Consider the following 57,675-nt stretch of genomic DNA (forward strand, 5'->3'; position numbering starts at 1 on the left):
CTCGCTGACTCCAGAGGTAAGCGTTTTAATTTAATGTAGCCGTGCATATGTCTGCTGGCCCAAACAAAGACATTAAAGCACTTGTAGATTCACGGCTCGTACAGCCTGTTCGAGTCGTAATTCAAAAACTTACGGTTATGGCCGACTCCATGCAAATCCCCAATAAGACTGCTGTTAGATGTAACGTAAGCACATAATGAAGCAATCAGAAACTTTTGTCAGGGTAAAGTATAAGGTATAACGCATAGTGAAACACCGCAATGCATAGCATGCCAATAAATGCGAGAACAAATTGACAGTGATTTCCAGTGCCCCCTTACCTAAGTTAGGCATCAGCCAACCATGCTGCCTGAGGAGTGTGATACTACTTCTCTAGTTAGTAATTCAACCACTGCCACGATCCTAATGAACAAAGCTGGGGCCGACGACCCACCAAACAGCTGCATAAGTTAGCCCGGCACCCTCCCGGAAAGAAAATAAAATTTTTAAGCTGTAAATATATAATGGTGATTTTGAATTTTCCATGAAAAACAATTGAAACATGCTATAGATGCAACACTAAATATAATTATCCTGAAACATGTTGAATTCAGTTAAGTTCTGTTACATAGTTGAACAGTGACGAGATTCTGCAAGATAGGAATAGCCTCTGTCCTTAAGTATGGGCGGTGGGCCTTCACTAATCAAAATTCCCGCGCGTCTTGTTAAAAGAAAAACAAAGTCCCGAAGTTGGCCGAAGGTGAAGTCTTTGGGCATGTTCGGGTTGGTCCTCAACCCTTTGTGAAATGTAGGCTTATCATGAAGTGTGGACAGCCTAAGTTTCACCCCCATAGATCGACATGCCCTTCGGGCTGGTTCGTACATGTTCGGTTTTATTTATTTATTTATTTTTTTTTATCTGTACGTTAAAAACAAACATTGCAATATTGATCAAAAAATTGTTGACTAATGTTATTTTATATTTTTTTAAGAGTAAAACACATGTACACAAATATGTTACTAATTATGAGATTTTCAGGTAAGTTATTGAGCTATTTCTGTTTGATTTGTTAGGAGATTAGTTTTGTCCGTTTACAAGTTAACATTGCTTGTGTTATTCTTGCCAAGTAATCATTTCTTATATAAATTTTTGTACACTATAGGCTTATCTTTTTAAATTTTAGGTAGCGTGTGGAGATTTCATCTTATGTTCATGAGCGCACAACGTATAAAATCATAAGAAATGTTTTCTGGTGGTGTGTAGCAGTTAACCGCATTTAAGTAAAAATATTTTAAAATAATTGTTACCAGAGCTGAATTACATTGAGGTGAGTGCACTTAATATAATTTGGGGTATTGCAGGAAAAATTATAAATTCCTAAAGTGTTTTTTACTTCCTGACATGTTTAAAATTATTATTCTCTATGAGGGTTGTTTGATACTGCAAGTAGTTTAACATGTGGATAGGTTAGGATTATTTATTACAAATCTGTAATATTGAGATACTGCCCTTGGGTTAGCTGGATTAAAAATACAGTGAAATTTGTTAGGTTAGTAACATTATACGTACAGTGATTCTAAGTACAGTGGAATTTACATTTGGTTAGCTTGGGATAGCACCAATTAAAAATTCTGTAAAATCAATTGAACGGTTGGATGTTACTAACCTAATCTAACCAACCAATATACATTTTACAGTGATTTTTTAGGTTATTATCTCACGTTGCTGCTTTTTGTATGCAAAATAAACTTTGGACACTTTTTTTTTTAACTTTAAATATGTACCTGTATTTACTCTGAAAAAAGTTTTTTCTAAATTCAGACTGGTTTTTGAGAAATCACTGTTTATAGGTTACATTACATTACCTGTGCAGTAAAGGGCCTGTCACCATGTTGTTCTTTAATTGAGTTGCAGATCTTGTTGTTTTTCATACACAAATTGTCTATTTTTTATTTGGATATTGCAATGCAGTAACGTAAATTAACACATCAAAAAAGTTATGTGACTCCTTATTGTGCATTCCAAACCCAAAGCATCAGTCCTTGAGAGCGATATTTTTTAGCAGTTTATAGGTGCAAAAATCTGATTTTTTACGTGAGACAACACATAACCTGACATATAAAATAAATTTTCATTTTGTAACAAATGATTCCTTTTATACGTCAGGTTACGTGCTATTGCAGGTAACTAATCTGCGCTTTGCGCCTCCATACTGCTATAAAAAATCCCTGTCAAGGGTTGGCGTTTTGGTTTGGATACACATTAGAGACTCGTAACTTTTTTTAAAACTATTATTTACGTTTCATTAGGTTATAATATTCAAATAAAAAATATATACATTCTTATATATATGGAAAACCACAGGATCTGCTATGCAATTAGAGGGGAAAATGGTAACAGCTGCTTCACTGCATAAGGTATCTAGCGTGACCTGCAAAATGTGATTTCTTGAAAACCAGTAGGAATTAAGAAAAGCTGTTTACAGTTTTAATAGAGGAAGGTTTTTAGTGTCTGAAACGGTATTTTCAAAATTTTATAATTTAATTTATGGATAAGCAGCAACAAAAGAAAATTACTTTTTTTAAATTTAGCTAACCAACCATTCACATGATTTTACAAATTTTGTATTGTTTATACTTACCTACTTTAACATTAAACTACTGTTAAACAATTTATTTCAATTTTTTAAAAATATATTTGGGAATTAGCGCAGTATAATCGAAGACGTTTACTGTATTGATGATTGATTTACTTTATTGATGCACAACGAAGTTGTATAATTGTTGGATTGGTTAAGCAAATTCAAGCATCAAGGGTACTGATCAATGGTTTTTAACTTTATATTTTCTTAATGAATCCATTGGTAAAACGTTAAAACACTGGAATGGCTAAATTTCCATCGACTGCTTATGTTTTTTTCCGCATGCTCACTTGAAAACAATTACAGGGTTATACTGTAGTTCACAGTTGCAATACTTGGTTAGGTTAGTTACATAAGTGCTGTTAAATCATGAAAATGGTTAGGGGAAGGTAACTTCTTCATAACTACTGTAAAATGGTGTAAGCAATTATTCTTTAGGTAAGTTTACCTAGACTTTAAAAATAATTTATTTGGCGAAGTACATAGTACTAAGAATTACTATTTATCAAATTTGGTTTGTGTGGAAAAGTTGTTACTCTAGGAAATTTCTGAATCCATCTTTGTAGGAATATAAACTAATATTATTAGAAACAAAAAAAGAACAATGTGTGGTATATTTTAATTTTCTAACACCCTCTGAACTCTGCAGTTATGCGATTACCGATAATAATTGTAAATCATTGCAATATACATCCGACACATTTTGTAGTGATTTCACAACTGTATTATGAAGTAATGCCATCGACTGCTGCAAAATAACATGCTGACATCTATTCTTGTGTAGGCATTTTGTTGATACGACTAAAATATGAACATATAGGATATATATAGAATCTTACAAATTTTGGTAACCTACCTACTAATACTCTCCCCGAAGACTTTGGTTAGATACTTAAAAAAAAAAAAAAAAAATTAACTGCTTATGTGACATGCATTACGTGAAATTAATTCAACTTGTAAACATTTTGCTTGAGTTAAAGCCTAGATTTGCTTAAGCTAATAACAAGCAATTACATCACTTGAGGCCCTGAGAAACAAACTTCTAAAATTGTGTAGTTACTTGGATTGTTAAATACCTAGTTTTTCTGCAATAATGGGCACAAGAGCAATAGAATTATGTTTTTCATATAATTTTTTTTCACATAAATGAGTTTTTGTCAAAAAGTATTTGGAAAAAATATCTATTTGAAAGGACAAAGAAAAATGTTAATTGTAGTACATAAATGAGAATTTACCAAAATATTTAATGTATCAAATTTCTAACTAAAATGGTTTTGAAATTAATTTATCATTCTGGTATGCATAACTTTTTTCTTTGATACATTTATTTATCAGTTTCATTTCTCTTTAGTACAATATATATCATTTAACTTTGATTTCTTTTTTGTTTCAGGCTTGTGGAGAACAGCTTTTTTTTATCTACTCTTTGGCTGGCCAATGTAAATAAGCAATGATTTCGTGAATGCAGCGAGAGAGTTTATTTGATGTATTTTTAAATCACTGATAATATTTATTGATGTATTTTAAAATCACTGATAATATTTATTGATGTATTTTAAAATCACTGATAATATTTGTTTTGTGGCTGGAAGATGGTAACCATGGTGACTTGTGAATTTTTATGAAGATTAATAAAAAGCAGTAAAAATTATTAATGGTTGTCAGAAGGAATTTTTTTTTCAATAATCAATCAAACATCTACACTCTACAGTAACAATTTTCCTTACAGACCAATTTTGAGCTAGTCTTATATTAGTATATTAGTTATTATGAACATATACTATCAGAACTACCATTTGCATATAGTGCACATACATACATAACACTAGCCAACAACCATTAAAAAAAAACACTACTATATACACTTACATAAAAAACAAACAAATCATAGACAAGTACAGATTACGTATTCACTATTATATTCTAGAGCCAATTCCAATAAGTGTATTATCAATAAAAGAAAATAATTTTTTTTAAATAACAATATTTCAATATGAAGGAAAATCTGTATTCTGAAGTTCTTGTATATGTTTGGTATCAATCAATGTAAATTAATCAATCTTTGATAAAAAAAAAAATCCGAAAATGATTAATAAATTAAAAAAATTATTGCCTACCAGCTCTGGGTTTTGCATGAAGGTTCAACTTCTCTGACTTCTGAGATTACAGACAAGATTTTAATTAATAATACTATTGTCTTCATTACTAGATTATCTTTCAACCTATAATTTTTTATTTGAATCAGTTCATTGAACTGAAATATTTGCAGCAATTTCTTTAAATGTTTATGAACTTGGATTATTTAAAATACAAATGTAGGTAGGCTTACTAGACCTTTAATGCCATAAGATTGTAATCACATAGGCCTAATTTCACATTTACAACTTAAGTCTTGGAGCTGATTTACATTAATATTTGTGCTAGACTTTGTAATTCTTAAAATTTTATTTTCTGCAATGTTCCAAAGAGCATTGCTCTATTTTGGAACAAAACAATTTAATCTGACAGTTTGTTACAACACTATTCTTCATAAAACAATGCACATTAGCCTGTATAATATGAATTAGATCTAACATAAGAACTACAAACTGCACATTTGCACTTAAAATATTCATCAAACAGTTAGGGAAAGAGATTAAACATAACATTTAACTCTTAAATCGTCATACTTCATTTTAATTATCACACTTATGCCTGTATGTGAACGGGATCAGAAATTAGCACTGCAAATGCACTTTTAACACTAATAATTATTTATATCAAACACAAATGATATCAGTAACATCATACTTCATTTTTGGTGTTACAGTAAGCTTCCATAAATGTTTCTTTTTCTCAGAACATACATCAGAAAACTTTTCTTGAATTTAAAAATTACAATAAATTTTTAAATACCTAATGATTTGTTAGATAGCAAACCTTCAAAATATGATTTACTTCCAATTTTTGGATTAACGGCATTGAAGTTTTGTATTGTTTGCCATGGAAAACAATGGAAATAAATAAACAAATAAATAATTAAAAATATAAAGACACAACTGAATCAGCTGTAGTTGAACATACAGAACCAGCGAGGAGAATAAAAATATAATAAAATATAATATGTTATTATGTTCAATAAAGGTATGCAATGGATGGAGGATGCCCTACATTAATAATAATTAGTAACAGAGAACAAAGCAAATTTGTAGAGAAGAGACTTTTAACAGTAGTAGAATAATAAAATTCCGAAAAGGGCTGTTTCAAAAATTGCAAACATTCCTACACATAAGAAGCCCTTAATCTCAAAGGCTTCATTCAGTACACTGGTCATTATCTGCTGCTCACGATCTGTAAAGGTAAGGTAATTAAATTAATGGTGGAAAAGGTAATAAGCATTAGGTTTGTGGTCTTATAAATGTGGTCATTAGAGGCAAACATTAGGTCTCTGGGTTTGATTCTCAGCAGGGTCATTAATGGATCTTTGGATAGTGCGGAACATAGCAAACATTGCAGTGGTTAGTTGGTTTTCTCAGAGTTCTTACATTACTTCACCCACCCATTCTGTCATATCATTAGCATTTTATAGCCCTTCATTTTTTTGTAATGATCTAGAGGTCACCAAGCTGAAAGCTAAATTAATTTCCTTCATTGACAGATATAAGGGTTGAGGATTTGAAGCAAGCAAGATAAACATTTTAATGTTGCTTGCTTCGTCTTCTACAGAAAATTGAATCTAATATTTTGAATTGCTCCTGTGCTGCACTACTTCTGACTGAGAACGAGTAACCTGCACTTTTTAAGGCATCAAAGAAATTGTTATAACCGATTTCACTGTCTACATATCCCATAATAGTGTTATATTTATCACTTTTGGTACAATTTTGCAATTTATCTCTTGCTAGATCAAAAAACGATATCATTGTTCACGTTCAAAAGCTGTAGCTATAGCGATTTTTTTTTTTATTTTTTCCTAACCTAACTAAAACTAAGTGTATTTTGGAGGGGTCCGGGTTAGGGAGGGACCTAGGTGCGTCTCAGGCCGAAGCCTATACGCCTAGTCATGCTGGGATTAGCCATGCAAGGAGAGGGTCGCATGCATCATGTGCTAGGAGGGGATTGGCCAGCCATGGCAGCGATTGGCGCCATGACTAACTCCCCTCACTCTTAAATCTAGACTATAACTAGAGATAGGTTGGGCCCAGGTAAAACCTGCATAGACACAGGGAAAACCCTGGGCACATTCATGCGGGATGCAAATTGGCATGCATTACGTGTAGGAGTTTACAGGAGACAGAGGATGGTCTGGATGAAGTGTTGGACAGAGTAGAAAAGAGTCTACCATGCGGGGGTTGGGAACTTGGACTCGTAGTCCGCTTTGCTTTTTATCCAGGACTGGATTTAGTGACCAGGGACGCAAGCGCCCCTGGTGGTGAGTGGTTGCACTGACCACTCACTCCGCCGCCAGTCAGCACCTAAAAAACTAAGAAACTAAAACAGAAAAAAGATAAATGACTTACAAACTAGGCATTTCGTTACGAAATATGCAAACACCTGAAGTGTTTTTTTTAATTTTCCCTTTTCTTCTGTTATTTTTCAGACAGCTCCAAGGATGAGCGACCAAAATTTCAAAAGGGTGTGCCACCGTTGGGTGATCAAAAATTCTATAAGTATTTTCAGAATTACTCTATGGAGTATATTTACTAAAATGCCAATATCTATAATGTAAAATGTGGTCTAGTTGGGCGCCGTGAAAACTCTATAAAGTACTAGTGCTGTGATTGTGTATGTAGCACAACTACTAACCTCTACAGAATATTAACTAAAATATGTCTTGTTATGTTGATAGTGAAAATAAATTATTCTCAAGTTGTATGTACTGGTGTAGTTTGACTCAGTGTGAATACCAAACAATAAAATGTCGTATAATTCCTTAGCAGTATGTCTCCTTCTCTTTGGTGTAAGTATTCTGACCTTAAAATCAACAAATATAAGTAGTGTGTTTAAAAGCATTAACTTCTCTATGACTGCTGATCTCAGTGTAATAAAAAACTAATTATTCTTTCAAGACAATCCAAGCTAAATATTTCTGTCTATCTGGTTTAACATACACATGATATGTAAGTATGGTTATCAATCGGAAAAATAAAATATAATGAAAATTTAACTTTTTACTAGGGTCAAAATCATGGTTGTATGGGTGACAATACTCTTTTGCAACATATCCAACTGTAACATGAAAAGTGACAGAGTCAATGATTAGCAAGCAACATACAAATACCTTTGAGACAATTATTCATGTTTAAATAGGTTTTTCATTAAACAAAATTTCAATATCCGTTATACTTAAATGTCTTTCAGAACTAATTACGTTTTAAGTAATTGTATCACTGAATAATAGTTTGGTTATCAGTCAATATTTTAAATATTATTGAAACACATTTTAACTGGCAAATTAGTCTTTTCTTTGTTTTTACTAGCTCAGTCTCTTTCGGTAGATCAAACTGTCTCAAGACTTCTGGACCTGGGACTATTCTTTAAACATTCAAGACAATTAATGACTTTAACAGATTTTAACTTTGATATCGTACATATTACTGATCAATGTCAGTTAACCAGGTCCAGTATGTACAAGCTACAAGTCTTTACGTATTTAAGTAGTATTAAGTTGTTTTAGCGAGTTTCAAATTAGGTCTTGATCGTAAACATCATAGTTTAAGATATCTTGCCATTAAAATAGGACAGGTAACTTCTCGCTGTTCTTGTTAATTCGGGGATGGGGCAAACAAACCTCGTCGCGTCGTTACAATACCAAGAGGCTGTGGAAAACCTCTCCGAACCCCTGTCTCTCCTCCGATGTTGCTGGTTAGATCTCACTCTCCTCCGATGTCGCTGGTTGGGTCTCCGTCTCGATGCACCTCCTCTCGTGCTGCTGGTACTCCAGCAGGACTGGCGTCGGTCACCTGGAGACCGGAGTCAAATTTATGCATTTGGACAGCAACAGCAACAGACACACACATACATTGTGGCCATGACAGTTTTCGCGTTTCAAAAACATTTACCCAAACATAAAATAGACAAAATGTAAGCCAAAATACAACTACGAAGTCATAAAGGCAAAACGTAAGGCTAGTTAATAATATTTTAATAAAAATGCATTTTTAAACGTAATGTTAAAATTATTTAAAAGTCAAACATGATATATATTTCAAAAACTGGCATTATATTATAACAACTCCAGGACTAATACCAAGTATTGGCCGAACATCAGCCATGTACCAAATGAAAGCTGTAACATTTCTTAACAAAATATAGTTTTCAGAATTTTTGTCTGCGTCAACCGAGGCTAAACTTTAAAACCTGTAGAGAGAAAATATGAACTATATGATGATACATATCTCTTAATTTACACCCAAATCTGAAAGTTAAAGTTCAGTATCTCATATCCAAGTTTTTCACTTGATCCCGAGGTACATGATGCTTGCTGTTTTAATTTAGTGCGTTGAAAGATCCTGAACATAACGAATACTTGTAATATAACAGTGAATAATAATCTTAAGATTATTACTAAATATGCACTTTCTTTCTATGAATTAAACACTTAACCTCACAATTATTATTAATAAGTGTTTTTGATATCCACCAACATGGTCGTGCTGTTATGAAAATAAAAACAAAGTCACGAAGTTGGCCAAAGGTGAAGTCTTCGGGCATGTTCGGGTTGGTCCTCAACCATAGAGTAAATAAAGTACTAGTACAGAGTGGACACTCAATGCTATTGCAGTTCTACGTTTTTTTTATTCAGAAATGCTCTAGGGACAGCCTAAGTTTCACCCCCATAGATCGACATGCACGAACAGTTCCGAAGTATGTCGCTCGATCGGGTAACTTCGGTAGTAGAAAAGCGCGGGCTATAGCTACAGAGAGTTCGCTTCGAGCCTTGGCCGAGGACGGACGCATCAAGCGGAGCTGCGAGATTCCAGGAACAGCCTGTTTACTCGCGTACAGGCCAGGTGGTATTCCCAGGTTTTCTAGGAAGTGTAAGCGTGCAAAACAACCCGGGTTGTAGCTAACCCTACAGCCTAGCCACAACCCGGCTTAATACCGGGTGCGTGGTCAGTGGGTGTTAGTACGTTGTAGGGTGTACACTAGCGACATGACGGAGCAGTTAAGTGACGAGCAGGTGATGCAGGAGTGCATCGATGTGCCCTTGCCGAGCGACGACGAAACCGAAATGTCTAGCGACGACGGTTTCACTACAGTCGTCTCAAAAAAACAGAAAACGGGAGGAAAGAACGAAAGACTGCGCCCCCCACTGACGAACCCCGCGATCGCCAGGCAGCAGGCCGAGCGACTTCGCAAGCAGCCCGTCAGAAGGGCAAACAACTCGGCCAATCAAACGGCCGCCAACACGTCCGCAGGTTCGAGCCCTGCCCCGCCAAACCCTGCCCCTCAGGCAAAGAAAATGCAGGTGAAACCCCTGTATGTATTCGTGGATTCTGGCCACAGCTACCCGGCCATTAAAACAGTGCTGGATGCAGCACTGCAGGAGCGCTGGTCGTGCGTCAGTCGCGGCCATGACCAGCTCATGATTCACACTGCCACCGTGGAGGAGTACCACAGGGCAGTGCGTGCACTGGAGCAGGCCGGAGTGCAACACTCTGTGCTGCTGCAACGGGACGAGATCCCGAACAAGTTTGTGTTTTGTCGAGTGCATAGCAGCACCGACAAACAATTCATTCAGGCTGAGTTCGCCGCGATGGGGCTTCCAGTGCAGAACTTCTGGTTTCTGTACAACAGGCAGACAAGGCAACCTATAAATAAGTTAGTTGTAGAGCTCCCGAAGGCCGTAAATCCAGAAAGGATTTACGACCTGAAGTCATTCGGAGGCCTCAGCATTCGTGTTGAGGACTATCGACACCCCAAAGGCCCCCTCCAATGTGGCAACTGTCAGAGGTTTGGCCACCCCGCAAAAGGCTGCAGAGCCTCCCCTGTGTGCCGATGGTGCAGCCAAGGGCACAAAACCGAGGTTTGCCCCCAGGGAGGTGACAGGACGAAGGCAAAGTGCGCGCGATGTGAAGGCCCGCATTGCGCCAATTACAGAGGCTGCATGGCCTACAAGAGGGAGAACTGGCGTCACCTCCCGCAACAGGAGCGCAAAGACAGAGAGCTGCAATCCAAACGCGCATTGCGCGAAAACAAGCGAGCAACAGCCGCGGCTCAAGTCCGCCCGCCCCCACAACAAGCCGGCCCCTCAGGCTACTGCCCCCAGCCCCCAAGGCAGCCGTGGCGAGCCCCGAGCTACCCCGCCCCCCCCGCAATGGCAGAGCCCTAATCAATATTCATTGCTGAGCGATAGGCATGAACTGGAGTATCCTGTCTTGGCAAACCCACCCAGGTCTAGAGGCCAGCCCCTGCCCCAGAGGCCCCCGAAGAAACACCATTCGGGGCACAAAAACGGTAAAGGCCGGGCGCAAGGTCAGGTGACGGATCAGCCAGGTACTAAGGCGCCACCCAACTCCACCCCTCCCCCCAGTGATTCCAAGAAAGTCGCGCAACAACAAGCCAGCCCGTTGCAGACTGACTCACCAACAGTAATGCCAACTGCTTCACCGCAGCTAAATCCCGCGGAGAAGCCAGCGATGAACGCGAGCGACTTTCTGAAGCTCGTAGGCCAATCGGATGCCATTACACAGGACCCTAACCTGGCACACGTCCTGGAACCAATGTGCATTTTAATGGCTATTTGGTGTAATCCGTCCAAGTCAATAGAGGACAAAATAAAAGCCACCACGGGCTTCGTGACAGCATTAGCGGCCAGCTTTAATGCCGCACACCCTTAATTTAGGTTCTGCCATTAATACTACCCCCGTAGACAGTAGATTAAGTACCATCCTTTACTGGAATGCACGAGGAATTAGAAATAAAATAATCGAATTTACCGATCATTTAATTAAACATAATATTAGAATCGCGGCGATAAACGAAACACACTTAATTCCAACAGATCGTCTAACTATCTTAAATTACACTATTTATAGGCGCGACCGCGATACCAGAAGTGGAGGGGTTGCCCTACTAATCCACAGAAGTATACAACATAGTGAATTTCATTTACCTGAATTTAATAAATTAGAAGCTGTGGCAATTACTTTTAAAGTCAATAAACAACAAATTGTGCTTATTTCGATGTATGCACCACCGGGCAGGTCACTAACTGAAAACGAGCTGGACATCTTATATGGCTCAGCTCCCACATTCCTAGCAGTCGGCGATATTAATGCCAAACATAAAGACTGGAACTGTCGGAGCAATACAGCCAATGGCCTACTGCTGCAAAGACACGAGTCTAACAAAAATTATCAAGTACATGCTCCCTCAGAGCCCACTCACGATAGCGGAGTACTAAGGCACAACCCCGATATTTTAGATATTGCATTAAATAAGAGAGTTCAAACGGGATTCGAACTCAGAGTCTTTCACGAAATGTCGTCTGACCACTTTCCAGTACATCTACTATTCGATGACGTGGACACTGACATCAGTCCTCCGAGAAAAATTAAAGACTACAAGAAAGCCGACTGGAGAGGCTTTCAGACGTATTTAGTCGATAATTTGCCTGCAGCCGATGCTGCCAACTTCGAAACAAAAGATAACATCGAATCAGCAGTCACTGAACTTACAGTTAAAATTCAAACTGCAATTAACTCGTGCATCCCAGAAAAGGTGGTTAGATTTAAGCAAGATGAACTGCCGGTGTATATTAGGGATTTAATTTCTCAGAAAAATAGATTAAGGCGCGAATATACTCGACGTAGGCAGCGCGACATTAAAGCGAGAATTAATGAATTACAGAAAATAATTTCCGATGAAATAACTCTATGGAGGAGCAGCCAATGGGAGACGAAAGTCTCTCAGCTACAGGTGCAAGATGGTAGCACCTGGAGTATGACAAAGCGATTCCTTCATAAGATAGATAAAATACCTCCGCTACAAACACGCACTGGGTTCGCTTTTACACCGACAGACAAGGCACAAGCCTTCGCGAATACCCTTGAATTAGCCTTTCAACCTAATATCGAACCCTGTGACCCGCAATTTAATGCCAGAATATACAGAGACCTTACAATTAAACTTAATCAGCCTTTAACCTCAAAACCTTACTTAACTCAATCTCAGGAAGTTAAACAGGCTATCAGGCGTATGAAACCACGTAAGGCACCGGGAAACGATGGCATTCAGGCAGTAGTACTTAAGAAACTGCCCGATGAAATTTTGGAATACCTAGCTCAATTAATAAATGGAATACTTAAACTACAGTATTTTCCATCGCAGTGGAAAGAAGCGAATGTGATAGTTTTTCATAAATCCGGAAAAGATAAGACACTGCCCCAAAATTATAGGCCCATTAGTCTGCTGAGTACATTGTCAAAAGTAGCTGAATGCATAATTCTACAGCGACTAAATGCTCACATTAAAGAAAATGACGTACTGCCGGACGAACAATTTGGTTTTCGCAGCGCGCATTCAACAACGCATCAACTGGTCCGTATGACAGAACAAATAATAACTGCGTTCAATCAGAATAGCTATAATCTCGCAGCGTTTTTGGACATAGAAAAAGCCTTTGATAGAGTACTTCATGAAGGCTTAATTTATAAATTATATAAAACTGGCTTCCCCGATTGTTATATTAAATTACTGGCCTCGTATTTAGAAAATAGATCGTTTAGAGTCACGACAGAAGGAGCACAGTCCGATTTAAAAATAATTAAAGCAGGAGTCCCACAAGGCAGCATCTTGGGGCCGGTTTTATTCAATATTTATATCCACGATATGCCTAAGCCCGCACACCGATCAGTTCAGTTTGGCTGCTACGCGGACGATACGGTATTGTTTAGCAGATCTAGTATTCTAGAACTCGCAGCAGACAGATTACAAACCGCGTTAAATTCAATAGAACAGTGGTGCACAAAATGGCGAATTAAGGTAAACCCTACTAAATCAGAAGCTATAGTTTTTACGCGTAAACATCTCCCGCCACTTGAAGATAGACCACGACTAACACTTTTCAATGAGCAAATTCCTCACAAAAATGTGGTTAAATATTTAGGCGTACACATGGATAGGAAACTACTATGGCGCGATCACATAGAGGCGAAAAGAAAAACAGCTTTCACTAGGCTCATGACCCTCTACCCCGTCATGAGCAGACGTTTAGGTAGCTCTGTTAAAAACGGAATAATAATTTATAACGCACTAATAAAACCAATAATCACGTATGCAGCGCCGGTGTGGGCAACAGCAGCGGAATCTCACTTAATCAAGCTACAGAGAATTCAGAATAAGAGTATTCGTATTGCGACAGATGCGCCTGTGTATTGCCCCGTAAGGGCTATGCACAGAGAGCTCAAACTCGAACTTTTAAAACATTATTATTTCCGAACTGCGCAAAAATTCTATGATAAATGTGTCATAAGCAGAAACCCATATATTTCATCACTGGGCGAACAAGATCCAGAGTTGCATGGAAAATATAAAATGCCAAATTCAATCTTGGCTCACAGACCTCCGTAGTGTGCTGTGGCTGGTTGAGCGATCGGCCAATCAGTCTCCCGCGAGTTGAAACTTAAATTATAGACATTAACGAATAATTTGCTTATTCAAAATGGTCCGAAGCACGCAGGTGTAGGTTCGGCTCCCGGGAGTTCACTGCCTGTTGTGTTAGGGCTGACTCCCTATGTCCGATGGGCATGGCCCGCCTGGCAGGCTTCACCTCCAGTGCCGGTTGTGTTTCTGAAAGACATGGGATTTTGAATTACAAGCTTGCAACAAATGCCAGAATGCGAATAGGTCTTGACTTAATTCACCTGTAACTTTATAGGTACACCGACAGTTCCTCTATATTTAACTAGTATTATAGTAGTAGATATTAGAGATTTGTAAATTAGTAATAAGTCCTAGATACTAAGTAATAGCCATCAAAAATATATATATTTCTAAAATAATAATAAAAAATCTATAAAAAAAAATAAAAAAAAATTTAAAAAAAATATATATATTTTTAGTTCTTATTTTAGTTTTATCTTAAGCACTGCACGTCCATCCCTGATTTGGGTGTTTGCATATTTCTTAACGAAATGCCTAGTTTGTAAGTCATTTATCTTTTTTCTGTTTTAGTTTCTTAGTTTTTTTAGGTGCTGACTGGCGGCGGAGTGAGTGGTCAGTGCAACCACTCACCACCAGGGGCGCTTGCGTCCCTGGTCACTAAATCCAGTCCTGGATAAAAAGCAAAGCGGACTACTAGTCCAAGTGCCCAACCCCCGCATGGTAGACTCTTTTCTACTCTGTCCAACACTTCATCCAGACCATCCTCTGTCTCCTGTAAACTCCTACACGTAATGCATGCCAATTTGCATCCCGCATGAATGTGCCCAGGGTTTTCCCTGTGTCTATGCAGGTTTTACCTGGGCCCAACCTATCTCTAGTTATAGTCTAGATTTAAGAGTGAGGGGAGTTAGTCATGGCGCCAATCGCTGCCATGGCTGGCCAATCCCCTCCTAGCACATGATGCATGCGACCCTCTCCTTGCATGGCTAATCCCAGCATGACTAGGCGTATAGGCTTCGGCCTGAGACGCACCTAGGTCCCTCCCTAACCCGGACCCCTCCAAAATACACTTAGTTTTAGTTAGGAAAAAAAAAAAAAAAAAATCGCTATAGCTACAGCTTTTGAACGTGAACAATGATATCGTTTTTTGATCTAGCAAGAGATAAATTGCAAAATTGTACTAAAAGTGATAAAGATAACACTATTCCGGGATATGTAGACAGTGAAATCGGTTATAACAATTTCTTTGATGCCTTAAAAAGTGCAGGTTACTTGTTCTGTTAGAAGTAGTGCAGCACAGGAGCAATTCAAAATATTAGATTTAAATTTTCTATAGAAGACGAAGCAAGCAACATTAAAATGTTTATCTTGCTTGCTTCAAATCCTCAACCCTTATATCTGTCAATGAAGGAAATTAATTGAGCTTTCAGCTTGGTGACCTCTAGATCATTACAAAAAAATGAATGGCTATAAAATGCTAATGATATGACAGAATGGATGGGTGAAGTAACGTAAGAACTCTGAGAAAACCAACTAACCACTGCAATGTTTGCTATGTTCCCCACTATCAAAAGATCCATTAATGACCCTGTTGAGAATCAAACCCAGATCACTTTGGTGACAGAAAAGTGAGCACTTAAAAACAGAGACCTAATGTTTGCCTCTAATGACCACATTTATAAGACCACAAACCTAATGCTTATTACCTTTTCCACCATTAATTTAATTACCTTACCTTTACAGATCTTAAGCAGCAGGTAATGACCAGTATACTGAATGAAGTCTTTGAGATTAAGGGCTTATGTGTAGGAATGTTTGCAATTTTTGAAACAGCCCTTTTCGGAATTTTATTATTCTACTACTGTTAAAAGTCTCTTCTCTACAAATTTGCTTTGTTCTCTGTTACTAATTATTATTAATGTAGGGCATCCTCCATCCATTGCATACCTTTAGTGAACATATTAACATATTATATTTTTATTCTCCTCGCTGGTTCTGTACGTTCAACTACAGCTGATTCAGTTGTCTCTTTATATTTTTAATTATTTATTTGTTTATTTATTTCCATAGTTTTCCATGGCAAACAATGCAAAACTTCAATGCCGTTTATCCAAAAATTGGAAGTATATCATATTTTGAAGGTTTGCTATGTAACAAATCATTAGGTACGGTATTTAAAAATTTATTGTAATGTTTAAATTCAAGAAAAGTTTTCTGATGTATGTTCTGAGAAAAAGAAACATTTATGGAAGCTTACTGTAACACCAAAAATGAAGTATGATGTTACTGATATCATTTGTGTTTGATTTAATTAATTATTAGTGTTAAAAGTGCATTTGCAGTGCTAATTTCTAATCCCGTTCACATACAAGCATAAGTGTGATAACTAAAATGAAGTATGGCAATTTAAGAGTTAAATGTTATGTTTAATCTCTTTCCCTAACGGTTTGATGAATATTTTAAGTGCAAATGTGCAGTTTGTAGTTCTTATGTTAGATCTAATTCATATTATACAGGCTAATGTGCATTGTTTTATGAAGAATAGTGTTGTAACAAACTGTCAGATTAAATTGTTTTGTTCCAAAATAGAGCAATGCTCTTTGGAACATTGCAGAAAATAAAATTTTAAGAATTACAAAGTCTAGCACAAATATTAATGTAAATCAGCTCCAAGACTTAAGTTGTAAATGTGAAATTAGGCCTATGTGATTACAATCTTATGGCATTAAAGGTCTAGTAAGCCTACCTACATTTGTATTTTAAATAATCCAAGTTCATAAACATTTAAAGAAATTGCTGCAAATATTTCAGTTCAATGAACTAGATTTTCCTTCATATCGAAATATTGTTATTTAAAAAAAATTATTTTCTTTTATTGATAATACACTTATTGGAATTGGCTCTAGAATATAATAGTGAATAATCTGTACTTGTCTATGATTTGTTTTTTTTATGTAAGTGTATAGTGTTTTTTTTTAATGGTTGTTGGCTAGTGTTATGTATGTATGTGCACTATATGCAAATGGTAGTTCTGATAGTATATGTTCATAATAACTAATATACTGATATCAGACTAGCTCAAAATTGGTCTTATTGTACATATATGAATACTTTATAAGATATGTATTGAAATATTATTTGAGTTAAGGAAAATTGTTACTGTAGAGTGTAGATGATTGATTGATTATTGAAAAAAAATTCCTTCTCAACCATTAATAATTTTTACTGCTTTTTATTAATCTTCATAAAAATTCACAAGTCACTATGGTTACCATCTTCCAGCCACAAAACAAATATTATCAGTAATTTTAAAATACATCAATAAATATTATCAGTGATTTTAAAATACATCAAATAAACTCGCTGCATTCATGAAATCATTGTTTATTTACATTGGCCAGCCAAACAGTAGATAAAAAAAAGCTGTTCTCCACAAGCCTGAAACAAAAAAGAAATCAAAGTTAAATGATAGATATTGTACTAAAGAGAAATGAAACTGATAAATAAATGTATCAAAGAAAAAAGTTATGCATACGAGAATGATAAATTAATTTCAAAACCATTTTAGTTAGAAATTTGATACTTTCAATATTTTGGTAAATTCTCATTTATGTACTACAATTAACATTTTTCTTTGTCCTTTCAAACAGATATTTTTTTCCAAATACTTTTTGACAAAAACTCATTTATGTGAAAAAAATTATATGAAAAACATAATTCTATTGCTCTTGTGCCCATTATTGCAGAAAAACTAGGTATTTAACAATCCAAGTAACTACACAATTTCAGAAGTATGTTTCTCAGGGCCTCAAGTGATGTAATTGCTTGTTATTAGCTTAAGCAAATCTAGGCTTTGACTCAAGCAAAATGTTTACAAGTTGAATTAATTTCACGTAATGCATGTCACATAAGCAGTTTTTTTTTTTTTTTTTTTTTTTTTAAGTATCTAACCAAAGTCTTCGGGGAGAGTATTAGTAGGTAGGTTACCAAAATTTGTAAGATTCTATATATATATCCTATATGGTCATATTTTAGTCGTATCAACAAAATGCCTACACGAGAATAGATGTCAGCATGTTATTTTGCAGCAGTCGATGGCATTACTTCATAGTACAGTTGTGAAATCACTACAAAATGTGTCGGATGTATATTGCAATGATTTACAATTATTATCGGTAATCGCATAACTGCAGAGTTCAGAGGGTGTTAGAAAATTAAAATATACCACACATTGTTTTTTTTTGTTTCTAATAATATTAGTTTATATTCCTACAAAGATGGATTCAGAAATTTCCTAGAGTAACAACTTTTCCACACAAACCAAATTTGATAAATAGTAATTCTTAGTACTATGTACTTCACCAAATAAATTATTTTTAAAGTCTAGGTAAACTTACCTAAAGAATAATAGCTTACACCATTTTACAGTAGTTATGAAGAAGTTACCTTTCCCTAACCATTTTCATGATTTAACAGCACTTATGTAACTAACCTAACCAAGTATTGCAACTGTGAACTACAGTATAACCCTGTAATTGTTTTCAAGTGAGCATGCGGAAAAAAACATAAGCAGTCGATGGAAATTTAGCCATTCCAGTGTTTTAACGTTTTACCAATGGACTCATTAAGAAAATATAATGTTAAAAACCATTGATCAGTACCCTTGATGCTTGAATTTGCTTAACCAATCCAACAATTATACAACTTCGTTGTGCATCAATAAAGTAAATCAATCATCAATACAGTAAACGTCTTCGATTATACTGCGCTAATTCCGAAAGATATTTTTAAAAAATTGAAATAAATTGTTTAACAGTAGTTTAATGTTAAAGCAGGTAAGTATAAACAATACAAAATTTGTAAAATCATGTGAATGGTTGGTTAGCTAAATTTAAAAAAAGGTAATTTTCTTTTGTTGCTGCTTATCCATAAATTAAATTATAAAATTTTGAAAATACCTTTTCAGACACTAAAAACCTTCCTCTATTAAAACTGTAAACAGTTTTTCTTAATTCCTACTGGTTTTCAAGAAATCACATTTTGCAGGTCACACTAGATAGCTTATGCAGTGAAGCAGCTGTCGCCATTTTTCCCTCTAATTGCATTGCAGATCCTGTGGTTTTCCATATATATAAGAATGTATTTATTTTTTATTTGAATATTATAACCTAATGAAACATAAATAATAGTTTTAAAAAAGTTACGAGTCTCTAATGTGTATCCAAACCAAAACGCCAACCCTTGACAGGGATTTTTTATAGCAGTATGGAGGCGCAAAGCGCAGATTAGTTACCTGCAATAGCACGTAACCTGACATATAAAAGGAATCATTTGTTACAAAATGAAAATTTATTTTATATGTCAGGTTATGTGTTGTCTCACGTAAAAAATCAGAATTTTGCACCTATAAACTGCTAAAAAATATCGCTCTCAAGGACTGATGCTTTGGGTTTGGAATGCACAATAAGGAGTCACATAACTTTTTTAATGTGTTAATTTACGTTTCTGCATTGCAATATCCAAATAAAAAATATACAATTTGTGTATAAAAAAAAACAGGATCTGCAACTCAATTAAAGAACAACATGGTGACAGGCCCTTTACTGCACAGGTAATGTAATGTAACCTATAAACAGTGATTTCTCAAAACCCAGTCTGAATTTAGAAAAACTTTTTCAGAGTAAATACAGGTACATATTTAAAGTTTAAAAAAAAGTGTCCAAAGTTTATTTTGCATACAAAAAGCAGCAACGTGAGATGATAAATTAAAAAATCACTGTAAAATGTATATTGGTTGGTTAGATTAGGTTAGTAACATCCAACCGTTCAATTGATTTTACAGAATTTTTAATTGGCGCTATCCGAAGCTAACCAAATGTAAATTCCACTGTACTTAGAATCACTGTACGTATAATGTTACTAACCTAACAAATTTCACTGTATTTTTAATCCTGCTAACCCAAGGGCAGTATCTCAATATTACAGATTTGTAATAAATAATCCTAACCTATCCACATGTTAAACATGATAAACTACTTGCAGTATCAAACAACCCTCATAGAGAATAATAATTTTAAACATGTCAGGAAGAAAAAACACTTTAGGAATTTATAATTTTTCCTGCAATACCCCAAATTATATTAAGTGCACTCACCTGAATGTAATTCAGCTCTGGTAAAAATTATTTTAAAATATTTTTACTTAAATGCGGTTAACTGCTACACACCAACAGAAAACATTTCTTATGATTTTATACGTTGTGCGCTCATGAACATAAGATGAAATCTCCACACGCTACCTAAAATTTAAAAAGATAAGCCTATAGTGTACAAAAATTTATATAAGAAATGATTACTTGCCAAGAATAACACAAGCAATGTTAACTTGTAAACGGACAAAACTAATTTCCTAACAAATCAAACAGAAATAGCTCAATAACTTACCTGAAAATCTCATAATTAGTAACAAGGAAATATTTGTGTACATTTGTTTTACTCTTAAAAAAATATAAAATAACATTGGTCAACAATTTTTTGATCAATAATGCAATGTTTGTTTTGAACGTACAGATAAAAAAAATAAAAAACAAACCCGAACATGTACGAACCAGCCCGAAGGGCATGTCGATCTATGGGGGTGAAACTTAGGCTGTCCATGCTCTAGTTACTATACAAAAACGCAAACTTGACAAACATTAAAACGAAGTTGAAGTGGCTTAAAACCGAGATAAAATACCTTCTGGACTAAGACTTACGTTTAAAATTATAAATAAATTTTAATTTAAATACAACATTGATCGTAGAAAGTACAATTTGCAGTTAATACGCTTAAAACACTAATTTGAATGGTAGGGAAATTTTCAGCTTCAACTGAATGTTGGCGAGCTTGTGACTTTTTTCGTGCACGCATTAATATTTATTAAAATATTGATTTTATTTTTTTTTCCCTTATATGCAAATCATTTAACTAAATATCGGTAAACGTAACATATAATGATTTAGGAGAACAATATTTTTAAAACAATAAGTAAATTTCTTACCTTCGGGACAGTGTTTGCCTTAACCTCATTTTGGTTAAAAATGTTTTGTTTACGTATCATAACATTTGCTAAAATGCATAACATGTAACATATTTTCGGATTATATTAAATTGCTGCCTTTTTTTTTTTATGTCCAAGAAACAATTTCTGTTCTAGTAGAATCACGTTGATTGAAGTTAAGGTTAGGATTTTCGTAGGTACCTACCGAATTGCATTACAAATTGCAAACAAAACTAATGCATAAAAAAACGTGCAGAAATATTTAATCATTAACACAGGCAATGTGTATTTCTGGTAAAATTTAACTGCCTAAGATGTACAATTTTCCCACAAAAACTGAAATAAAGCTGTTACCAATGGCATCTAATTCTTTATGGATTAGGTGAAAGTACAAATCTTTCTCGTATCTTCACTTCTTGAAGACAGGTGTATATCAATTGTTAAGGAAAAAAAACACTTTAATTTCAACATAAAAATTAAAAAGACACTTCATTTTATTGCAACCCTCACCTGGGTAATTGTTCCGTATCACGTATCCAAGTTTATTCCTTGATCCTGTTGGCATGATCATGTATGATTTATCCGGTGGCACATGATGCTTGCTGTTTTAATTAATGTTAAAACAGCAAGCATCATTACCACAGGATCATGCCGATTAGTATCAAGGGATAGACTTGGATACACAATACAAAATTTTTACCCACACCTCCCTCTCGACCTAAAAATAAAATTCATACAAAACATTTAGACTAATTAAAGTACATAAGCAGCAAGTTTGAGCAGAATTTGAGACTCATTGACATTTAGAACAGTACCTAAATATTAAGGTATTGTGTGCTTGTCCTCAATGTGCGACTACACACTACCTAAAAAGAGGAAATTCTGTAGGGCATGAAAACAAAACGCTCATCACTATTTTAATTACACAAAACTTTTATTTTGTTTCGTTTTAATAATTTACACATACCTAGTTTCGTCAAGCGGAAACTTAAAGTAAAGTTAATTATTATTATATCTTCTCTTGTACCAGTAGATAACACAACACGTAGCCGAATCAGGCATGTTTAATAACAGTGATTTATAAATTAGTTCATGAAAACATTGATATTATTTAACGAGATTACTATTTCAACATGATTGAAACAAAATTTCCTTAGAAATTTTTTATTAAACCTAATATTGCTTAATTCAACGCCGACGCCATTAATTAAGGTGTTCTTGGATAAACAAGTGATTCAACATGCCAACGAAAACTTGTTTATTTTATTTTAAGTAAATATATTATTTTCATTTCAACAATACCAATTTATGCCATAAATTTGATAAAATGTTAAAATAAATGTAATAATTATTTATTCATCGTGGTATTTTGATTATAATTTTTGTGCTCAGATGTTGGATAAAGTTGTATAGCAACTAGAAAAATGCGATTGCTATGCCCTATGAAGTGTCGGGAAGCCTACATTTCACAAAGGGTTGAGGACCACCCCGAACATGCCCGAAGACTTCACCTTCGGCCAACTTCGGGACTTTGTTTTTATTTTCATAACAGCACGACCATGTTGGTGGATATCAAAAACACTTATTAATAATAATTGTGAGGTTAAGTGTTTAATTCATAGAAAGAAAGTGCATATTTAGTAATAATCTTAAGATTATTATTCACTGTTATATTACAAGTATTCGTAATGTTCAGGATCTTTCAGCAAGCATCATGTACCTCGGGATCAAGTGAAAAACTTGGATAACTGAACTTTAACTAACTTTCAGATTTGCGTGTAAATTAAGAGATATGTATCATCATTTAGTTCATATTTTCTCTCTACAGGTTTTAAAGTTTAGCCTAGGTTGACGTAATTTTTTTCGTATCACGTGTCCAAATTGATCCCTTGGTTTTGTGGTACAAGATGCTTGCTGTTTTAATTTGTTACGTCGAAAGAGTATGGACATAACAAATACTAGAACATCACAAGACAAACAAATTATCTCAGGTGTTGTGAAATAATTTCTTGTGTAACTGTTTTACATTCATATATAAATTGTAATAACACAAGTTAGTATGCCCATGTTCTTTCAATGTACCAAATCAAAACATCAAGCAAAATGTACCACAGGAACAATGTATACAAGATCATGCCTTCTGGATCAAGGGATGAATTTGAATATGTTATACGGAACTTTTACCAATTTCACTTTCGGGACAAGTATGTATCACAATATCATTATCACATTAATGATGACATTAACATGGCACATTTATGTCATTACCATTTCTGCATTATTATGTGACTAGCATGATTATATGGGGGTTTTAGTTTGGGAGTATTCTAATGCTTGTTTTGCACAAAATATGTTTGTGTATTAAACTAGCTTTCTGGTAACGTATTTTATGCTATGGCCATGCTTATTCTAGATTTAGAACATACCTAGTACAGTATATATTTTACCTGTGGTATCATATTCTAAACTTAAGAACAAGCCCTACCTGTACTAGTATAATAGAACACCATACTGAAGATATATTACATTTCATTATTATTTCTCAAGATATATATCTGATGTAACAGAAGCATATGGATGTCCTCCGTCCAAAAGTTTTTTTCCCAGTGTTTGTACTTTAAGAACGTACAGGTATGTGTGAATGCACAGGTATTATAATGTAAGCTTTAAACTCTGATTACTTGCTAACCTGTAGAAATTTAAAGTCTGTTTTCAGGATAAATTCAGGGCTATGACTAGTGTCAAAAAAAGTTTTTGTCTAATTTTTTTTTAGTTTGTGGAAAAGCCACAACGTAAGATTATTACCCACCTCTCTCCTAACAGCAAATAAAATGCACAGAGTAATTGTATTGTTTTGCGGCTTTTAAATGAATAAAGAAAAAATTCTGAAAAACTTTTTCTCACATCCTGACATGTATCAAAATATTTCCCAAGAGAATGTTGAGGTACTTTAAGTTGTTTATCGTTTTTAAAACTGCACAAGATTTTATTAAGTTTGTTTTAATCAACAAAAGTAAGAAGAGTAAAAATTATAACTTTTTTTTTTTACTTCCTGATATGTTTTTCAGTCATTACCCAAGAGAGCAATACTTGCAGCAAGAAACACATAACTCCATATGTGACAAAATCTGATTATGAGGCCCTTGTTTTTATTGAAGCAAGCTTTTTGCAAGCACAGCAGGGACTCGCACATGGCGGCACTTGCGATATCGCAATCATGAATGTTAAAACTATAAAACTATTGGTAGACTTCTTGATGTAACACAGTGCTGTCTTACAAAATGATTCCAAAGCATTTCAGGAAGCAAAAGGTATTTTGTAATTTTTATTTTCTTGTTTGCAAAAAATCTGATAAACTGTAAAATTACAATGAACACAAAACACTACTACTTAATTACTTTAAAATTTTATAAAATCATAACAATAAACCACCTACTTTTCTGGCTGCTTGTCTTAAGTTTACACAAAAAATATTTACTGTTCTGCCATTAATCTCGCTTAGTGTTGCAGCATACAGTATCGCAAAATGCAGTCACTACTACAATCACCACACGTTTATATTCTATACATCTACCTGAGAAACATTAAGAGCTAAGTGCTGTTAACTTTTGTTACCATTTGTATTTATAAGCAGTAGTAGTTTTTTTTTTAATTAATGTGTGTAGGTGCTAATTTTGCCATTGCATTAAATCACCCAAACACTCTTTGTGATGTAGGTATACGATATTTCCAATTTTTTATGTAACTGAATGTTTGACAAATATTAAAAACAAAAAAAAAATATTGAAAGCTGTGAATACATGAAGAACAGTATACATTTAAATAAGATAGGCCTACCAAAACTATTGAGCTTATCAAATTATACATATACTTACCAAATGAAATGTGTTGACCATCTGGTGTGTATCATGTTGCCATGAATATTATTTTTCTGCTATATAGTTTCTGTTAAATACTATGTATTACTTTATTGCTCTACAGTTTCTGTTATGGACTTTGTCTCCAGATTGCCATTTATATGACTTATTCTCTACATTCTCAGTACTTGTAATTGTTTCTGTTTGTTGCAGGTATGTAAGGAAATTAGAAAATGAGCTGAAACATTAAACTCTTTGGACACTCCGTAGAAAGGAAGAATTATTTTCTGTTTAATGCTGGCATGTGAAGACATTAGAACATTTTTTCTTGTAGATTAAATTCTTTGGACATTCAATGAAAATGAATTATTTTGTGAATTTTTGTTATAATAGTGCTTTTTTTATTTCACTTAGAATTTTATTTCATTGCCGGTTAATTGTTAGTAACTAAGAAAGTGAAATAAATTTTTTTTTTGGAGAAATAAAGAGTATTTTTTACAACCTTATATTTCATGATTGTCTATCTTCAAAACTTACCAAACTTGGGTGATTCATATGGAAAAAATAATGCTGTCATTTAAAGGAAAGAAAAGTGTAAACATTTTTGCTGAACGTTCATAATAAATAATTTTACCTTTTGACATGTCAGTTATCTTTAAAACACATTGTAGTTATTAGTATGTACAAGAAAGAAAGTGCAAAATTTTATGCCTTTAAAATATTAGTGTTTAAATATTCAATGTGTCTTCGTTTTATTCATTCCACAGCACATAAATGAATTTTTTTTATAAAGTGAACATATAAATTTAAATGTAACATGTAACCTTTTATGTGGTATCGCTTTCAAGATACATTCACCCACTGTGTTGGTACATATCAAGTAAACCAACGAACAATTAGGAAAGCTACAATGATAGGGTTTTTTATACAGGAATGTTACGGATAAAATAATACAATGGAAAGAGATTACTGTGGACACAAAAAAAATTTAATATTTATGTTTGTTTTTTTCATAAAAAAAAAAATTCTTTAGTGACAAACTAGGCTGCAAATGTCTCATACATTACTGAATTTCTATACTGAGCATTACCAACACAGAGCTTACACAGTAATATTTCCTCTTTACATTATACCATCAGGTGACACTACAAAGTCTCATAACATGCTATTGTTTTAAACAACCTCAGTATGTACCTTTATGGACAATTACTTTTATGGTGAGAAACATAATGTAGTAATTTGTGCATAAAATAATTGTTTATATAATTTACTTAATAGTCATGCAGTATAGCTGCACAGTATGAACCTCACAAATATAATGAAACCAGTTTTTAGTGAATGACCACAATATTAACTCTCAGCATTTTCACACACATGTCTTGAAATATTGTGGTAAATGTTTTATAAACTTTCTCACCTCTAAATCTTTTTTCTCTCGTTACCCACACATCCCTGGGTCATCTTTGCGGAGCCGGGCTTATCCCAACCGCCTTAGATTTAACCCTGCCACGTGACCACGCCGCAGGGTCGACAATTATGGAACTCGCTGACTCCAGAGGTAAGCGTTTTAATTTAATGTAGCCGTGCATATGTCTGCTGGCCCAAACAAAGACATTAAAGCACTTGTAGATTCACGGCTCGTACAGCCTGTTCGAGTCGTAATTCAAAAACTTACGGTTATGGCCGACTCCATGCAAATCCCCAATAAGACTGCTGTTAGATGTAACGTAAGCACATAATGAAGCAATCAGTAACTTTTGTCAGGGTAAAGTATAAGGTATAACGCATAGTGAAACACCGCAATGCATAGCATGCCAATAAATGCGAGAACAAATTGACAGTGATTTCCAGTGCCCCCTTACCTAAGTTAGGCATCAGCCAACCATGCTGCCTGAGGAGTGTGATACTACTTCTCTAGTTAGTAATTCAACCACTGCCACGATCCTAATGAACAAAGCTGGGGCCGACGACCCACCAAACAGCTGCATAAGTTAGCCTGGCACCCTCCCGGAAAGAAAATAAAATTTTTAAGCTGTAAATATATAATGGTGATTTTGAATTTTCCATGAAAAACAATTGAAACATGCTATAGATGCAACACTAAATATAATTATCCTGAAACATGTTGAATTCAGTTAAGTTCTGTTACATAGTTGAACAGTGACGAGATTCTGCAAGATAGGAATAGCCTCTGTCCTTAAGTATGGGCGGTGGGCCTTCACTAATCAAAATTCCCGCGCGTCTTGTTAAAAGAAAAACAAAGTCCCGAAGTTGGCCGAAGGTGAAGTCTTTGGGCATGTTCGGGTTGGTCCTCAACCCTTTGTGAAATGTAGGCTTATCATGAAGTGTGGACAGCCTAAGTTTCACCCCCATAGATCGACATGCCCTTCGGGCTGGTTCGTACATGTTCGGTTTTATTTATTTATTTATTTTTTTTTATCTGTACGTTAAAAACAAACATTGCAATATTGATCAAAAAATTGTTGACTAATGTTATTTTATATTTTTTTAAGAGTAAAACACATGTACACAAATATGTTACTAATTATGAGATTTTCAGGTAAGTTATTGAGCTATTTCTGTTTGATTTGTTAGGAGATTAGTTTTGTCCGTTTACAAGTTAACATTGCTTGTGTTATTCTTGCCAAGTAATCATTTCTTATATAAATTTTTGTACACTATAGGCTTATCTTTTTAAATTTTAGGTAGCGTGTGGAGATTTCATCTTATGTTCATGAGCGCACAACGTATAAAATCATAAGAAATGTTTTCTGGTGGTGTGTAGCAGTTAACCGCATTTAAGTAAAAATATTTTAAAATAATTGTTACCAGAGCTGAATTACATTGAGGTGAGTGCACTTAATATAATTTGGGGTATTGCAGGAAAAATTATAAATTCCTAAAGTGTTTTTTACTTCCTGACATGTTTAAAATTATTATTCTCTATGAGGGTTGTTTGATACTGCAAGTAGTTTAACATGTGGATAGGTTAGGATTATTTATTACAAATCTGTAATATTGAGATACTGCCCTTGGGTTAGCTGGATTAAAAATACAGTGAAATTTGTTAGGTTAGTAACATTATACGTACAGTGATTCTAAGTACAGTGGAATTTACATTTGGTTAGCTTGGGATAGCACCAATTAAAAATTCTGTAAAATCAATTGAACGGTTGGATGTTACTAACCTAATCTAACCAACCAATATACATTTTACAGTGATTTTTTAGGTTATTATCTCACGTTGCTGCTTTTTGTATGCAAAATAAACTTTGGACACTTTTTTTTTTAACTTTAAATATGTACCTGTATTTACTCTGAAAAAAGTTTTTTCTAAATTCAGACTGGTTTTTGAGAAATCACTGTTTATAGGTTACATTACATTACCTGTGCAGTAAAGGGCCTGTCACCATGTTGTTCTTTAATTGAGTTGCAGATCTTGTTGTTTTTCATACACAAATTGTCTATTTTTTATTTGGATATTGCAATGCAGTAACGTAAATTAACACATCAAAAAAGTTATGTGACTCCTTATTGTGCATTCCAAACCCAAAGCATCAGTCCTTGAGAGCGATATTTTTTAGCAGTTTATAGGTGCAAAAATCTGATTTTTTACGTGAGACAACACATAACCTGACATATAAAATAAATTTTCATTTTGTAACAAATGATTCCTTTTATACGTCAGGTTACGTGCTATTGCAGGTAACTAATCTGCGCTTTGCGCCTCCATACTGCTATAAAAAATCCCTGTCAAGGGTTGGCGTTTTGGTTTGGATACACATTAGAGACTCGTAACTTTTTTTAAAACTATTATTTACGTTTCATTAGGTTATAATATTCAAATAAAAAATATATACATTCTTATATATATGGAAAACCACAGGATCTGCTATGCAATTAGAGGGGAAAATGGTAACAGCTGCTTCACTGCATAAGGTATCTAGCGTGACCTGCAAAATGTGATTTCTTGAAAACCAGTAGGAATTAAGAAAAGCTGTTTACAGTTTTAATAGAGGAAGGTTTTTAGTGTCTGAAACGGTATTTTCAAAATTTTATAATTTAATTTATGGATAAGCAGCAACAAAAGAAAATTACTTTTTTTAAATTTAGCTAACCAACCATTCACATGATTTTACAAATTTTGTATTGTTTATACTTACCTACTTTAACATTAAACTACTGTTAAACAATTTATTTCAATTTTTTAAAAATATATTTGGGAATTAGCGCAGTATAATCGAAGACGTTTACTGTATTGATGATTGATTTACTTTATTGATGCACAACGAAGTTGTATAATTGTTGGATTGGTTAAGCAAATTCAAGCATCAAGGGTACTGATCAATGGTTTTTAACTTTATATTTTCTTAATGAATCCATTGGTAAAACGTTAAAACACTGGAATGGCTAAATTTCCATCGACTGCTTATGTTTTTTTCCGCATGCTCACTTGAAAACAATTACAGGGTTATACTGTAGTTCACAGTTGCAATACTTGGTTAGGTTAGTTACATAAGTGCTGTTAAATCATGAAAATGGTTAGGGAAAGGTAACTTCTTCATAACTACTGTAAAATGGTGTAAGCAATTATTCTTTAGGTAAGTTTACCTAGACTTTAAAAATAATTTATTTGGCGAAGTACATAGTACTAAGAATTACTATTTATCAAATTTGGTTTGTGTGGAAAAGTTGTTACTCTAGGAAATTTCTGAATCCATCTTTGTAGGAATATAAACTAATATTATTAGAAACAAAAAAAGAACAATGTGTGGTATATTTTAATTTTCTAACACCCTCTGAACTCTGCAGTTATGCGATTACCGATAATAATTGTAAATCATTGCAATATACATCCGACACATTTTGTAGTGATTTCACAACTGTATTATGAAGTAATGCCATCGACTGCTGCAAAATAACATGCTGACATCTATTCTTGTGTAGGCATTTTGTTGATACGACTAAAATATGAACATATAGGATATATATAGAATCTTACAAATTTTGGTAACCTACCTACTAATACTCTCCCCGAAGACTTTGGTTAGATACTTAAAAAAAAAAAAAAAATTAACTGCTTATGTGACATGCATTACGTGAAATTAATTCAACTTGTAAACATTTTGCTTGAGTTAAAGCCTAGATTTGCTTAAGCTAATAACAAGCAATTACATCACTTGAGGCCCTGAGAAACAAACTTCTAAAATTGTGTAGTTACTTGGATTGTTAAATACCTAGTTTTTCTGCAATAATGGGCACAAGAGCAATAGAATTATGTTTTTCATATAATTTTTTTTCACATAAATGAGTTTTTGTCAAAAAGTATTTGGAAAAAATATCTATTTGAAAGGACAAAGAAAAATGTTAATTGTAGTACATAAATGAGAATTTACCAAAATATTTAATGTATCAAATTTCTAACTAAAATGGTTTTGAAATTAATTTATCATTCTGGTATGCATAACTTTTTTCTTTGATACATTTATTTATCAGTTTCATTTCTCTTTAGTACAATATATATCATTTAACTTTGATTTCTTTTTTGTTTCAGGCTTGTGGAGAACAGCTTTTTTTTATCTACTCTTTGGCTGGCCAATGTAAATAAGCAATGATTTCGTGAATGCAGCGAGAGTGTTTATTTGATGTATTTTTAAATCACTGATAATATTTATTGATGTATTTTAAAATCACTGATAATATTTATTGATGTATTTTAAAATCACTGATAATATTTGTTTTGTGGCTGGAAGATGGTAACCATGGTGACTTGTGAATTTTTATGAAGATTAATAAAAAGCAGTAAAAATTATTAATGGTTGTCAGAAGGAATTTTTTTTTCAATAATCAATCAAACATCTACACTCTACAGTAACAATTTTCCTTAACTCAAATAATATTTCAATACATATCTTATAAAGTATTCATATATGTACAATACAGACCAATTTTGAGCTAGTCTGATATCAGTATATTAGTTATTATGAACATATACTATCAGAACTACCATTTGCATATAGTGCACATACATACATAACACTAGCCAACAACCATTAAAAAAAAACACTACTATATACACTTACATAAAAAACAAACAAATCATAGACAAGTACAGATTACGTATTCACTATTATATTCTAGAGCCAATTCCAATAAGTGTATTATCAATAAAAGAAAATAATTTTTTTTAAATAACAATATTTCAATATGAAGGAAAATCTGTATTCTGAAGTTCTTGTATATGTTTGGTATCAATCAATGTAAATTAATCAATCTTTGATTAAAAAAAAATCCGAAAATGATTAATAAATTAAAAAAATTATTGCCTACCAGCTCTGGGTTTTGCATGAAGGTTCAACTTCTCTGACTTCTGAGATTACAGACAAGATTTTAATTAATAATACTATTGTCTTCATTACTAGATTATCTTTCAACCTATAATTTTTTATTTGAATCAGTTCATTGAACTGAAATATTTGCAGCAATTTCTTTAAATGTTTATGAACTTGGATTATTTAAAATACAAATGTAGGTAGGCTTACTAGACCTTTAATGCCATAAGATTGTAATCACATAGGCCTAATTTCACATTTACAACTTAAGTCTTGGAGCTGATTTACATTAATATTTGTGCTAGACTTTGTAATTCTTAAAATTTTATTTTCTGCAATGTTCCAAAGAGCATTGCTCTATTTTGGAACAAAACAATTTAATCTGACAGTTTGTTACAACACTATTCTTCATAAAACAATGCACGTTAGCCTGTATAATATGAATTAGATCTAACATAAGAACTACAAACTGCACATTTGCACTTAAAATATTCATCAAACAGTTAGGGAAAGAGATTAAACATAACATTTAACTCTTAAATCGTCATACTTCATTTTAATTATCACACTTATGCCTGTATGTGAACGGGATCAGAAATTAGCACTGCAAATGCACTTTTAACACTAATAATTAATTATATCAAACACAAATGATATCAGTAACATCATACTTCATTTTTGGTGTTACAGTAAGCTTCCATAAATGTTTCTTTTTCTCAGAACATTGAGGGCTGATCGCGCATTGCCGGTGATTTCGAGATGTTAACTATGGGCGCCACCACGTGGAAGGGCACGTGGACCCGGCGGAGTCTCTCACTCAGGGCGTGACGTAGCCCAAGTGGGGACGAGTTACCAGCCCTTTCTATCCTAGCTACCCAGACCTGGCCCGCTCTAGGCGTCGGGCACGCCACGCTCCTAGACTCACTCACCACGTGATTAAATAAGTACTCACTTTATATTTATTCTCCAGATTTAATTTCACTAACACGTCTCTCTACACGCCCGTTACACGTTACACATTACACGGTTAAAAAGCCTGAGGCACGAATCGGTTTAGGTGAGGGCATGGTCCACACACGTGGCCATGCTGCAAAGTATACTTATTACACGGTGATGAAAAAAACTCGACTGAGACAATTAATCAATTAAACAGCCCGCTGACCGAGAGCTGCCCCGAGGATGACGAACGAAAGCGATTTAAAAAGAATTAACGATACAGAAATTACTTGGTCAGTGATGAACAAAGGTTGAGGTCCCCGGGGTGCTGGCGCGTCTGCTCTCGGTCAGTGATGAAGATGGACTGGGGTGAGCTCATCGCTCGCAGGTGGCAACATGGCGCCCTTCGCGCCAACACAATTACCGTTACTGTATTCTACGACTCCGTGCCCCGGCGAAAGTTGAGTAAATTACAGATAAACATTAAAAATATATAAAAATTACTGACAATGGAAAGTTTGTTACTATTTACTTATTTAATGATAATTCATATAAAAGCATTCCTATCCTCGTCCAAGTCCGTGCCTGTTCGGGTCCGCCCGGGCAACGTCTATAGTTATTTAAGGTAACTTATTTAAATTAAAGAAACACAAGTAAACTACACAGCACTGGGGCGAAGATGGATGAAAACAACAAAAAGGCTTACAATTAATATTAACATAGCAATTTTAGGGATCGCCGCACTGCTTCTAAGCGCCCTCTTGTGGTAGTTCGTGGCGCGCAATTCAAACACACGACTACGTACATGGCGGTACAAATGCCGGGGAAGGGGAGAGGAATGTTGAGGAAACGGAGACTGACTAGGCTCATGGGGCGTAGCCCCGGCTGACGTCAATTGCCCCCCCCTCGAATAGCCGGTCATGTCGACGTTTCCGCTGGGTCGCCTGTGGGCGTGGTCGCCCCCTTATCAACAACAGCTGTGCTTCCTCGCGATCCCTCGGGGTCGTAGCGTGTATCGCGGAGCCGGAACTGGGTCTTGTGACGCCCGGTCTCCCCTCTCTTCCCGCGGTGTTTCGTCTTCCTGCGGTTCGGTTACTGTCACCCTGAACGTGGAGTCTGCCAACGAGTAATGCAGCGGCCATAATGGCTCGTCCGGCGAACCCGGCCTACTCTCTACTTCCTCCGGCCACCTTATCAGTGGTTGGGATGTCGACTGGCCCTCCGTCACTCCGGGCGTGTCCCTGAGAAATCCCCTGAAAGGCGAGACGTCACTCCCCGAGTCTTCGAACAGCCGCCTCGGCCGGACATCTGTGACTGCGAGGGGCGTCGCCTGTCCCGCCCCCAGGTCCGGGAAGCCTCTGAACCCGCCCCCGTCTGTTGGGGTGGACGTGACCAGCTGTGCGGCCGCCCTCCCGTCTGTCTCGTCCGCCGCCTCCGTCTCTCTCTGCCGCGTCCCTGCTCCGTCACGTCTCGTTCCCGTCTCTTCCGCCCCGCCCGCCGCCTCCGTCTCTTCCTGCCCCGTCTCCGCCTCGTCCGCCGCCTCCGTCTCTTCCTGCCGCGTTCCTGCTCCGTCACGTCTCGTTTCCGTCTCTTCCGCCCCGTCCGCCGCCTCCGTCTCTTCCTGTGCCAAGCGCACATCGTCCCGGTGATATTTCGCGGCCCGGCCTGAGGGTAACTTTATCACGACCGCCGTGGGCCCCGCCTTGACCACCGCCACCGGGCCAAACCACTTTGGCGCCAGGCCGGCGCAGAAGTTGCGTCGGCCGGAGGAGAGGGGGTGGAGCCTCGCGTAAACCAGCTGGCCTGGTTTCAGTTCAGGGGGCGGGCGGGTCGTCTCGGGTGTGCGTTGTGCTTGGTAAGCTGCCTGGTTACGTCGCGCCCTATCGTGCGTCTCGGCCAATCGCCTCAGGCGTCCTTCGGGGCTCTCTACGTCCGGGTCCGTTTGTTGTTGCCGCACGTGATATTCCCCGGGGAGGGTGAGGTTCCGCCCCTGGACCATGGTGGCTGGTGTTTCGCCGGTTGCCGCGTTCACCCGTCGCCGGATGCAGTACAGAACGTCCGGGATGTGCGTGTCCCATTGGGCGTGGTCATCCGCGAGCCTCAACCGCAGTTGAACCTTCACCTCTTGGTTGCGTCGTTCCGTGGGGTTCGCGCGGGGGTGGTACACGGGGGTGGTGTGTAGGATTACCCGCCATTTTCTCCCCAGCTGCGCCCACCGGCGCCCGACAAATTGGGTGGCATTGTCCGACAACAGGACCCGGGGGTACCCCCACCTAGGAAAAAACTCCGTTTCCAGGCTGCGTGCAATGGTGCCGGCGCGGATGTTCGCCAGGGGGTAGGCCTCCACCCAACGCGTGTAGCAGTCTGTCACCACCAACAAAAATCTTTTCCCTCGGGGCGTGCGGGGATATGGTCCCATTAGGTCTATGGCGACTGTATGGAATGGCTCGGTGGGCTGCCTGGGTACCTGCTGGGCTGTCCCGTCGGTGCGGCGCGCCTTGTACCTCTGGCAATGTTTACATCTCCTCACGCAGTCCCGTACAAACTTGTTTACCCCTGGCCAGTAGAACTGTTCCCGCAGATCGCGTCGCGTCTGGTCTGCGCCGGGGTGTCCGGCTAGCCTGTTCACGTGATACATGTCAAACACCTCCCGGCGGGTGGCGGCTGGCGCGAACGTCCGCCATTGGCCAGCTGTCCCCTTAGGTCGCGCCTGCAGTGTCCCGTCCAATACACGGTAGCCTTCACATTCTCCGCTCCCGCAACGGCGCACGATCTCCTGTGTGTCTGTGTCCGTGAGTTGGGCCGCTCGCACGTAGGCGTCTAAGTCATCAAGCTCCGCGCCTGGCGGTAATGTCGGTGTGACGTTAAGGTTTAGGGCACACAATGCGGCTTGGGTTGTCGGGGTGCGCGGGGTCCTGGGTATGCGCCCGCTGGGTGGTGGCAAAAGCTCCTCCCACTCCGCATCGTCACAGGCTGTGACGGTGACGTCCGGATCTCGCGACAGCTCGTCCGCTAGTTCGTTCTGTTTTCCCGGTACATGCTCGACTTCGAAATCTAAGGCCTGTAGAAGCATGGCCCAACGCGTCAGCTTCGAACGTCGCCCCTGCATCGTGGCCAGCCATTTGAGACATTGGCTGTCAGTTCTCAGTACGAATTTCTGCCCCTCCAGGTGTGGGCGGTAGCGTCTGAGGGCCCAAACTACGCCTAGACACTCACGCTCGTTCACGCTATACCGCTGCTCGACGTCGCCGAACTTGGCGCTTGCATATTCAATCACCCGAGGCTCGCCGTCGTCGCCGAGTTGTAACAGGATGGCCCCGATGCCCTTCTCGCTCGCGTCTGTTTGTACGATCAGGGGTCTGCCTGGGTCCAGCCGCGCGAGTAAGTGGCACTGTTGAAATCTGCGTTTTAGCTCGTCAAAAGCGTTCTGGGCTTCCACGGTCCACCTGAACGGACGTTTGGGTGACAGCTGTTCTGTCATCGGCGCCGCTACTACCGAGAACTCTGGGACGAAGGCTCGCAGCCAGTTAGCTAGCCCCAAGAACTTTTGCAGTTGCTTGCGCGTGCGTGGGGGCTCCTTGTTGATAATTACACTCAGCTGTTTTTCCGTGGGTCGGTTTCCGTCCGCGTTAACCACTAAGCCCAGGAAATCTAGTTCTGTGGTCCCCAGGTGGCATTTTTCGCGATTGCATGTCAGACCATGGCTCGCCAGGCGTTCCAAGACTAATGCTAAATGATGCGCATGTTCTTCCCACGTCTGAGACCAAACAATTATGTCGTCCAGATACGCGGCCGCAAACTTGCCCGAGTAGTTGTCTAAGACCCGTGTCATCATCCCTTGGAAGGTAGCGGGGGCGTCCTGTAGGCCGAATGGCATCGCGCAAAACTGAAATCTCCGCCCGTCTGGGGCTGTGAACGCCGTCTTGGGTCGGTCCGCCGGACGTATCGGCACCTGCCAATACCCAGATTTTAGGTCGAGGGAAGAAAATATCTTGGCGTTACCCAGGCCTGAAAGTGTGTCGGCTATGTTCAGCAGGGGGGGTGGGGCATTAATTGTCACTCTATTGATAGGTTTGAAATTGACACAGAAGCGTAGTTTCCCGTCTTTTTTTTCTGCCAACACGACCTGGAAATTATACGGACTTTCGCTAGGCTCAATTATCCCGTCATGCAACATGTCCTGAACCTGGTCTAGGATGGTCTGTTTACCAACGTGGCCGTAGCTACCGGGTGGGATAAACATTGGCTCGTGAGGATGGGTCGGGATGGCATGCTCAGCTATGGTGGTACGTTTCAGCGGGTCCGCGGACGCAAACACATTACACTGATGATCGAGGACCTGCTGGATGGTAGCACGAAACTCGGGGGGAACTCCGTGCTGGAACTCGTCGAGACTGACCTGGTTTACTGCTGGTGGAGTAGGCTTACCCAGCCCGTGGATGGTCCGCCGCCCCTGGGTGCCGACGTGGACGCAGCCGGCCCGGATGTCGATGGCTGCGTGCTGCTCGTAGAGCCAGGGTAGCCCCAGAATGACGTCATCACGTAACTGCTCCACCACCAGCGCCGTCGTGACGGACCGTTGGTCCCGCACGTCCACCTCCAGCGTCGCGACGCCCTGGGTGTAGCAGGCGTCCCCCGTGGTAGCCAGCTGGAGTTGGCCCGGGTGGTACTCGAAGTTGTCACGGCCAATCACGCGTGCCGCCACACAGTTGTGGCTGGCGGCGGTGTCAACAAGCGCGTGGACTGCGCGCCCGTTGACAACCACCGGAATGCGCAACAGGTCGGCCTCCGCCGCTCCCACGTGACCCAGGAGAGGCCCCGCCGCCGTAGGTCTGTTGTTGTTAGGTGAGGCGGGGGAGGTGGGCTGTCTTAGCGCGCCGCCCCCTGCCGTCCGTTTCCCGACGGCTGCTGCGCCGCGAAGTCAGGCCGGAACTTGTTCCTCACCGGGCAGTTCTCGTGCCAATGGAACGTGCCTGGTGGACACGTGTGGCACTGAGGTGGTGGGCTGCCGCCGGTAGTCCGTCTCCGCCATGTCAGCTGCGCGTGGCCGCTCGGTCCGGGTTCGTCGCGCCTAGCTTGGTCTCGGGTGGGCGCCGTGTAGGGCACCAGCGCCTTGGTGTCGGCGGGCGTCGTGTCTTCCTGCTTGGTGCTCAGGGTGGCGTGGATCCTGGTCGGTCTGACAGCTCGTAGGTCCTGCTCTAAGACGCGCGCCTGTTGGACGAACTCCTCTGCCGGACGCCGCGTCATCGGGCGTAAATACGGGCGAAATTCCGGGCGCATCAGCTCAACTACCCGCTCCAGCACTCCGGTAGCATTCGAAAGAAATCACACAATAATATAAGAAACGATATTACAAGTAATTGAACAGTAAATGGCAAACGTAAATACAAGTTAATAAATTAGTTAAAAATTAAATGTCAAGTTAAGTATTAATACAATCTTCTGTTAAGTTACAAATTATATACAACATGGATGCTCATGATTAATTAAATGTACATAAAAAGTATAAATATTTACAAACGCAATGATGTCTACTGACGTTCTAGGGCGCACGCGGGTGCGTTCCTGATCGTAAACACTTCACTTATGCAAGAGAGGATGCTGACGAGTCATAACGGCCTGATGGAGCCGGGTAGACACTTGGGTCGACGTCAAATGTCCCCCCTCCGACGAGGCCGTTATGTCCGTCAACGCCTCTCATTTACCCGCATGGACGTGATACACTGGGCCGTTGCACTGGAGCACTAACCTGGTGAGTCTGGCGCCCTCGTGGTGTCAGTGCGGGCCGTACCTGTCGCCATGGGGGCGGCCGAGGTGGGCAACGGCGGCAGCGTCGCAGTGCCTTCAACGTCAGGCGGCGGCGCGCCTAAAGTGGCCCGCGTGGCGGGTGTAAGTGGCGTGGCACCTTCAGCGGCGTGCATGGCAGGCAGCGGCGATGCTCCCAAGGTGGCACTCATGGCAGGCGGAAGCGGCGTGGAACTTTCAGCGGCGCGCGTGGCAGGCGAAAGTGCGCACCCACAGTGACGTGTGGGGCGGCGGTAGTGGTCTGCCCTTTGTGATGTGCGGTTGTGGCATGCCCTGGGTGATGTGCGTGACGAGCGGTTGTGGCACGCCCTCGTTGACATGCGTGGCGTGCGGTTGTGGCACGCCTTTGTTGTCATGCATGACGGGCAGTTGTGGCACGCCCTCGGTGACGTGTGTGATGGGCGGTTGTTGCACGCCCTCGTTGACATGCATGGCGAGTGGTTGTGGCACGCCCTGGGTGACGTACGTGACAGGTGGTTGTGGCATGCCCCGTTGATGTGCATGGCAAGCGGTTGTGGCACGCCCTTGTTGATATGCGTGGCGAGCAGTTGCGGCACGCCCTCGTTGACATGCGTGGCGAGCGGTTGTGGCAGGCCCTCGGTGATGTGCGTGATGGGCGGATGCAGCACACCCTCGTTGACATGCGTGGCGAGCAGTTATGGCATGCCCTGGGTGACGTGCATGACGGGTGGTTGTGGCACGCCCCCGTTGAAATGTGTGGCGAGCAGTTGTGGCACGCCCTCGTTGACGTGCGTGGCGAGTGGTTGTGGCTTGCCCTTGTTGATGGACATGACGAGCGGTTGTGGCATGCCCTCTTTGACGTGCAAGGCGGGCGGTTGTGGCACGCCCTTGGTGACGTGCATAATGAGCAGTTGTGGCATGTCCTCGTTGACATGCATGATGTGCATGACGGGTGGTTGTGGCACACCCCCATTGATGTTCGTGGCGAGTGGTTGTGGCATGCCCTCGTTGATGTGTGTGGTGAGCAGTTGTGGCACACCCTCGTTGACGTGCGTGGCGAGCGGTTGTGGCATGCCCTCGGTGACGTGCTTGAAGGGCGGTTGTGGCACACCCTCGTTGACGTGCGTGGCGAGCAGTTGTGGCACGCCCTGGGTGAAGTGCGTGACGGGTTGTTGTGGCACGCCCCCGTTGATGTGCGTGGCGAGCGGTTGTGGCATGCCTTCGTTGACGTGCTTGATGAGTGGTTGTGGCACGTCCTCGATGTGTGTGACGGGCAGTTGAGGCACGCCCTCGTAGACGTGAGTGACATGCATGACAGATGGTTGAGGCACGCCCTTGGTGACGTGCGTGACGAGCGGTTGTGGCACGTCCTCGTTGACGTATGTTATGGGTGGTTGTGGCACGCCCTTGGTGATGTGCGTGACAAGCGGTTGTGGCACGTCTTCGTTGACGTGCATGACGGGTGATTGTGGCACACCTCCGTTGATGTGCGTGGCGAGCTGTTGTGGCACGCCCTCGGTGACGTGCGTGAAGGGCAGTTGCGGCACACTCTCGTTGATGTGCGTGGCGAGCAGTTGTGGCAAGCCCTGGGTAACATGCGTGACGGATGGTTGTGGCATGCCCCCGTTGATGTGCATGACGGATGGTTGAGGCACGCCCTTGGTGATGTGCGTGACGAGCGGTTGTGGCACACCCTCGTTGACATGTGTGACAGGCAGTTGTGGCACACCCTCGTTGACGTGCATGGCGAGTGTTAGTGGCATCACAGTCGGTTCTCTCCGCGTCAGCCCCTTGTGAGCCCCTACGGCAGTTGGGGGTGGCGACATCGGGGGCGGCGTTTCTGAGTCGGCCTGCTGTATCCACCTGGATGCCGCATGCCAGTTGTACCACAGGGGCTGGACGGGTGCGGCTTCCTCCGTCTGCAGCGATGTATTTCTGCTCGGCGTCTCCACCCCATATGGTGGGGACGGTGTCGGAGGCGGTGTTGGAGGTGGCGTTGGCTTCGGTTGCAGTAGCATCGGGAGTATCGTCATCACACGCCGTGACATTGTGAGCAATGTGTAGGCGTCCGCCCAGTGTGACCACTCGACTCTCGTGGTCGTTTGGCCCCCAAGGGTTGCGGATGTGTGAACCTCCAGGGGCGGCGTAGTGACACTTGCGGCAACACCCACACACAGCTTCGCTCGGCACTGGTCACACGTAAAGCCGGAATTCCATGCCTCTTCTCGCGCGACCAGATGTGAACACTCCTTGTGCCATAGATTCCCGCCTGTCTCGCAGATCCACCCATCAGATAGATTCCTGCCGGGGCATGAATCAGCACCGCACATCGTCATATCATACGCCCGGTATTCGAAGCAATATCCACACTCATAATTTGAGAAGTGCTCGAAACTCTCGCCTGGCTCTGGAAAATCCGCTTCCGCCCAGGTCTCCTACGCTTCCTGGAAGTCGTCCATGCTGATCGGGAGTGAACTTAGCTGATCGGTAATACAGTCTGCATTTTCCCGCGGCGTTATCTTGCACCGAAGATCCTTGCTGCGTCGCGGTCTCAGGTTCGCGGTGCTCCCACGTCGCGTTATCTCGCGCCAACGATCCTTGCCAGGCCGTCCGCCGTTCCGGTTCACACCGCTCCAACGTCGCATTAACTCGCGCCGAACGTCTCCGGTTCGCGACGTTCCCGCGCTGTGATATCTCTCGCCGACGTCTTGAATTCCCGTCGCTCCCACGTCGCGTTATCTCTCGCCGACATCTCGGGTTCGCGCTGTTCCCGCGCCGCGATTATCTCTCGCCGACGTCTCGGGTTCGCACCTTCCCGCGCCGCGTAATCTCGCGCCGACGACTCGAGTTCGCGTCGCTCTCACGCCGCGCTGTCGCACCTGCTTCCGTCCTGTCTACGTGCGTTTACGTGCGTGTCGCCTGCGTTTATGTGCGTCTGTGTGCGTTTACGGCCACACTAGTTGGGCGCCATATGATGTCCCTCGGCCTGTGGTCCCTGCTGCAAATTGTCCTGAGACTCGCCCTGATTTGCCCGCATAGCTCCAGTCGGAGAGAGAGTGGAGTTCAGGCCAACGTGGCCGGGACCGTGGAACATGGGACCAGGAGGGAACTTTACGTAGGTAGAAGGAATGGTAGATGGCAGCAAGGAGAAGATGTTGATGTCCATTTTCACGAGCTCCTTTATTCCATTAACAGCCCTATCGCAGCCTGGCCGGTAAGTTGCAGGACGAACGTTCTCCCTCGAAGTGACCTGACTCCTGGAAATACACTCTTGATAACGAAACGAGACTCGATGCGGTCGCGGATGCAGTCCTGTGACGTAACGTACTGGTCACGAAATTTCAGATGTGCAAAGTAGTGCACACACGGCCTGATACGTCTGCGGAGATAGTTCTGTGACGAAACTTACTGGCTAAGAAAGTTAAGCAGTGCGAAGTAGTACATACGCGGCCTCTTACGTCTGCGGAGATAGTTCTGTGACGAAAAGTACTGGCTAAGAAAGTTCAGCAGTGCGAAGTAGTACATACACGGCCTGTTACGTCTGCGGAGATAGTTCTGTGATGAAACGTACTGGCTAAGAAAGTTCAGCAGTGCGAAGTAGTACATACACGGCCTGTTACGTCTGCGGAGATAGTTCTGTGACGAAACATACTGGCTAAGAAAGTTCAACAGTGCGAAGAATTCTGACACGGCTCGACACGACTGCGGTGGCAGTCCTGTAACGAATTATACTGATAGTGAACAATGTTGCCGTGCTACACACGTCCCGAGCGGAGCGGAGCGAGCCCACGTCTGATCGGCTCCGAGTCTGGCTAACCACTGCCCTCCTCCGCCCGTCCGCGCGCCGGAGCTCGCGGGCCGCGGAGGAGGGGAAGGGGAAATAGGCCGGCGTGGTAGAGACTCGTCTCGCGGCGGGCCAGGCTGCGGTTAAATTACTAAACATAGCATTCGAAAGAAATCACATAATTATTTAAGAAACGACATTACAAGTAATTGAAAGGTAAATGGCAAACGTAAATACAAGTTATACAAGTATATACAACGTGGATGCTCGTGATTAATTAAATGTACATAAAAGTATAAATATTTACAAATGCAATGATGTCTACTGACGTGCTAGGGCGCACGCGGGTGCGTTATTGATCGTAAACACTTCACTTATGCAAGAGAGGACGCTGACGAGGCATAACGGCCTGAAGGAGCCGGGGAGACACTTGGGTCGACGTCAGTATTTTAGTGCCCATATAAATGTACCGTTTAAGCTGCATTTGTTATTGTTTAAAAACATGGCGTCCGCGATCTGAGAATAATGGAGTCAGAGAAAAATCGTTCGGAAAAGAAAGTAATTTTTGTAAGTTTCGTTGGTACACAGCCGGCTGGATGGCAACTGATCTTGCTAATCTTTTGTGCGGAAGAGTCATGAAAGTAATTTTTGTGAGTTTTGTTGGTACACAGCAGGTTGGCTGGAGACGAGTGATTACGACTTAACCGTTTATGTACGAGTGCGGTAAATATTTTATAAGTTAGCGCTTTTATGAAACGTAAGCTAATATGATTTCATAATGGCTACGAGTAGTAAAAAGTGGCCCATATACACTAGCTATTGATGGAAGCAATGACACAAGTAATAAGTTATATCCTCTCGTGGTAACTTATTACAACCCTGACTGCAGGTTAGAAACTCGTGTTTTGGCCATACATTCATTGGAAGGTGCTTCTACTGGTAAAAATATTGGGCCGTTATTGCTATCAGAACTTGAAAGTATGAATATGCCAATTCATAATTGTACAGGTTTTGGCTGTGATAATGCAGCAGTTTTGGTTGGAGTTAAAAATTGTGTTATTTCTGTATTAAAAGAAAAGCAGCCAAATTTAGTAGTCATAGGTTGTCTGTGCCACTTAATTAATTTGGCTGCAGAAAAGACTTCTGCAAGTTTGCCAGTGAGGCTGGAAGAAATACTTGTAGACATTTATTACTTTTTGGAAAAAAGCTCCAAAAGAAAGGAAAGGCTGCGTGACTTTCAAGGTCTTCATGATAATGAAGCTCATAAGATCCTGAAGCATGTGTGTACGAGATGGCTGTCTTTGGGAAGGAGCCTAGCTAGGATTATTGAACAGTGGGAACCTCCTGTAAGTTTTTTCAAAGATGAGGTTACAGGGAGTTCTCAGAAACAGCCAGGCACATTATCATCATACAAGATCCCAAAAAAAAAACAGCAAGGGCCATCCAGCAGAACTACTGAAAGTAGTTCTAGTACCGGTAAAAGAAAGATAGAGGACAAACCTTCTGACGTGAAAAAACAAAAAAAAAAAAGAATATTGTAGTTCTGTTTTAAAGAGTGACAGTACAGTGTTGAAGAGTGGCAGTCCTGCCCTGAGTCGTGAAGAGAAACTTTTCATGTTTTCATCTTCCTCACTAAACAAGGCATTCTGTTTATTTTTGATGAATTTTGTACTGGTCTTTGATAAACTAAATGTAACACTTCAGTCTTCAAGTCCACACATCCATATATTGTTAGATCTCCTGCAAGATTTTCTGAGAAATCTCTTATTGCATTTGGTTTGTGGTAGTGCTGTGAAAGGTGTGGCATTGTTGGAAGTTGATTACCATTGTGCAGCCAATCAAAAGTGTGACAGTCAGTTAATGATTGGATGTCAGGCTGAGAGATATGTTAGTTTGTTGTCAGATGAGGGGAAAATTTTTTTTTTCAGCTGTCAGAAAATATATTACCTCACCATGTGATTATGTTGTACATAAGTTTCCCATGAAGAGTGAAGTTCTTGTCAATGCTCAAGTAGCAAAAATAAGTGACATCAATGATGCGAAATTTGCAAATCTGAAATATTTAATTGATTTATTTTCTTTCATACTGCCAGTCAGAGATGGTGAAGGCATGGATGGGACAATGGATGAACTGCATAGGCAGTTGCAGCATTGCAAGTTGAAGATCTCTCTGTTGTAATAAATAAGAAAGAGAGAATTGATACTATATGGACTGAAGTAGGAAATATGCTCACTGTTAATGGAAAATTAAAATATGACAGAATTTCAGAAACTGTTTTGTTCATACTGAAGCCACGCCCGTTGCCTGTTTAAGTTTTTTGAGTAATTATTAATCTGAAAATGATCCCAGGGGGCAAAAACGGGGATTCGACCTCGTGGCTGCAGGCAGAAGCACGTCGCGGTTCGAAAACTACCCGGGCTGTTTAGGCCACCCAGGACACCTTAGAAATAAATGGTAAACTGATTGAACGACACTGCACTTTATTAAAATCCGTTACACACAATTGTCCAAGGACTGGCTGCGTCTGTTGTCTGACCATCGCTGCACGAGAGTCTCTATACGTAGACGATGCACGCGACCAGGATAGATGGCAAAATGGTATGTGCGGACTTATACTGTGGCCGTTAACGATGTAAGGATGCGGCGAATTATCGCGGAGCTGATATGCTGCAACGGCTTATGCAGTGAACAACGTTAACATGTAAATGGCAATATATAATTGAAATGTTCTTAACGTTGTTTGCAATCTAACCTGCTACAAGACGTTAATGTTCCGAAATGTACGTAGGCCCGGCTAGATAATAACATAAGACTCACAGTCACTTATTACAGCTTAAAACAATTATACATGGTTAAATTGCAAGTTAGATGTTACACAGTTAAATAAGATAAATTCTAAATACGTAGATTAAAGAATTAGAACTCAACACACGAGGCTGGCTAGGAGCCCATTACAAATAATGATTAACTGGTTTCGAATCCTGAAAACTGCGTAAGACTCATTTACGCTGTCCGTATGCTCAGGACATGAAAATTACGTAGTAAATGGAAATCTCCCTGTTAGGAATAAAAGCATTAAGTTATGAGTCGCACGAAATGAAGTACGACTGAGTGGGGTCGGGCGCAGAGCAGGAAAAAGGATTTAATGAACTATTGCGATGACTTGGATGTGGCGCGAAAGTTGATGGCTCTGCGTTCGCGGAGCAACCGACCCCTGTGACGGCAACTGAGCTTGAGGGCGCCGCGCGACCTCGCGCCAAGACATGTGAAGCGCGGGAAAACAGCTCCGACCAGTTTTGGACTTAAATGACACATTTGACAATACATGATTATTTAACAATTGTACATAATTTTAACTTGAATTAATTATCTTTTAATTGTTATTAATTTGGTTGCTTTTGTTTTAAAAGAATAATTACTTATTTAATCTAGCGCATTGTCACACCCGGCCGGGCGCTGTCGTCGCCTTGGTGTTCGTCGCGGTGCACTTTCACTCACTCGGCGGACATCACACTCGGGCGTGTTCGATGCACTTAAGAGTAAGTGTTGTTGTGACATAACGGCCTGTGCGAACCTGAGGGAGCACCTGCGGTTGGCATCAAATGCCCCCCCTCCCACATTGCTGTTATGCTCAACAACACTAATCCTCACACACATGGAAGTGGTGCACTGGGTTTTCGCACTAAGGGAGTTAGAATGAGGTGGGGCCCCTGGGCGTAGCATACCTAGTGAATGTTTTTTTACAACTGAATTAATGGTGGTTCTGGCATGACCCATCTGGGGGGCGAAAATAGGGAGGTTTGTGGAGTTTCATTTGTACTCAACTGCGAGCCTATTAATGGATTGAAAAATGGGTGCGGGCCTTCCCTTGACAGATTTGGTGATAGCCCCGTCGTTCCTTGGGACTCCGCCTCCGTGATTTGCCCCAGAAAGTAGTCCCTTAAATGTGTTGGTACTTGTGGAACGCGGTGTGATACTCTAGTAGGAGGTTGTGTTGGTTCTGCTTGTTCATGTCGCCTTCCCTGGTGTGCACTGGTCACCCTCTGGACGCTCGCATTCCCTTGATTCTGTGAGTTTTCTATGACGTAATCCTGCATATGGACCGGAGGGCGCCGTACCATCCTGGGAGGGATGGTGTTAGTATTAACACGAGTCAAGAGTGGTACTACTAGATAGCAAATTACTAAGTTAGACATCACTATAAAGTGCACTCTCAAATCGGTTAATCTGTCCAAAACGTTGTGTGACACTATAAGGTGACAACCTAACTTGCTGGCTCAAACTTTATATGACACATATATAAATATTTGATGTGAGTTGCCTGATTATTTGGTGTAAGAATTAGTATTCTCCCTTCTGTTAAGAATTATCAGAACAAATCATGAATAAATACTGTTTGTGTCCGATTCTTCAACAGTTAATAAGTTTGATTTGATATTCGTTATTGCAACATGATTTAAATTTCCCTGAGCGCCAGCTAACCTTACTTATACTAATGACTACTGCCTGACCAATGAAAGTTATCATCACATAATCAATAATCTGGATAACAACATTGTATTTGACCATTCATCAAGTTGCAGAATTATATTACCATGCATATACATGTGTATTCCTAGTTTTAATTATTTGTGATAGTATTATTTATGTTACACACTTAGCACTGTGGTACTCAAGTTAACAAATACAACATTGACGTTCCAAATTCCAACTTGAGAGTTTAGCCAGACATATAAACATGATAGTTTTAATGTAGGTCAGAAAATATCTGTATACAAGTGAAATATCTAATCCACATAAATCTTATTGCGCCGTGCTAAATTCTGTGTCAATAGATCATGGAAAACTCTAATTATTCCAAGGTACTCATTGGGAGTTATTGCAACACAAATATTAACCATTATGAATGGGTATCAGTACAAGCAAAAACATGAAAACAAAACATTTACTTCAACTCAAATGTAAGATAACAAATTAAACTTAAATCAGGGCAAATATAGTGTATGGGTGCTGCAATTTGGAACGGTATAGTTAAGGGTGAGCAAGGACACATAAGAAGTTACACAAAAATATATATACTATACCAATCATTACAAAGTACATACCGTGATGTAGACTATACTCAATTACTAATAATCATAAGGATATTGGCAGACTCTATTGTATTCGTCCAGCCCTCGACGATTCCGCTGATGACTTTTCAATAACGATGAATGGGAAGTCTTCAAACGTCGGCAGTAACACTCGTGGATCATAGAGTAGGCAGTTCATTCAACACCTCCTTCGACGAATTCTACACCGCTACCAACGATCATTCTCGACGTGCTGCTGGGCTCATCGTAGTTACTCTTGATTACCCCACCATCAACTAGGTGTCTCACCAATGTTCCATAAATCTTCTGCTCGTCGAATCACCAGTTCTCTAACAAATGTGCTAACAGGCTGTGCTGTAAAATGTCTCTCTAGTCGAAATATTCAGCATAGCATACCTTCAACTTATATGCTCATACAAGTTCATGATAGCACTTTCACACAAGTACTTTGTAGATTATCTTACGGAATCTTCTTGAATGTCACCGCAGTTTAATCAAAAATATAACTTATCAATCACAAATCTCTTTCTTGTAACATTTAAACACTTTTTAAGTCTTAATTGACTCAAATATACTAATTCAATCCCACTACGGGCACTTACATATCCACACCAAAATGGTGGCACCAAACGTTCTCCCTGTTTTAAATTTTTTTAATAAAAGTTTATTTGATCAAAAGATTGTTTTTTTTTCTTTTTACACGTAGAAAATATCATACTGCTCTGCCCATGGCACACACCTAATGTTAGTTTCTGCATTTAAAGAAATTGATTTCACATTGCATAGAGTAATTGATAAAATAAATTAACCAATATTATGTTTCCAAAAAGGTGAAATAAAATAAATAAAATAAATAAAATATACAATTATGGAATATGCAATATTACAGCATTAAATGTGGTGTCACTACTATTGGTATCTAGAATGGCTTCGTTCTCCCCCTCACCACTGTTCCTGGCGTTATCAGCCGCGCGCACTTCCCCAGGGCCTGTCGAGCCGTCAGCTTGCAGATGTTGCTGCGAGCAGCATGTGCAGGTTATTAGCCGCCGCCTTCTCTGTGGGTACCGCCTCTGCGCTACTTCCTCCTCCCCCTCTGACATAGGCTCCTCGACGGACATTGTGAATGTGGACTCGCTTAAGCTAACGTCCAGTGGCCACCAGGGCTCGTCGACATCGTCCGCTACACTGTTTGAGTCACCATCGTCCGGTTGCCAGACAAGGTGAGCGACCTCCTCCTCGGCCTGAGAAGACGGGGCTAGGTCGGTAATCAGCAAGCTAGTGTTCCCTTCGAGAGGAAGGATGCTGGGTGAGGAGCAGTCGGGAACTGGAGAGTCCATGATATTTGGGAACTCGGGTGGAGTCCCTGGGACGGGAAAAACAGTATCTGAAGTCTGGTTAGGTGATGGGACAGTTGCGTGGCCGTTGTTGTGTTCGTGTGGGTCAGCTGCGTCCGGTTCGGGCGAGCCCGGAGCCGGGCTCGGAGTCGTGTCTGGCCGCCTATCATCCGGTGGTCCCGCCCCTGTTGGGGTCAGGTCACTGACTACGAGGCGCAAGTCGTCTCGGTGTACCTTAGCCGGCCGGCCGGCCGCTGGGAGTGCGAACAGTGTACGTGGATGGACCGGTTCGCCATAGAATTTTGCGTGGTTCAAACCACTTGGAGGCCAACCCTGCGCAGAAATTATGTATCCCTGAAGATAGGTGGTGCTGCCGCACATACACCCACTGGCCTGGTTCAAGCTGTGCAGGAGGACGGGTGGACTGTGGTGTTTTTTGTGCCAGGAATTTCTCTTGTTGAACGTGTGCCTGCTCCCTCATGGCCGCGATTTCCTCTCCCCAGAGGTCCTCGGTAGCCGCCGTGGCTATCCGACATTCCCCAGGGAGGGCCAGGTTCTGCACCAGGAGCAGTTCAGCCGGAGAGTGACCCGTGACTACATTTGTGCGTCGGCGCAGACAGTACAATAGTTTGGGCAAGTGTATGTCCCACTTCGAATGATTCTTCCCGGAGACGGAGGCGGAGCTGAACCTTTATCTCCTGGTTCCTCCGTTCCATGGGATTCGCCCGGGGATGGTATGTGGGTGTGGTGTGATGGGAAATCCCCCACCAGCGGCATCCGGCACATCAGCGCCCCCCTGTGAACTGGCATCCATTGTCGGTCAGCAGTATCTTCGGGAAGCCGAATCGTGGGTAGACCTCTGTTTCCAGTAGGGACAAGATGGTGCCCGACCAGATGTTGGATACTGGGAAAGCCTCAACGCAGCGGGTAAAAAGGTCGGTTATTACGACTAAAAACCTTTTCCCGCGGGGAGTACGGGGATACGGCCCGTGATGTCTAAAGCTAGTGTGTGAAAAGGCTCGCTTGGTCTGCGTGGTTGCTGTTGCTCTACCCCGTCGGCACGTCGCTACTTGCGCTGCTGACACAGCTGGCACCTCCGCAAGTAGTTGCGGACGTCCCTGGCAATGCCGGGCCAATGGAACTTCAGACGCAGCGCCCCTTGGGTCTGTTCCGCACCCGGGTGGCCGGCCAGGTCGTGGTCGTGGTTAAAGCTCAGGATAGCTGGATGGGCAGTTGTGGGTACAAATTTCCTCCAGGTTTCCATGTCCCCGGCACCCGTGTCTGCAGCTCCCCATCACATGGTACGGCTGCACCTGCTCCCCGCATCTGGCCACCCACTCCCCCACTGACTCGTCGTCTTGTTGCGCCCCTAGCACAACACGATGTAGGTCCGCAAGGGTGTCGGGGAGAGACGTGTCTGGACTCGCGTTGGGAAGAGTGGCGTATAGAACCGCGGGTCTGCCTGTTCCCGGAGTGTCCACAGTGTGCCCTACTGGAGGTAGCAGTTCCTCCCAGCTGCACTCATCGTGGTACTCGGTGTTAGGGTCGGGGTGTCGTGACAGTTCGTCCGCCAGCTGGTTCTCGCGCCCTGGAACGTGCTCGACGTGGAAGTCGAAGCGTTGGAGTGTCAGAGCCCACTGCGTGAACTTCGACTTGCGGCCCTGTACCGAGTCGAGCCACTTGAGACACTGACTATCGGTACGGAGGGTAAAGGGCCTGCCCTCCAGGTGGTGTCTGTAGCGACCCACTGCCCACACGACCGCGAGTCACTCTTGTTCATTGACATGATAACAGCGCGCTGCCGGGCTGAACTTGGCGCTCGCGTATTCCACTACACGCCGTTCCCCCTCTGGACCTACTTGGTACAACACCGCCCCCATCCCCTCCTGGCTGGCGTCAGTCTGCAAAAACATGTGCTCCTCAGGGCGGAGGCGGGCGAGCAAGTGGCACTCCCGGAACAAGCGCATCACGTCGGCCAGAGCGCGGTCCGCCTCATCTGTCCACTTGAACCTGGTTTTGGGAGAGAGGAAATATTAATGTATACTGGAATTATGAGTAAAACATGGTGCTTGAGCAACAGTGCCTAAAAGGAAAAGTCGGAAGTATTACATCGTAAGAACCGCCCACAAGTGTGAAGACAAAAACATTAGTAACCAGTACTAACTCACTATGGCTAAAACTTTAAAAGAAAAAGGGAAAAACCTTTTTGTGTAGTGATTACTGACATCGTACGGCCGAAGGCCACCCCAAAGCCCGACCTGCACCCGCCAGTACTCGGCTCCGCTAACGGAAAGCACCCCTAGCCATGGCCCACCTGAGTCAAGTGAGCGGACCGCAGCCCAAGGTAGAGAATAGCGAACCATTTTAATTACACATGCAACACACTCCCCGTGCCTACAAGATTCCCCACACAATAATTAATTAATCAGAAACAAACAAAAACCCCTAACTAATAGAGTGCAACGTAGGAGTGCCCGGGTCACTCACACGTATTAAGTAAACAATACGTGTGTGAGTGCCCCCCTTGCGGCCTTCAGCCTAACTTAAATACAGCAACTAATTAAGATCAGTGTGCAATCCAGTGCTTACATAATTGATAAGCCCCGGAATGGTTAACAAGAGACAGACAGTCTCTGGTGTGACGTTACAAATTCAAACTTTATTACGTGAAACACTAAATTGCAATTATTTAAGAGAGTATTTTGTCAGAATGTGTCATTAGTAATAATATTAAGAATTTAAGCGGCCTTCAGCCTTTTGTAAACATAGTAATTTCCGAATAACGGAACTTGGGAAACTTTGGCGCGAGAGAACGGCCGAACCCTTCCCTCGCGCCAGGGTCACACGCCAGTTGAGAGCAGCTCGCGGGCCGGGGCGGACGTGCGTTCCACGGGGAGTCATCACCCTTTGTTCACCGACCGAGTACTTCTGGTAAATATAGTCAATTAAAACATCAACCTTTTCTCTTACAATTAAACTCCCCATGTGTCCCCGGTCCTTTTCCAGTGTAGGGACTAACCCAGCCGCTCATTAATAAAACTCCCCGCACCAGTGGCTACGCGGGGCAGTTCAACGTATGGCACGGGCCGACTCCCGCCACCGCAGAACTTTAACTAAAAGCCGTGTGCACAGGCACCGGCCACAACGAGACTTCGCTTGTGAACCTAATTTAGCCTACGGACCGCGGCCCACGCAAGTGGCCCGGCCCACAATGTAGAGACGATTTACGGGATTGGCCGACAAACAAATCAAGCTTCCCCCCCCCCACCCTCGACTGGCGTGAGGGCTTAATAAGTAAACACACGTAGAGGCACGCAGGTGTCCCCCTTAGATAACGTGTGCAGTGTAATCGTGTACGTAAGAGCACCACAGTGTGCAGTTTTTTCAAGTGTAATCGTGTAATAGTGTAACCAAAACTTCTACGTGTTCCGACGCCTCACTGGCAGTCATGTACCGCCGAGTATATCTCGCGCCCAATGTAATGAACCAGTGTAAAACGTGAACAATAAAACGTCCACCCCGCACCTCCCGTGCGCGACGTGCGACCCGTAAAACAACCAGAACAGTGTATGTAAATTAACCTAAACAACTCAATCTAATCAGGAACCAAATTCCATCACCGCCGACGGTTCTAGCGGGCCACGCTGGGGCAACGAACCCACGACCATCGCACGGTTAGACACCGAGCTAACCTGGCGCCTTCCCGGAACAGAAATCTCTAAAAAAGCCAGCCACCCCGCTAGGACTTGCGCCCGACATCGAACACGAGACCGCGGCTGACGGCATTACATGCTTCACTATAGTCAAACTTCCTGCTTGCGAGTTGCACAGAAGCTTGTACACAAACTGCCAGCGAGTCCACATGTGACCATGACAAAGGATACAAGATGAATTCCTGCGGGGACGGGTCACTATGTTAAAAGCCCCACAGGTCCTCAAATAGGGTGGGGGAGAGATAAAAGGGGATGTGGCTAGTAAAATTGAGGGAGGAGAGACTGTCCTGATTGGCTAGGGGCCCGAGTGGTTTAGGGGCACCCAAACAGCCAGGATAAAAATTGACTGCCGCTAGATCGCGTGCTGCAAGACGTCGGTGGTGAATCCAGCCAGGTGCATAGAGCTCAGGGAGGTGTCGCTTCTTGGTGGGGCGAATAGGAGTTATTCAGAGAATAGTTACAAAAGCATCCGAGAGATCGCACCCGAAGGGCGCGCAGGTGCTAGTGCTAGCATGGGTGTGGCATGTTTCCTAAGCAGAGGGGTTTAAGGAGGGGGTTGCCAATTGAGAATGTTAGAAAAAACTTAAAGAAAAACGCTTGTGTTGTGAGATGGCTGCCGACGTGCCCAGGAGTGCTAAATTAGGAGCACCGTGCCTGCCCAAACCTCCTGACCAACATAGTGCTCTGAGATGGAACAGAAGCTGCAGTAATGGAGGGCAGTAGGAATAACATACTGGGTCGTGCAGGGAGGCGGGTTAAGTGGGATTCATACTGCCAACTCTGCATGGGAGCTGTGGCACATCCGGCCATGGCAATGAGACAAGGAGGGAACTTACTGGACAGAGTTTAAATCAAAAGAGGCTTAGAAAATATAGTGGGAGAAAAACTTTAAAATAAGTATCTCTGATATAGTAAAAAATTTAAACAAAAAATATATATAACAAATGTAACCATGTGTCGAGGAGACACAGTTTAATGGCACATGGTCGTCCCCACTGCATCATCAGCATGGTGTTCTTTCTGGGCTAGCATCGGCTTGTCCTTGAGTGAGGCCGGGACTCGGACTCCTGTCCATTTCCTCCACATAGGTGTCGGCGGCTCGTCACATTTCCTTGCTGGTGTTAGGTTGACTGATGACGTCCCAGCTACTGGTATTTCAGAAAGTCTGTTCCCTAGCCATATGTGTGAAGGCGCAGATTGTCTCAGTGGATTTCCTTGATCTTACGACTCTCGAACCACACAAAGTAGGTGGTCCTGCATAGCCTTTTCTGAACAATGTAGGGGCCTATCCAACAGGGAGCAAGACCTACACAATAGTTGCGTTGTGCGGCAATTCAGTATGGCATTGAATGCGCACCCTTGTGTCATCGTACTGCTGCATAAATCTGTTAGATAATGTTTCACAGGTCATGTCTATCACTCCCAAGCTTTGCCACCATTGTTGCGCACCACCTCGCAAAAATTCACGATATACCAATTCGTACATTGCTACTCCGGCCCGACCCAGCCTGTCCCTGCACACCTTCAAGAATGTTTGGAGTTTCATGCATCACAACCTCAACTCTGGCAGAGGTGTAGGTCCTACATACACCAGAATTGGCCGCGATGCAGTCGAGTTCACGATAAGCAGAGACCTGTGTGTAATGTTATTTATCACTCGTCTGTGATGATTCTGGTTCATGAACACTGACAACACTTAGATTATTATTTACATTACCATTAATATATGTCACTCCCCCTTTCTGTTGTTCCTCAAAAATAATAGCTAAGTCTATGTCAGACTTAATGCCTACACCACTCTTATATACTCCCCAGTCTGGACTGCATGCACACGAGTCTCAAAACAATGCGTCAATCAGCGCATTCTCCTGCAATATGTGTAAGAGGGTTCCATAACAGAGCTTACCTTTATTGTCACTCATTCACAGCCGAAGCATTATCGCCTGGATGCTAGACATCGGGTGCATGCGTGGAGAGAGCGAAGTGGTGACACCTTTCCCCCCTCTTCAACGATGATAAATGATTGCTCTCCCGCCGACACAACACTCGCCGAACCCCGGACACATTCACAGACACGCGACGGATATGTAGGGGAGACTGTTGTACCTTGAGCATAGTGTACCTTGGAACATTGGTGGATTTGAGGAAGTGCTACCACCTAGCGGGCTCAATCCATAACTTGGTTGTGAAGAATGACGCTAGGTGTCTCTGACGGCAGTTCTGTCTCGTTTTACTGGGAATTGTGCGATGTTGTAATAAAACAATTTTTGAAGTTTCGAAAGTAAATATTTCATGCGTAGTTCTTCTAATTTTTTAACGGAAACAAATATGTGTTTGAAAACATCATCACCTAGAATATTTTGCTGAACTTGTGGTGAGTAGATTCATACGTTGTAATCAAAGTTTTCATCTTACCACTGGTTTAGGGCACCATGTTTGTTAATTTTCGCTACCTCTTGTACCTCGGCACACGCATCATCTCGTACCTTTGAACATGTTCCAAGGTACATTATGCTATCTTAATTTGTTACGGATCGCTATGCCAAGAAGTAAGTGTGGCATTAAGAGGGCCCCAATTGATCCAGCTGCTATGAAAAAGGCTGTAGAAGCTGTTTTGGCACCTCCTGAAACGAAAATATCAGTTAGAAGAGCCTGCAAAGTATTCAATGTTAAATTGGCTACTTTGTCAAGACAAATTTCGCAATTTCGTAATTCTGAGAGTGAAATTTTTCATTACAAAACTAACCTTGACATAAGAAAAATATTTTCTGATGCTGAAGAAAATGCTTTGCTAAATTACATTAAAAAAGTAGCAAAAATGAACTATGGTTTATCTAAAAAAAGGTGTGCGAGAGTTAGCATACAAGTTTGTCTGTGCGAATGACATAAAATATCCTCAGAATTGGAATGAGCAACAACTAGATGGAGAAGAATGGATGAGGGGATTTATGAAGCGTCACAGTGACCTTTCTATTAGGACCCCGATACCCACAAGTCTTAGCAGAGCTACAAGCTTCAACAAACATAATGTTGATGCTTTTTTCGATAATGTTGAAAACGTTCACAATCGCTTTGGGCCCATTTCACCCGACCACATTTGGAATTGTAACGAGACAGGAATGTCTACAGTCCAAACTCCAGGGAAAACCGTAGCTCCAAAAGGAATAAGGCAGGTCGGGAGTGCAACTTCTGCTGAATGTGGTAACCTTGTCACACTCATCACAGCAATCAGTGCGAGTGGTAACTTCATACCGCCAATGTTCGTTTTTCCCCGAGTGCATTTCAAGGACAGAATGTTGTATGGTGCTCCACCCGGGTCAGTTGGTGCTGCTGTAATCTCTGGATGGTCCAACGAAGATACATTTTTACAATTGTTAGTGCATTTTATTAAATTTGTGGAGCCCTCCAAAGAAGAACGTGTTCTGTTATTCATGGACAATCATGAGACTCATTTGAGCATTAAAGCTCTTGACATGGCATCTAACAATGGGGTGATAATCGTAACATTCCCTCCGCATACCTCACACAAATTACAGCCCCTTGACTTATCAGTGTATGGGTCTCTTAAGTCTTGTTACAGTCACTTAGTAAGTGCGTGGCTTGTCAACCATCCAGGTCAAACTTTCAATATCTATGCGGTAGGAGAAGTTATGGGTAAAGCATTTCCACGTGCTTTTCACCCCTACGAATTATGAGTGGATTTAGGATAGCTGGAATTTTTCCTTTGATAGGGAAATTTTTCGTGACAAAGACTTCTTACCTTCATATGTCACAGATAGGCCTGACAACTGCAGTTATACCTTCTTGTGAAGTAACTGTAAGCCAAGCCAATGATGGGCCAAACAATGCTACATCAGATGTTTCAGTAGGCTTACAGGAAAGCATACCAACTGATGAAAGTGAACTGACTGCTCCAGGTTTATCTGTTGTGGTAGTTGAGCCTACAGAGTCTTTACCCAGCACTAGTAAAGGGGTAAGCCAAAGCATGGCCCTATTGCCAGAAGACGTCATACCATATCCCAAGGCCAAGGCTAGGAAATCTTTAAAGAAAGAAAGAAAACAAGGAAGGACATTGATTGCGACTGACTCCCCGGTAAAGCTTGAAATAAAAATGAATAAAGAAAAAAGAGACAGAGTAGAAATAAAACATAATCTTAATGCAAATTCAACAAATGTGAATACTAAAAAAGATAAACCTAAAAAATTAGACCAGCGAAAGAAAAAAAAATTGGTTCAGAAAGAGCTTCTGCAGGCTTCATCATCTGAAGAAGAAGAAGAAGACGAAGCTGTCACCTTCATTGAAACTGATAGCAGTGAAGAAGAGGCTTGCATTTTTTGTAATGGAACTTTTAAAGAGGATGCATCAGGTGAACAATGTATTCGATGCACATCTTGCAAACGATGGGCACATGAACTATGCGCTGATACCGGTACCTTTGGGTGGAAAACCTACCTTTTTGACTTTTGCAAAGGATAAAAAAAACTTTATTTTACACGAAATAAATAAGTGACTATGGCATAACTTTACAAATTGAACCATGTAGTTTGTGTATGATATGCATGTACCTTAGTATTATTGTAAATAATGCATAATAGATATAAAATCACAACTGTATTTGTAGAACTTAAAACTGTATTTTTTACTTATATTTTAAAACTATTTACTCTGTGTTTCAAGGTACAAGAGGGTGTGTTCCGTGGTACGTGACTATGTTGTACCATGGAACACTTTGCATGACATTATATAGGATTTTTTTGTTCTTAAACAGAGGCGTGAAACATATAAACTCAAGTAGAAAGTTGTTAAAGGATCTTCAATAGTTATAATAAATATTTTTTTGTTTCTAAAAAGTGTAATAAAAAATTTAAAAAAAATAGAATCAAAAAAGTGTTCCATGGTACAACAGTCTCCTACTGTCCACTCTCTGTATTTCTTTTACCCGTGCGAAGTGATACATGTACAAACAGTTACTGCTTCCCCCTGCTTCCCCCTGATGCGCTGAGTTGTCGCAAACTGCATGATACCATGCCTGAAATCTTCCACGGGTTACTGCCTACAGAGGCATCTGGAACTTTCCGGCCTAATGCACGGCAATTAACGCATTTCATGTGCTACTCAGTAAGGTCCTAGTTGGCACACCAAATATTGTTACCTCCCCTAACATTTTAAAGATAAATTACTATTTACATGGCATCAGCTGGATAATAATATACAACTGACTGTCATCTAGAACACAGTCGGGACACAAGATTACTCAGGGCCAGGGGTTCGACACCTAAAGACTAAGTTAGGTCGGGTTAATTCCGTCTTTTCTGGCCACTAGAACACCACACTGACAAATAACTCACATGCGGAGACTCTGAAACACTTTTATTACTAACGACCACACTATCAATACTACACTAAACCAGAACTTGTAAAAGCACCATGCGACTGCCCAATCTCAATAATGCTACTTCAGTTCAAATGTCCACATCTGACAACAGGTTAGCTACACAGTAGAGCTGATGGCCAACCTAACCTCGCAGTCTCGGCACTCCATAGACGAGCTCCAACCACATGGCACCAAGGTCAGCTGCCGACTCCTCTGTTACCCTCCACCGCACCAC

The 57,675-nt window shown here is 41.0% G+C and overlaps 1 protein-coding gene and 3 long non-coding RNA genes across 4 annotated transcripts; 3 read left to right on the forward strand and 1 right to left on the reverse strand.

Moving 5' to 3' along the window:
* The first annotated feature begins 1,216 nt into the window (after window positions 1-1,216).
* LOC134541409 (uncharacterized) lies at window positions 1,217-4,272 on the forward strand. Its single transcript, XR_010076621.1, has 2 exons — window positions 1,217-1,307; window positions 4,015-4,272. It is a non-coding gene; the product is annotated as an uncharacterized LOC134541409 (long non-coding RNA).
* Window positions 4,273-23,369: 19,097 nt separating this feature from the next.
* Window positions 23,370-25,612, forward strand: LOC134541411 (uncharacterized). Its single transcript, XR_010076624.1, has 2 exons — window positions 23,370-23,453; window positions 25,320-25,612. It is a non-coding gene; the product is annotated as an uncharacterized LOC134541411 (long non-coding RNA).
* A 1,849-nt stretch (window positions 25,613-27,461) lies between these two features.
* Window positions 27,462-30,918, forward strand: LOC134541410 (uncharacterized). The gene is made up of 2 exons (XR_010076622.1): window positions 27,462-27,666; window positions 27,812-30,918. It is a non-coding gene; the product is annotated as an uncharacterized LOC134541410 (long non-coding RNA).
* A 7,917-nt stretch (window positions 30,919-38,835) lies between these two features.
* Window positions 38,836-40,158, reverse strand: LOC134541365 (putative protein FAM47C). The gene has a single exon (XM_063384787.1). It carries the CDS (start codon window positions 40,156-40,158, stop codon window positions 38,836-38,838), a length of 1,323 nt encoding a protein of 440 aa, XP_063240857.1.
* Window positions 40,159-57,675: the final 17,517 nt, after the last annotated feature.

The sequence above is a fragment of the Bacillus rossius genome, chromosome 18, assembly GCF_032445375.1.
Source record: "Bacillus rossius redtenbacheri isolate Brsri chromosome 18, Brsri_v3, whole genome shotgun sequence".
Taxonomy (NCBI): domain Eukaryota; kingdom Metazoa; phylum Arthropoda; class Insecta; order Phasmatodea; family Bacillidae; genus Bacillus; species Bacillus rossius.

Bases quoted from the DNA above. Each gene is read 5' to 3' on its own strand.
- LOC134541365 (XM_063384787.1), bottom strand. From the start codon at position 40,158: ATGCTACTGCAACCGAAGCCAACGCCACCTCCAACACCGCCTCCGACA.